At 35.9% G+C, this 72,089-nt stretch overlaps 3 protein-coding genes across 3 annotated transcripts in view; 2 read left to right on the top strand and 1 right to left on the bottom strand.

The window, feature by feature from the left end:
- Positions 1-36,171: 36,171 nt before the first annotated feature.
- On the top strand, positions 36,172-41,326 carry LOC122597978 (G-type lectin S-receptor-like serine/threonine-protein kinase At4g03230). Its single transcript, XM_043770582.1, has 7 exons — positions 36,172-37,087; positions 38,824-38,943; positions 39,082-39,284; positions 39,345-39,555; positions 39,640-39,877; positions 40,713-40,863; positions 40,943-41,326. The coding sequence occupies exons 1-7, from the start codon at positions 36,202-36,204 to the stop codon at positions 41,261-41,263; spliced, it is 2,130 nt and encodes a 709-aa protein (XP_043626517.1). The 5' UTR covers positions 36,172-36,201; the 3' UTR covers positions 41,264-41,326.
- Positions 41,327-51,297: 9,971 nt separating this feature from the next.
- LOC122594316 lies at positions 51,298-52,924 on the top strand. The gene is made up of 2 exons (XM_043766820.1): positions 51,298-52,221; positions 52,328-52,924. Exons 1-2 carry the CDS (start codon positions 51,298-51,300, stop codon positions 52,922-52,924), a joined length of 1,521 nt encoding a protein of 506 aa, XP_043622755.1.
- A 17,311-nt stretch (positions 52,925-70,235) lies between these two features.
- Positions 70,236-72,089, bottom strand: part of LOC122594221 (keratin, type I cytoskeletal 9-like) — a 2,196-nt gene continuing 342 nt past the window's right edge. Inside the window, exons 1-5 of the mRNA XM_043766724.1 lie at positions 72,075-72,089; positions 71,364-71,645; positions 70,838-70,976; positions 70,690-70,786; positions 70,236-70,536 (exon numbers count right to left, since the gene is read on the bottom strand). The exon at positions 72,075-72,089 is cut by the window's right edge and continues 342 nt beyond it. Of these exons, the coding sequence (XP_043622659.1) occupies positions 70,236-70,536; positions 70,690-70,786; positions 70,838-70,976; positions 71,364-71,645; positions 72,075-72,089 (834 nt within the window). The remainder of the gene's footprint in view (positions 70,537-70,689; positions 70,787-70,837; positions 70,977-71,363; positions 71,646-72,074) is intronic.

Genomic DNA, 72,089 nt, shown 5'->3' with positions numbered 1-72,089 from the left:
AATCATTTCACAGTCCCTGAGAACGAACTCAGACTTACCTCTTTGCTGTATTACAAACGATCGGGTCCACTGCCCGTGAGTGCGTAATAGTTAGTTCTTTGGTAGTTTTAGTTTACAAATATTAAAGCTCGATTTGGCACATCAAGTTTTTGGCGCGCTGCCGGGGATTGTGTGCCTAATTAGTTGTTTATTTTATGGTTTGATCCTTCCTCACGCGTGAGGAAGTTAATTGCTTTATTGGTTTAGATTTTTTTTTTTATTTGAATTATCACAGGTGCATTTGACGCGTGGTGTTAGTTGTGTTTTGCAGGATACTGCAATAGTTGATGATTTTGCGTTCTTCGGGGAGACCTCTATTTAGTCCACTAAAAACTCCACCTAGACGTAGGATCAATTACACGGCACCACCAGATTGGGACGAAGAAGGTTTCTTTCTTGAGGAACTCTTTGACCTTGCACTTGTAAAAGAAGAGATGGCCGATAATCCGCCAATTGATCCGAATGATGTCAAGTATGGAGACCGAACCCGAAATATCCCTTCAGCTCGTGGTTCCGCCGTTAGAACACCAGCAGTCGATCAGAACTTTAATTTGAAACCAAATCATTTAAAGAGCATTGAGGAACAAAAGTTTGATGGAAAGAAGAAGTGGGATCCATTTAAGCACTTGGAGAGGTTTGAGAAGTTGGCACGGCTATACCAATATGGTCAAAACCAAATGAATGCCGTGAAACTTGAAACTTTTCCTATTACTCTTATCGGGGAAGCCGAGGATTGGTTTAATGATCTTCCCGAAAATTCAATTACAACTTGGGATCAACTCAAGGAAGCTTTTATCGGCGAGTTCTACTCGGTTAGGACTCAAAGGCAATTGGAAAACTTGATTTGGTCTTTCATGCAAGAAGAAGGGGAAGATGTGGTAGATGCATGGATCCGTTTTAAAGAAATGTTGAGGAATTGTCCGGGTCATGATTTGACCAAGGAGAAATATGTTGAATTGTTCTTCGATGGATTGACCAAGGTTTCAAAAAGAGAGATGGGATATGCTTTTGGTGGAAGTTTTAGCAAAATCACTCCAAATGAAGGTTTTGACATCTTGGAAAGGATGGTGAAGGATAATGCGACATTGGATGATAAGAGGTTTATGAAGAATGAGAGCCGATTCAAGCAAAACAAGGTTGCAAGGGCCGATGGAAGCAATAGTTCTAGTGTAATTGATGAGATTCAAGCTTTATCGGCAAGGATGGATAAAGGTTTTGCTAACCAAGAAGCGAGGTTTGGGTATCTAGAACGAGATGTGAAGGTGCTAGCTGATGGATGTGATCATTGTGGAGACATACACTATTCAGAAGAGTGCCCCAACCGGGGATCTGAAGATGTCAACTTTGTTCAGAATCAGCAAGGAGGTTTTCAGAGGAACGCCGGTTTTCAGAATCGGACATCAGGTAACAATTCCTATAACTCTTCTTTTCCTGCTAATAGTTCTCGTTTTTCTGGTAACAGGTGGCAAAAGAGCAACTATCAAAGTCAGCCACAGCAGCAGGAGATTAGGCAAGGCCAAGGATCGAGTTCTTCCTCTTCTATTACCGATCCTAATGCCGAGCTGAGAGAGATGATGAAGCAAATGATGAGTAATCAGATCGAGACGAATACAAGTATACAGAACATAAGGGAGGATACTAGGGAGTTGAGTGAGAGGATAGACAGGATTAATGGCAAGGTGGAGATGAATGCCAAGAATCAAGATATTAACTTCAAGGATCTTGAAAGTAGGATGGCTGCTCTAACTAGGCCCCAAGGGTCTTTGCCTAGTAATACTCAGCAGAATCCAAAACAAAATCAAGGATCTAGCAGTAATCAGAAGTACACTCCACCACCTGTTCGTCAGGAGCAAGCGAAGGCCATTACTACTCGTACAGGTAGATCCTATGCTCCTCCTCCTAATCCTAATGTTGTTGTCTCAGATGTGCAGGATACAGGAAATGAAGAAGCTGAAGATGTGAACGAGGAGATTGTGATGGAAGATTAACCGACTGTGAAGACTTCGATTACCCAACCGGAACCGGCGGTGACACCCGAGGCTAAGCCATATAAGCCTAAGGTTCCATTTCCACAGCGGTTCAGGAAGGCCAAATTAAAGGAACAATATGATAAATTTGTTAACATGATTAAAATGTTCATATTAATGTGCCTTTAGTTGATTTGATACAGGGAATGCCCAACTATGCGAAGTTTATCAAGGAACTCGTTACAGACAAGGGAAAGATAGATGAGGTGAAGGCGACATATCTTAATGCTGAGTGTTCTGCCATCTTGCAGAATCAACAGATTCCGCCTAAGCTTGAGGATCCAGGGAGTTTTCTTATAACTTGTTCCATTCGTACTTTGACTTGTAAGGCGTTAGCAGATTTAGGTGCAAGTATTAATTTGATGCCTTACTCGGTTTGGAGTAAGTTGGCTTCCGGTATTTTGAGACCCACTCGTATGAGTATAAGACTAGCTGACCACTCTTTTCAGTATCCCATTGGAATTGCTGAGAATATGACTGTCCAAGTAGGTCATATAGTCTTTCTTGTTGATTTTGTGATCCTGGAAATGGAAGAAGACACTAAGGTACCCTTGATTTTAGGTAGACCATTCCTTAACACCGCGGATGCTATCATCCGGGTGAAGGATAAGGAAATTTCATTGGGTGTGGGTACAGATCGAATAGTGTTTAATGTTGAACGATCGATTAAGCATTCTTACTCAACTGATGAATCTTGTTTCAGGATTGACGTCATCGATGATGCTTTGGACCAGGAGTTTCGGGAGTTCATGGAGACAGAAGTTGATGAGGAGCTTGTTTGCTTGGGAGTTGGGGACATTGATGATGATGACTTGTTTGCAGAGGTGATGGCGCTTGATATGGATGAGACACCTCCAGAAAATGAGAGTTTTGAAAAAGTTGTCGCTGATGGGAGCTCAAGGGTGCCAAACTCGGTTGATGTACCCCCTACTGATTTGGAGCTCAAGCCATTGCCTGCCCACTTGGAGTATGCTTACTTGGCAGGTAAATCCTCTTTACCCGTTGTCATCTCGTCCGCACTTTCGAGTGACGAGAAGAATCTTCTTTTAGCCGTGCTTAGAGCTCATAAGCGGGCTTTTGCTTGGAAAACCACCGACATTCCAGGTATTAGTCCTGAATTTTGCATGCATAAGATAGATTTTGTTGATGATGCTAAGCCCGTTGTACAGAGACAAAGGAGGCTTAACCCGAATATGAAGGAGGTGGTTAAGAAGGAAGTGATTAAGCTTTTAGATGCGGGGATCATTTTCCCGATAGCTGATAGTTCTTGGGTAAGTCCCGTCCACTGTGTTCCCAAAAAAGGGGCATGACGGTCATTGAAAATGAAAATAATGAACTTTTGGCCACTAGGACTGTCACGGGTTGGCGGGTTTGCATAGATTACCGTAAATTGAATGATGCCACCCGTAAGGATCATTTTCCCCTCCCTTTTATTGATCAAATGTTGGAAAGACTTGTCGGAAATGCATATTTTTGTTTCTTGGATGGGTTCTCCGGGTATTTTCAAATACCCATCGACCCGAAAGACCAAGAAAAGACCACTTTCACATGCCCATTTGGCACCTTTGCTTACCGGCGAATGCCGTTTGGTTTGTGTAATGCCCCGGGCACCTTCCAAAGGTGCATGATCGCTATTTTCCAGGACATGCTTGAAACCTCAATGGAGGTTTTCATGGATGATTTCTCGGTTTTCGGGGATTCCTTTAGGTCTTGTTTGCATAACCTAGATAAGATGTTGACTAGGTGTGAAAAGGCTCGTCTCGTTTTGAATTGGGAGAAGTGTCACTTCATGGTGACCGAGGGAATCGTTCTAGGTCATAAGGTGTCGAGGGCCGGAATAGAAGTGGATAGGGCTAAGATTGATGTGATAGCCAAGTTACCCCCACCTTCAAATGTGAAAGGGGTACGTAGTTTCCTTGGCCATGCCGGTTTCTACCGGAGATTCATTAAAGATTTCTCTAAGATTACTCGTCCGATGACCCACTTATTGGAGAAGGACGTCCCTTTTGTTTTTGATGAATCTTGTTTGAGTGCTTTTCAGGTGTTGAAGGATAAGTTGACCAATTCTCCTATTATGGTTGGACCGGATTGGAATTTACCGTTTGAGCTGATGTGTGACGCTAGTGACTATGCGGTTGGAGCTGTGCTAGGGCAAAGGGATGATAAGCATTTCAAGCCGATTTACTATGCTAGTAAAACCTTGAATCCCGCCCAGCAAAACTACACCACTACAGAGAAGGAGTTACTAGCGGTAGTCTTTGCATTTGATAAGTTTCGGTCATATCTTGTACTAAGTAAAACTGTTGTTTTCACTGACCACTCTGCTTTGAAGTATTTGTTTTCTAAGCAAGATGCAAAGCCTAGATTGATTCGATGGGTTCTGTTGTTGCAAGAATTTGATATCGAAATCAAGGATAAGAAAGGTGCCGAGAACCTAGCTGCCGATCATTTGAGCCGGTTAGAAGACCGGACCGGGAGGAGCTTCAAGATGGGGAGATTAAGGATCACTTTCCCGATGAATATTTGAATGTGATTTCTAGTTCCGATGAAGCCCCTTGGTTTGCTGATATTGCTAATTATTTGGTTGCAGGTGAAATACCAAATGATTTTTCGGGTCAACAGAAAAGGAAGCTCATATCGGACACTAGGCATTATTACTGGGATAACCCATATCTGTTTAGAATTTGTGCAGATGGTATGGTCAGGAGATGCGTTGCAGGAGCTGAGACTAGAGAGATTTTGGATGCTTGCCATTACGGGCCAACTGGAGGCCACTATGGTCCGTCAGTCACAGGTAGAAAGGTTTTTGATGCAGGTTTCTATTGGCCGACGATTTTCAAAGAAGCCCAAACATTGGTTGAAACTTGTGACATTTGCCAACGCCAAGGAAGCATAACAAAAAGGGATGAAATGCCACAGCAAGGGATTCAGGTATGTGAAGTTTTCGATATTTGGGGCATAGACTTCATGGGACCATTCCCACCGTCTAACAAATCCCAGTACATCCTAGTTGCTGTTGACTACGTGTCTAAGTGGGCTGAAGCCAAGGCTTTACCTACAAACGATGCGCGGGTAGTCATAGATTTTTTAAAACAGTTGTTCAGTAGGTTTGGTTGCCCTAGAGCCTTAATTAGCGATCGTGGGACGCATTTTGCTAATCATCAATTAGATAAGGTTCTTAAACGTTATGGTGTTCATCATTACTTCTCAACTTCTTATCACCCACAGACCAGTGGTCAAGTGGAGAACACCAACAGGGCTTTGAAAAGAATTTTGGAAAAAACGGTTGGGGATAACCCCAAGGTTTGGTTAAAAAAGTTAGATGACGCCTTGTGGGCGTTTAGGACCGCTTTTAAGACGCCTATTGGCACGACGCCATATAAGTTGCTCTACGGTAAGAATTGTCATTTACCGATTGAATTAGAGCATAAGGCGTATTGGGCTTTGCGAAATTTGAATCTGGACATGATGGAGGCCAGTGAACTTAGGTTGTTGCAACTCCATGAGCTCGATGAGCTTAGATTGGGAGCTTATGAAAATTCCCGACTTTACAAAGAAAAGACCAAAATTTATCATGACAAAAGGATCCGTAGGAAGGAATTTAAGGTTGGTGCAAAAGTGTTGTTGTTTTTGTCAAAGTTTAAAATTAAACAACCTAAATTGACTTCTAGGTGGATAGGTCCTTTTGTGATTAAACATGTGTACCCATCCGGTTATGTTGAATTGTTTAAAAGAGATGGGAATGGATCTTTTATTGTGAATGGTCATCGTTTGAAATTGTATGTGGAAGAAGAACGGGAGGAAGGGACGATTGAGGAGGTTCCCATTTTTGAATCGGAAACTTAGAAGTTGGTCGAGTCTAGCTCTAGACTCGTAAATAAATTAAGCGCTTCTCGGGAGGCAACCCGTGTTTGACTTTGTTTCATTTTCAATTTGTTAGTTAGTTTAACTAGTTTTGTCAAGAAAAGTGCAGGTGCAAAATTTGAGGTGGAACTGATAAAGGTAAGTAAGTTAGAAAAATTTTTGTATGTAACAAGGTTGGTTTCGGAACAGTAAAATTTGGTTGCGCCGCAGTGGTCAAGGTAACTAGGCCACTGCGCCGCAGCCATACTAATCGTAATGGGATTTTTGCCAAAACCCTCACTGCGCCGCAGTGAGGGTGTGAACGGGGTCACTGCGTCGCAGTCCCCACCTTTTGTGTCCGAAGCACTTTGTGACCCACTGCGCCGCAGTGGGTGATGGCCGAAGTGTAACAACCGTACTTTTAATATTATATATGTGCTAGTTAGGTTGTCTACGTTCCCGCAAGCCATAGTTATACTTGAAGCTAGTAGGTAATGCCCCAAATTAGTAATCTAATGCTAATGATATGTATAAGAATTTCCTAATGAAAATACCTCGGAACAAAAATTTTTAGAGGTGATCAATCGATACGATAATAATAACTTAAGACTCGCAAATTTAGATACCAATCAAAATTCCTATGGAAAGCCCAACAAATCAAAAATATAACAACCAGCCTAAAATTTATAATTATGAATTCCTATGTACAAAAAATACTTGAATATAGATAAGTGTAAATATAAATATCTAAAATGAATGCAAGAATACAACTAAAGGGATAAAGTAATAATTTTGGGAATGCAAATGTATGTACACATACACACATACACGACACATGCATATTTGTATATACTAGGACACAACTAACTAACCTATATGTACAACTTAGTACATATGACTCATAGAAGACAAATGCATACACATATATGTACTTACACAACATTTTTATAAAAAAAAAAAATGAGAGACTCTTCCTTTTCCCCCCCTCTTAGACCGGCCACACACACACACCCTCACACTTTCTCATTTCAAAAATTTACTTTTCATTTAATCATTCTTGAAACCCCCATTTTTCACACACACTTCACACACAATTTTCTCTCCACTCAAGAAACTCTTCTTTTCTCTTTTCTTCTGAAGATTTTCGGCCAACACCAAATCAAGGAGAAAAACATAACCAAAAATCAATTAAAACATATTCATAATAAGGGTTTTAGGCTAGATTATAAAAGGGATATAGTAAGCAAGGTTTAAGGGTTATATTAAGGTTGAAATAAGGGTTGTTGGAGCATCATTAGGCCACGAAATTTCTGCCATTTCTCATCAACAAAACGTGTGCAACAAGGGTATATATCTTCATCTCTTTATTAGATTAATCTTATTCTTGTTCATATTAAAAAGGTTTTAACAAAAGATTGTGTTTCCTTCATGTTTTCTTTTGAATATACACTTGATGAGGGCAAAGTTGATAGGATCTTTCTTTCCATGCTCATGCATGTTGAATCCATGAAGAAAGATCCAAGGATTCAACTAGTTTAAGACCCGAAAGTGTGGATATAAGTTAATAGTCTTTGATGTGATTTTTCCTTTGAAAGATGGCTATATTCATGCATATTATGAAAGTAATATTTCTGGAAATATTTATAAAAATATAGATTTTATTGATAAAGTATTGGATCTATAAAAGCTAGCATCAAAAAGGTGGATATGTGTTGATAGATTGTAAAGTAACTTTTTATAAAAAGATGAACATGATGTATAAATATTTGTATATATTTCTGGAATATTTCATGAAAAATATATTTTATGTTGATGGATTTTTGATAGTTAAATCTTTATGTTAAAAAGTATTGATTTAAGTGCATATATGCTAGATTTAAGAAGGTTGGATTATTGTTTGGATTATGAGATGAAGCTAGGCTTGTCATAAGTGAAAAATGTGTTAAAATCAAAGTTAATATTCTGGAAAAATTATGGTAATAACAAAAATATGATTATGGAACCAAACAAGGCAAAATAGGCTTGAAATCGAAAACCGAAAACTTGTTAAAATGCATTTTGAGCACACACATGCACCATAACTATATGACCATGAAAATGTGATGAACATACTGGAAATATGACATATTAAAAGTATAAAACTCAAGTCATTTGATGCATGGCAAGAATAAGCTCAAAAATAGTCTTTTCGGGTCAAATAATCACCAACCGAAAGCACAAAATTGCACATAGCACACCACCACCACAATCACGACTTAGGTCATCAAATATGATGGACATTCTGGACAAAATGAAATAAGAACAAAAATCCCTTTTGAAGCATTTAAATTGGTTGAGAAATGAGGCAAAAATCACTATTTCGGTAAACGATTTTATATTTAAAAGTCCTCAAAATTATAAGAACACAAGAGAGATTGGATGGTTACAAATTTTTATTGATAAAATTTGCCTAAAAAGGGCCTGGGATTTTAGACAAAAACACTTGTGATGATTTCTAAGTGTTTTTATAATTTAGTGAATTTAAAAGGGATTTTAAAGAATAAATAAATCAATAATAAATTATATAAATCATGAACTTTGACAAAATCACATAAATAGGATTAAAATAACTTAAACCTACTGGAGAAAAGTAATTTCAAGGAAAGAACCAAGTTTTACATAATCTAAGAATAACTAATTAAGTTAAAATCACTAATTAATCACTATTATTAAATAAATAAGTAATAAAGCTTAAATAAATAAATAAATAAATAATATTACAAGTTTAAAAGCATAATACTCAGTAGATAATCAAAATATAATTATCTATAATTTTAAAGGTAATTTAAGAACCTAAGAATAATTATAAGGAATTATTTAATTAATTAATGAATAAATGGAAGAAATAATTAATTAATAATAATAAATCAAGGAAATTAATATAAATCAGAAAATATATTTTAAAATCAAAATACTACTGTACCAATATCAAATAATAGTACAAGCAAAGTGTGCAAAAGAAATCCCGCGAATCAAAGCCGAATCACCGAAATTCCAACAAACGCGCAAAAACGCTTAACGCAAAAACTACTCTTACCATCAATTCCAATTTAACCAAACATCTTGAACATCATAATACACTTTGATTCCATAATTAAGTAACAACCAAAGATAGGCAAGCCTACTAGCATAAATCTCATGATCTAGTTCACTAGTTCATGTAACACGCACTTACGTTGTGTATATTTGAATGCCATGGTTTAGGCTTGCTTGGGGAACGACATCACTAGGCACACATCTCGTATTTGATCAGTCCCCATTACTCTCAAATCAAGTGAGTCATAGCCCCCTTTCAAACTCTTTTATGTGTTTTACTTTCGGGGTGAAAAACATGATAAATGAAACTACTTTCTATATATGCAATGTTTCTTGAAAGAGAGTTGTTATATGAAATGATTCTTGATATATGAGTATGAAATAAAATTGTTTCGTATGTTCATGAAAATAAAGGATTTATGTGATGAGCTTGAGTTCTGTCAAACCGCGGCGTTCGGTATACTACTATTTACTCCGAAAGTGGAGGCCTGTAGTTAGTTAGTTGCGCAACTAGGTTTCGTCCGCCCACCCAAAGCGTACCGTTGGAAGGTTGGTTGCCTTCGTGACAACCTCCACTTCTAGTCTGGCCCCCGGGTGTTCTAACTACCTTAAGATAATCGGGCGTCTCCATGGCACGACCCATTATCATCATTGTTATTATTATTACGGCACTTGATTGACAGCTTGTGCTATGAAATGAATTATTGAATTGTAATCGGACTTGAATAAAATGGTAGTAGTAGTGGCTCAAATCTATACTCATCTAAGATAATGGAAGTAGACCCTTGTGGTCATATGACAAGGATTTATTTATATGGGTTAAAATTGAGTTGAACGAACGATTATCAAAGGATGAATTGGAAATGTTCATGGAAGTTGGTGATTCCTAATTTATTTTGTGATGATGTGTATATATGCTTATTGTATTAGTTAAAAACCTATGAACTCACTCAACTCTCGTAGTTGACACTTTTTCTCCATGCTTTTCAGGTTTAGAGCAGTAGGTTTGCTTATGGACCGCTTTTGGACTTGGTGTTTGCATGGTGAACGAAGACTTGTAATGCAAACAAGTTTATCTTTTATTCGGATTTGGACTTATGTTATGATTTTTAACACTTTACTTTGAACTATGTAATCGTTTAATTTGGAATGGTTTTAAGACTTTAATTAAGATGTTTTCCATTTAATCTTTTGTACCATGTCGTTCTGTGGCATCTCGTGTTTCCGCCGTAGTCGGGGTGTTACACGAAGCCCACTGCGCCGCAGTGGGCATGTTTGACTGGTCAAAGGGTTGGGTAATAAAGTAAGGAAAGAGGATAAGTTTTTTTCACCACACAATTCAAAGCTTCCCTTTTCTCTCAAACAAAAGAACCGATCGGGTCTACAGTAAATTCCTTACAAGCCTCCGAAAACCCCTCTAATCCACCCTCAAATTTGCTAGTTTGATTCTTCATCTCTTAGATTATCATACATTCTCATCTATCATGGCAAGAGAGGTAAGATTTCTTGACTTTTCTTTTTCTTTTCTTTAATTTTCGTTTTTTAAGTTTTAGCTTTGTGATTGTAAATTTGATTGATGTTTTGGATAGTTTGATGTCAGTAAAGCCAATGGATGTTTAATCTCTCTTTGAAACCACTTGTTGTTCCAGATTTGATTTTAAATTAGAGACTAGGGTTTTGAAAGTTTGGGGATTTTTGATAAACAAGTGTGGGGGAGGTTTACTAACTGAATAAGTGTTTTGGCAAAGGATTAATGATATTGTAAGGATAATAGATTACCCGGGAAAAATTGATTTTGTGTCGTTTGAATGTCGAATTTGCCCTGAACATCCACACCACTGCGCCGCAGTGTCGGGTGTGCACAAACCACTGCGCCGCAGTGGTTGTTTTCTTTTCTTGCACATATTTTAGACCCCACTGCGCCGCAGTGAGGGGCGATGTGAGCCCACTGCGCCGCAGTGGGATGAAATTGTTCGTAATTTTCAGTTTATGGTTTTGTTGAAATATGGTCTTGCGTTGCACTTCTCTTATGTTTCTTTGTTTAATTGGTATATTTTCAGACCGCCGAAGAACGCTGTCAAGCTCAAGAAGGTCAAGGGAGCCGTCCCGCTCCTAAGAGATCTCGAAAGCAAGTTCAAACGCCGGCTTTGCTTTGTTTTGATGAGATAAATGAAAGGCATGCATACTTGAATTTCGAGCAGATACCTCAGCCCCACAAGAACAATTATTTGAACAAGTTGTACAAGATCTTTAGGCACAAGGTATGCCCACCAAAGTTTTTGCCTCAATTTTACATTCAGTACTTTGGGCTTGCGGATGACTTTAAGGAGTGGTTTTCGCTTGGAATGCGAGTGAGCAATAGAGTTGTCAACTGTAATATTTGGGATAACGTTTTCTTGAATCGCGAGCCGATTTATCGGGAACTTTGCTTGGAGTTTTATTCCACGTTGAGATTGACTAAGGAGTTAAGTAAAGTGAGAGATATTTTCGAGGAAAGGATCGTTATGTTTATGTGTGGGGGAGTTCAAAGGAGGGCTTCAATAGCCGAATTTGGAGCATATGTGGGAATGTATACTATGCAGGAGCTTGGTACCCCAGCTTTTAGAGAATTGTTGAGGAAGGGGTATCGTGTCAAAGCGGATTTGGAAGATGGTGAGTCTATTCCGGCGTATTGGTCTCGGATCTCGGGTGGTGATCAATGGGTTTCGGGAGGTTATGTTAGTGTGAATAAGATTCAAAGTGTAAGACTGCGCTTGTTGCATCGGATCTTGGTGACCTCATTCATTCAGAGGTCGTCCCATTGGGATAAGGCGTACATGTTAGATTTATGGTTGATGAAGTTGTTCACGGAAGGTTCTCCCCGGAAGTTTGCTCTTCCCCCTATGGTTTTGTTGGATCGGATGTGTAATCATTCGGATTCCGATCTTGTGTTGGAGCATTTTATTACTCGGATCTACAAGTATATGGGGATTTTCGATTCGAAGGATTGTCAGACTTATTTGTCCATTCCTGTGTATCAGGTTGAGTTTACTCGCCAGGATTTGCTTAGGGCGAGGATTCTCAGGAAGAAGGAAGGAAATATTCCTGATAGATTGGCTGACGATGTAGGAGAGATCGGATCACCGCCATCGGAGGACGAGGATGATGAGGATATGGAAGATGCTCCGCAGGAGCCTCAGCCTCAGCCACCGCCCCAGCTACCGAGGAGGCGTGGCCATACTGATATTGATTTGACATCTTTGACCACGCAGTTGCAGGACATATACGAGGGTCAGCAGTCTAGTGCTCGAGCTTTTGTAGATTATCAGCGCCGTATGGATATGGAGGTCTCATGGTTGGGTTCCCAGAATGCCCGCATTGACTATACACTTGGATATTATCAGCCGATGTGGCAGACCCAGTTCGAGGGGAGACAGTATGTGCCACCAGCGGAGATTCCTGTTTTTGACCCACCACCCGTCCGTGTGCCACCTTATAGACAGGATGGCGGATCTTATTTTTCTACCCCTGCTCAGATGGATTTCTTTTCTCAGCCCCATGATTTGGGAGGCTCTCCTAGGGGGCCGGTCCAGTTTGGGCGTTACACGGGTGGGGATGGTGGCATTTCTACTTCTATGCCTTCTTTCTTTGCAGGTACTGGTTCGGGAGTTGCTGATGCTGCTACTGGTTCTGGACATGTTGGTGATCAGCCGGCTACAGGTTATGGAGGTAGTGGATTGGGACAGGAAGAGGACCGCAACTGGGTGACAGATCTTTTTGCACCGCCCAGTTTCACGAGTCCCGGCCATTATGATTGATGATGCTAGCGTGCGATGACTTCCGTCCGGATTCGTGGGATGGGGTCATGTGATGGTTAATTGGTATTCCTTCATGTTGGTATTTTAGATGAATGTACTTGACACTATTTCTCCCTTTCCTCTTTATTTCTGTAGTATCCACCCTACGGGGTGATGAGACATTGAACTTGTTTTCGTTTCTTTTCTTTTCTTAGGATTGTATGTTGGTTGCAAATACAATAGGTTGTTATGGGCGTATTATTATGACTTCATTATTGATGGTTTATGCAGCAGGTATGGATGGTTGTAGTTTCGCCAAGTGTGGGGGGAACCCTTTAATTGTTGATTGTGTGATGACCTGCATATGCTGGCAGTAAGTTCAGCGCCGCATTGTGTTTGGTTTGTTTGATGTATTCGACTTTCGCACATTCCGTTTTGGCACAAGTTGTTTATCCCGCTCACCAACGTGTCCTTCCTATTTCGGAAGTGCCATTTGCTATACGGGGTCGATAACTTGTTTCAACACGAAATGTGTCCTTATTCCGGTATGTGCTTTTATTTTTTATTTTTTATTTTTATTTCGCTTTCGCTTACCCCTATTTCCTTTTGTGACCGAATATGGACATTGAGGGCATTGTCCATCTTAAGTGTGGGGGGGTGGCAAATAGGTTTAAGCTACCGGGTATATCACTTTTGTTGTTTTGTCATTGAGATTCCTATCGGTTTTGTTGATATGTCCCTCTCATAGGCCTTTGGATTCTATCTAGGGGTCTGAGTTTCTCTTTTGAACTCTTAACTGTGATGTGCATGTTTGAAACTGGTATTATCAATTTGGCGAGATAATAGAAGCTGATATTGATTTTTAAACTTGAGTTGAACTTGTCCTTGTGGTAAATTGCTTTTGACATTTAATTGATTACTTATTAAGCAATTTTACTACAAACTGTTTCCTTGACAAATTTTTAATTGGCGAAGTGTGTCCTGAACGGTTATTTGGCTAGTCCTTTGGGATTGATATCATTACTTGCATACTCATGTATATCCAAAACACCCAAATGTGAGATTTCATCATTTCATATATAGTTTTCCAGATGATGGTTTTGGTTTGTTTGCCTCGTAAATACGTCCCTCTCTTAGGCTCTTGGATTTATTCGGGAGTAAGGGTAATTATTTTTGATGCCTTGCACTAGGATGTGCGTGTTTGAGGTATTTCTAAGCCATTTCCGGGTTTTTCTATTGATAAGAGTGTGCAGATGATGTGTTGATTCTAGAACTTGGCCTGGTGATCGTGATGAGTACATTGGATGACGAATTGGCATTTAGGTTTGATTACACATCTTTCTTTCTTTCTTTCAAATTTTCTTTTGTATACCCATACCCTTATACAACCTTATACAATTATACATACAACTTTTTCACCTTTCCTTGTACATTCACATATCCTTATAACTTAACAACTTCACTGTAAATTCCCATTCATACTTGTAAATTAAACCTCACTATACCCATAGTCTGGGGGGCCGTTGATTGTCATGGTTGTTTGGATGTTTGGGAGAGTTTCATGGGTTGATTTGTGAAATATTCTTGTCTATGAGGATACGTGAACGGGTTAAGTTATTGAAGATTATTTTGGGTTGTTCAAACAAAGAAAGTGAAGAGTTATAGACATGTTATCATTGTAAGAGGTTATTTACTAGTAGAGTAAAAATGATATTTATTTAGGTTTATTTTATTAAAAAAAAAAAAAAAAAAAAACCTACCCCGGCTACTAGTAAATATTTCTCATTTCCAAATGTCTAGGAAGTTTGTTGTATTATTTTGGAGGATTTGGTTGTTTGAAGTGATACACCACAGTGTGTCGGGTTTTGCTTGGCTAGTTTGGGTTTGTGGTTTGATGACAATCAATGGTATGAATTCATATTAGACTAGTTTGTACACTTAACATATCCATTATATGCTTTTTCATTTTTCACAATTATCATCAACGTTCATCCATAAATTCCATTCGAACATATTCATATAACTAGTTTTAGCTTAACTATACACCCATCCTTAATGCCTATTTTGACGATGTACTCGATCCTTGCGCCATAATGGTGAAGTGACGATCCTGGTTCAAGCCTATGGTAAAAAGTATACATCATGACTAAGCTATGAGGGTTTCTTCATATATTCAACACCAAATGTAAGTTTGTTGGAGTAGAATGATATTGGTAGGATCGTTTGTTTCATTTATGCTTAGTTGATTATCGTGGCTTACGGGTTGTTCAGGTATTGTCAAACATTTCGAGTTTTCATTTAAGATTAAAACTGCTTCACCCACCTTATTGTCATTTGACATGCTTGGTGTTGCTTCTTTTTGAAACCTGTCATTTGTTTGATAGTTTGATTGTCAAGGAATGTTTTCTTTAAGATTGGATTTGCTTGAGGACAAGCAATGCTTAAGTGTGGGGGGATTTGATGTGACTAATTTATACCCATTACCCACATCATTATTGGCTATTTATTTATATGTTTTAAGTCTACTTTGTGTGCATTTGGCGCGTTTATGGTGTTTGTTAGTAGTTTCAGGCGCTTAGCAGGTTACGTAGTGATTTGGCTCACATTTGGAAGACTATTGGCTAATACAATAATTCATGAAGTCGAAAGTTGATTTATGCAAAAGAAATAATGAAAGTGGCGAGTTGGAAGTTGAAAACGAGGTGGTCGAAGTTTTTGTGTCCACTGCGACGCAGTGGAAATGCACATCTGCCCACTGCGCCGCAGTCACCCCTTTTGCACGCGAAGATTTGCAGTGATATTTGGCTGCGCCGCAGTGGATGGCATGCACGATCCCACTGCGCCGCAGTCATCCATGTTGCATACGAAGGGAATTCCAGTGATATTTGGCAGCGACGCAGTGGAGGCCTTTACATGACCACTGCGCCGCAGTGGGAGGCTGGTCAACAAAAGTCAACGGCCGACTTAAAGCCTTATTTTTCAAGAGGTATAAATATAAACCCTAGGCACGAATTTCGAGGCATTCAAACTCTTTCTAGGAGCTGCTCTATCAGGATTCTTCCTTCTCCAGTCAAGTGTTTCACTTAGGCGGACTCATTGAAGATATTACGGGCACCCATCTAGATCGTATCTACATTATTGTCTTGCAAATTATTTTCTTCAAACAATTGGTACTTCATGTTTCTTTTCCGTTTCTTTGATTATTGTGAATTGATCATGAGTGGCTAACTGCTTAATCGTCCACCTTGATGAAACTAGACGGATAATGTGATTGCTATATTTTTAATTTAAAAGGGTTTATTTAATTATCGTTGTTCTGTGATCTTGATGGTTTTAATTCTTTTCATTTAATTAAAATCGATATTGGTTGCATATGATTCTTCGTTGGTGGTACCAGTCGAATGTGTATGTGATTTTAAAACGGTTACTTGTCTATAAGTAATTATCACTAGTTCATGGTATGATAGTGAATATCATTTTAAGTAAAGATTAAAATTGTCAACGTGATTGATATCGGTTGGTGGTACCACATTATTGTCACATAGGTTCAATTGATAATTTGATAAGTAGATAAAAACTATCGTTAGAAGAATTGTCTTGGTCTTGGTGGTACCGGCTCGGGTAATTAGACTAGTCAGGTGGATCGATAAATTATTCATGGATGGTGGTACCATGTGAATAGTTTAATCTTGTCACGACTACTTTTCAAACTCTTAAGAATTTGTTCCTCATCAAATGCAATCACATTTAAAGTCAAGGGAAGTCAAGGTGGATGACTTTTAATTATTTTGTCTGAATCTTTCTTTAATTTAATGCAATCAATTGGCAAATCAATTTGTTTAATTGTCAAAGGGAATTTCGAGCAACACCTGTTTTCCAAACCATTAAACAAGCAATTAATCATTTCACAGTCCCTGAGAACGAACTCAGACTTACCTCTTTGCTGTATTACAAACGATCGGGTCCACTGCCCGTGAGTGCGTAATAGTTAGTTCTTTGGTAGTTTTAGTTTACAAATATTAAAGCTCGATTTGGCACATCAGGGCAGTTGTCTTGAAAATGAACAAGTTAACCTAAGAAGATCTGAAAGACATACTAACTTGCCTAAATACCTTTCTGACTTTCAATTAGATGGTAAATTCAAGTATAGTCTTAACAAGGTGGTGAATTTTTATGCTAATCTTAGTCATGAATTGTACTGCTTCACCACTAACCTTAATAAAAGTGTTGAACCTAGATCCTTCTTTGAAGCTTGTAAAGATATGAATTGAGTGAATGCCATGAATGAAGAAATGGAAGCCCTAAATAGGAATAATACCTAGTCTATTGTGTCTTTACCTAAAAGGTAGACAACCAATTGGTTGTAAATGGATCTACAAAATAAAGTATAAATCTAATGGTGAAATAGAAAGGTACAAAGCTAGACTTGTAGCTAAGGGATTTAGTCAAAAACCTGGAATAGACTTTGATGAAACCTTTTCACCTGTTGTTAAGATAATTACTGCTAGATGTTTGATATCTGTTGCTGTTCATCACAACTGGCCTTTGTACCAGTTAGATGTTAATAATGCTTTCTTGTATGGGGAGCTAGATGAAGATGTTTACATGTATATTCCTGATGGTTTTAATCAAAACAACTCTAATCTTGTTTGTAAGCTAAATAAGTCTTTATATGGACTTAAACAAGCTCCAAGACATTGGAACTTTAAGTTGACCAATGCTTTGCTTGATTGTGGTTTTGTTCAAAGTAAGTCTGATTACTCCTTGTTTACTAGAGAAGTTGATGACAAGTTTGTTGCATTGTTGGTATATGTTGATGATATTGTGTTGACTGGTAATTGCAGTGTGGAAATCAATATTGTCAAAAACATGTTAAGTTCAAAATTCAAAATTAAAGACCTTGGAAAGTTGAAATACTTTCTGGGAATTGAGGTTTTAGAAACCAAAGAAGGCTTGTGTTTATCTCAAAGAAAATACTGCTTAGAACTTCTAAATGATTTTGGTATGCTTGGCTGCAAACCTGCTTTAACTCCTATGGAAATGAATAAAACCTTAAAACCTGTTTCAAATAAACACAAGCCCTTAGAAAACATTTCTGTTTATCAGAAACTCATTGGTAAATTGATTTATTTAACTTTTACCAGACCTGATATAAGTTATTCTGTTCAAAGTTTATCACAATTCATGCATGCCCCAACTCAGGAGAATTTTAATCTTGGCTTGAGGGTTTTGAGATACTTGAAGAAAGCACCAGGTAATGGTTTACATATTAAGAAAGGTAATGAGCTTATTCTCAACGGATTTGTTGATTTTGATTGGGGAAGGTGCATAGTTTCAAGAAAATCTATCACTGGTTTCTCTGTTTATCTTGGTAACAATCTTGTTTCATGGAAAAGTAAAAAACAACCTACAGTTGCCAAGTCCTCTACTGAAGCAGAATATAGGGCTATGGCAGCTGTAACTTGTAAGATTATTTGGCTAAAAAACCTTTTACTTGATTTAAAGGTTAATGTTCAAATTCATGTAAATTATATTGTGACAGCAATGCTGCAATTCAGATTGCTGCAAACCCTGTTTTTCATGACAGAACCAAACATTTTGAAATTGATTTGCATTTCCGTAGGGAAAAGCAGGAATATTGAAAACTGTTAAGGTGAAATCTGAGCTTAACATTGCAGACCTGTTCACTAAAAGTTTAAGAATTAGCCAGCATGATTTTCTTTGCAATAAACTTGGAATGTTTAATTTGTTTACAAGATGATCTTGAGAGGGGATGTTGTTTATCAAGCTCATTTTGTAATTACCTTCTACTTATTTTGTGTATTTTCCTTGTTAAGGTATTAAAGAGAAAGATATGGGCTAAAGATGCAAAAGGATGGTTGCTGATGGACTAGAGATGTGAAGAAAAGAGTAAAGAGAATACTGAGCTATTTAGAAAATTAGAGGGATGAGAAATGAAATATAGAGGGTGTATATAAACAACCCTTATAGACCATTTTAGGGTTAACACCCTAATATCTCAGAAGCCACGTTCTATTATTACAAAAATTATATCTATTTTTCTGTATATATATCTATATATTATCCTCTTTTAATCTTTATATATTTGGTTATTTGCTTGTTTTGGATAGCTTTTTTTTTTTTACATTACCGCTCACTGATCACACACCCACCCATCATCCGCAACACCATCTCTCCGACCACTATAATATGCTCCACTCCGACCACCCTCAGCCGTCCTTCATTGGAAACCAACCATTTCTTTTGATTTTTAATTTTATAACAATGATAATAATATCTAGCCTTTTCTTTTTCATCGGGTACTAAATGGTGAATGGAAAGGAGAATTGTCTAATTGTAGTACTCTGTATTATTTTAGCTTAGAAGAAAAGTGAATTTGAATTAAAATTCTATGAAGAGATGAAGGAACAGAGAACAAAGAAAGAGATGACTTTGTGAAAATGGGAACTTACGTGTATATAACCAAAGCCTTTCATTTGTTTTTCTTATTAAATATTATTACTTTTAATTTATGATAAAACTACAATGAAATTGTAATTTTCGATGGAATATTACTAATTTATATATTTATTTAAGATGAAATGATAAAATAGATGTTTATAGGTAATTAGATTTTCTAAATATTCAGATGTTTTTAGAAAAACAAACAAATTTTAGACATTTAAACCATCTCTTAACATTCAGAAGTGATATTCAGATTCAGACACAAACCTCTTACTAAAAACAAACATGACCTTAGTAAATAGTCACCATCTTGTGGTATGGACAGGGCTACAAATTTCTATCTTTATCTCTACTACACCACATTATAAATTATTTGTTTCCATAAAAAATATTCAACATTTCAATTAAGTTTTGAAAACCCTATAATAAATATATTTATCTAGAATAACTATAATACCGAAATCCCAGCCACTCATTTTCGTCTTTAATTCATTCAAAATCTTTTATCTCAAACACCGTACATCGATAAATTATAAAAATTATATAGGTGTTAATTAAAATTGATGCTCTTTCATTAGAGAGGTCATTCGATATACATTCGACAAATTTTTAAATCCGAGGAGTAGCCCGTACGGCTAAGACATTTGGTTATCAAACTCTATGACCTATCACCTCCTATAATCTATTACACTCTATAACCTATCACTCTCACTATCTCATTGCCGCATTGCACAAATATTTTCTCTCGTATATATGTATGCATTTCCAGCATGAGGACGTGCTCTTCTCAGTTTTTGAGATGCTTCTTAACCATTACCCTTATTAATGTAGCTCTTGGCTAGCGAAGATTGATTACATAATAACTTATGGTTATTAGAAAATGGTATATCCAATCAATAACTTGTATTGATACAATAACTTCCAATAATTTTTGTTGTTTCTTTATCAGATACTAACTACATGTGACATTACAATCAATAACTTATAGTTATTTTTTTACTAATACGTTGAAAAAATTATTTAAAAAACTTCAATATAACTAATGATTATGTTTATGCTCTCTTGATCTTTTGATTTGATTCTCTATAGACTTTTTGAAACCGTACGTAGGCTCCTTAAACGTAACACATGGTTATATTCGTTGTGATTCATTTCACGTAATCATGAAAAATATTTAAATATCATAAATGTGGTTAATTATGTTGGTATGATTCTCTAAAAGAATCATAAAACTTCGAATTATTCTCTGTGGAGATCGAATGGTGAAGAACTTAGAGTTCTTTGTGATTCGTCTCAACAAATCTTAAAAGTAGATACAAATTTTATTGAAGCTAAGGTGAGGACTTAATAGTTGAATTAAAATAAATAGACTTCTACAGGAGAAAGAAATAGTAGATCAAAAAACTTCAATTGTTTCAAACCGTAGCGTAAAATATCAAGTGATCAAGTGGTGCTCCTGAGTCCTGACTCTTTTAGGCCACAAGAGATTATTTACTTAGCTCAACGCATGCGAAAATATAAAATCCAAAATAATAATAGTAATAACAATAATAAAATATAACAATGATGAAGTATTGTAGCTGTTTTATTTGAATTAATCAAAGCAAATACATGATATAAAATTTTCAATTGTTTATACCGTAGCTTAAAGTCAACTAGTACTAATTCTTTTAAGCCACAAGAGATGATTTACTTTCATGAAATTTTAATTGAATTAATCAAAGCAAGTAAATTAATCAATTAAATAATTATATATGTTAAATGTTAGCGTTAGTTACTTCAAAGCATCATCAAAGTACGGTAATATGAGTTATATATTTTTCAAAATACTAGCATGGTATCCGCGCAAATGCGGCGGCAGTGTCCATAATGCGATGGTGACGGGCGGCGGTGGTGACTGACGGTGGTGACGACGAATAGTGTGGACTATTATGTAAATCTAATTAATATAATGGTTAGTATAGTTATTTTAAAGGTTGAAGGACTAATGGTGTTTTGTTTCATTTAGAGTGGGGTTGTATTGTATTTAGGAGATATTGTTTTAATGGAGGGCAATTCTGACATTTTCCCCCCTGTAACTTTCAACAGGGGGTCTATTCTTTTTAATAAGGAGTATAGATATAGATGGTTAGTATAGTTATTTTAAAGGTTGAGGGACTAATGGTGTTTTTGTTTCATTTCGAGTGAGGTTGTATTGTATTTAGGAGGTATTGTTTTAATGGAGAACAATTCTGACATTTTCCCCCTTGTAACTTTTAACATTGAGTCTATTCTTTTTAATAAGGAGTATAGATAGTTGTGTATATATGTTATGGTGCTGCTGAATTAAATAGATGACAATGTCCTTGTGTTTAATGGGCAAAAGGTGATGATCATAAATTCATAATATAATTTGAGTTAAAGTACTTCTTTCGTCTCTGTGGTTTATCGTTTATTCACTTTTCGTCATCGCCGTTATCTTTTGGCTCTAATCATCCCTGTGGTTTACTTTTCGTCCTTGCCATTATAACTGCTCCGTTTGGCCCTTGCACGTGCCATTCACATGAGGGCAATTTTTAAATTCCCTTTACACATTTTCGTTACGTTACATATCACTAAAAAACCAAGTTTTCTCATTTCCCACACAATTAATCAATCATCTTTCTCTCCCATTCATCAAATCATCTCTTCTTTCTCTCTCATTCATCAAATCATAGCATCAAATGGTTGTTCACTGTGTGTGTGGGAAGGCTTCAATCGTTCGAACGTCATGGACTACAAGGAACCCAAGTCGTCGATTTTATTTATGTTCACGTATTGTAGGTAATCAAAAACCCTAATTTTTAGCTTTTTGATTTTGTTATTTTCTTGGAAATCAAAGTTTATATTAACATGGATCAAATGATTGTGGCTTTATTGGATGAGTTGATCCACCAATGTGTGGAAGATCCGTGGATATTATACCTGGATTGCTAAGAGCTAAGAACACCATGGAGGAAAATTTGAAGGAAAAAAATGGTCAAGTAAAAAATTGAAGAGATTACCGGTTCTTAGCTAGGTTTTTTTCATATTTTTTTGGATGTATAGGTGCTAATTTGGTTAGTTTAGCTAGTTGGTTTATATTTTGGTTCCTTGTTCTTGTTAATGTTCTTGTAATCCTTCTTCTTATAATACCAGCACCATGTTTGTAATGTTTTAATAAAATGCAGTTGCTATTATGTTTAACACAATTTTGTAATGTTTGTAAGAAAATGCAGTTGCAGCTTGATAAAAGTGTAAACCCAAACTGCAATAAATACCAAATTGCAGTTTCACAAAAGTGCAATGCAAAATCATTGAAATTACATACCAATTTAAACAAAAAGCAATAAAGAAAGTGCAATGCAACCATTCAAATTACATACCAAAGTGCCAAAATACAAGGTTTCAAATTGTCTTAGAGATAGTGGCAAATTACAACCATTGAAAAGACTAAACATAAGCAAATTGTCTTAAACATAACAACAAACGATAAGATAATGTCTGAAACATAAAACATTACAACCAAATTGAAACAAAACCAAATTGGTTTTAGTTTTTCCCACTAGTTGACTTGTAGGTTGAGTGTCATGTTCTATGTTTACATTCAGTTCATCTATATGTGCTGTAAATTCAACTGTTTTAGCTGCTTCACACTATGTCCTTGTAATTTCTTGTTCTTGCAGACCTTCTGGTTCAAAGTTAAATTGAAATTCATTCATGTTAACCTCAACATCATTAACTGGTTCTTTCTCAAGTGGTATAATCTCTTTATCTCTCACATTCTCCCTAACTACTTCATTAACTTCTTCACTATCCTCATCATCCTCAACATCCCTCTCTTTATCTGGTTAAAAGTCAGCATCCTCACTGACATCTCCCTCTGACCTACTGTGACTCTCTTCATTATCCTTTTCTTCTTCACTATCTGTTTCACTATCCTCACTTACTTTTACTGCCTCTGTTACGTTCTCCCTAATTGGTTCATTCTCAAGCTCAGGGGTTTTCTCAACCACATTCTCCCTAATTGGTTCATGCTTAAGCTCAGGGGTTTTCTCCCTAATTTGGTCAATTGATAACCCAAAACCATGTTCCACAAAAAGATCAATTTGTTTATACTTAGGAGAATATTTTATTATTGTATCAATAGGCATGTCACATACTAATGCCCTAAGCCCATCATCTAAATTGCTTTCAGGTACCAAGTAATGATAATAACATAACCCATGTTTATAACCAATCTCCCTAATAATTTCATTCATGTCATTCAAACAGAAGTCTTCTAAGTCATGAAATCAAAATAAGGAACCTTTCCATCTACATATTGTCTTTTAGGGTTTGTAATGAACTTACCACCATGATGAACGTTTAAGCTTAGCATCCCTTCGTAATCATCTGTAAACAACACAAAAAATTGATGAATAATAAATTAAATTAATAAATTAAAATAGAAAAATCAAATAAAACCTTAAAAATAATAAAATCAAAATATACGAACCGAATATAAAAGACATAACGATGGGTTTCATGGTTCTCCTCATTCATTTTGACGGTGTTTTCATGGTGGTGAAGTAATGTGATGGAATTGTGTTTTTTTGTGTGTATTTTTCATCACTGAAACCACAGGGACGATTAGAATGAAAATGGAGGTGGGTGGGTTTTAATATATCGTTGCACGTGATTTGCACGGATAAAAGCAGCTGGCAAAAGACATAACTATCCCTCACGTGACTTGCACGTGGGGAGTTAACAGACTAAAAGACGAAAAGTAAACCACATGGATGATTATAGTCAAAAGATAACGGCGAGAACGAAAAGCGAGTAAATGATAAACTACATGGACGAAAAAAGTACTTAACTCGGGTATAATTTTAAGAATATGATAAAAATCATTTAATAACTAGCCTAGCTACTATCCCATCAAACAGAACCATACAAAGTGTCGTAAAACAACAAAAACTGCTGAATATTCAATTGACATTTTCTAAGAACAAGCTGTAACCAATTGAGTTCTTACATATAGTCCATATATTATATATTATATAGTACGTGGACCCTCTTGAAGTGATCAAGGACGACCAAAATTGAGAAATGTCATTCATATTCTCGATCGACCGGTAACTCGGTAAGCACCATTAAAACAAAGTACACTCTTATCTTCAGCATAAAGTTGGGCTTCACTTTACAGAAGACTATATTATGATATCATTAGACTCGTACCTTCATCAATTATCATGACATCATTAACGGTTAATTATACCAATTACACCCATATCATCATTTACCTCTTTTGCATGATATGTTATTTTTCACACACACGCTCAGCCAAACTTGACAATATAACAACGGGTGATTCTCTCCATTATGATTTTGATGATTATTTAGAATCCCCTAACAAGAAATTTCAAATGGGATTCTTTCAACCTGAGGAAGCATCGCTAGTAAATAGAACTTTTGTCGGGATATGGTATACCAGGGATCGGAAGAAGACTATTGTCTGGGTTGCAAACCGCAATTATCCAGTGATCAATTCGACTGCATTTCTTACTATTTTACCGGATGGTAATGCTGCGGTGCAAGACAAAGAGAAGTTTTACTTCAGGACAACCGCAGGTAATAAATTTCACGTGAAATGTTCATTTGAAAACTAAATTTTTGATGAAAACTAGAAATCTGTCAAAACACATTGTGATCTGAATTTAACACAATGTGTTTTAATTGTATTTTTATAAAACACAATGTGTTTTTATTGTATAATCTAAAATACGTTGTGTTAAGTTTTAAATCACGGTGTGTTTTTGATAGCGTTATAAATCAGAAAATTGTTCAAAACACTGTGATATGAACTTAACACAATGTGTTTTCGAAAAACATATTAAAAACACATTGTGTTATATTCAGAACACAATTTGTTTTGACAGTTTTCTAGTTTTCACGAAAAATTTAGTTTTCAAATGATCAAAACCCTAAATTTCATAGTTACAAATACAATTAAAATGTATATACATACATATTCACATACCATACAGATTGATTACTCAATCTTTGGTTGATCAAATTTTACCTGTCAGATTAGTTACTCTTTAGCAAAAAAAACATTAATTCTAAATGAATAGTAAATTAACCAATTAGAGTAGTAGTAGACTATAATCAATCGTCTAAGTTATCATAGCATATCATAAGAAACAGTCCGGCCCTGTTACTGGGCTAAGCAGGCTCAAGCCTAGAGCAACAAATTTTTGGGGGGCAACGGGCTTTTAGTCCATGTTAATTACTATGTTCATGGTTGTTTTTAAATTGATGGCCCATATATTAAGCAGATTGCTTTGTGGCCTGTATCTTACGAAATCACCAAATTGCATAAAATTGGGACCGACAAACTTTTACACTACTGTAATATCATGCTTATTTCGTCTCCGCCGTTTACTTAATTTATATACTAGCCAAAGTAACCGTGCGTTGTTGTGACGAGATGGTAAGTTGATAGGTCATAGACTGTGGTAAGTAATAGGAGGTAATAGGTCATAGAGTGTGATAGCCAAATGCCTTAGCCGTACAGACTCCGCCTTCAAATTTAAAAATTCGTCGATATACATATATATCCAATGACATCTCTAATGAAATAACATGAAATTTTAAGATCACCCATATAATTTTTATATTTTATCGTTGTACGGTTTTTTAGGTAAAATATTTTGAATGAAATAGAAGAATAAAATGATTTATGGAGAAGAGAAAAAAAATGATACTTGAGATTTGAAGAGAAAGAAAAAAAATGAGTGGTTAAGATTACTTCTAATGGTACTATAAATAAGTGACAATAATATCTTGGGGTTTTCAACTATTTAAAGTTGAAAAAATAGAAAGAACAAATACTTTATAATGTAGTATATATATATATACTCCTATATGCATTAGTTTTAAAATCTTTTGTTTCTACTTTTTTAGCTACAAACTTTCATAATTTACAAAAATTGTTGGTTAGAGAAAAAAAAAATCTTGTGAAAAGAAAAAACCGGAGTTTTTTTTTTTTTTTCTTATTCTTAAAGTGAATTTTATTTATAACTGTCACACCCCGGCAAAGGCGAAAAACTCGGGATGCGACGCAAAATACACGCGTCACGGATGTTACATAGAGTGATTAAATGAATGCTCAAATTAACTCACATTTCATTTAAATTCAAACATAAACATACAACATAAATCAATATCCAACAAGCATAACTAAACTCCCGCGCAGGTGTAGATCACTTAGGCATAATGCCATTGTCTAAGCATATAGCAACAATAATAGTCACATAAGATATGCAGCTCCAAAAATCCTAGTCTGGGTCTGCTAAAGGCCACCATGCTATCCTCCTTAGCCACTTCTACCTTGATTAACTTGTACACCTGAAAGGATAGTAAAAAGCGTCAACACAATGGTTGGTGAGTTCATAAGTTTGTAATCATGCTTGTTTACTTGAAATCGTTTGTGCCATTAAGTATGAATACGAGAGTAACAATGTATGAGTATCTATAAGCGTGCCCTTACAGTCATAGAAATGACTTGGCTAGTTTGTATGTCAATTGTGCACTTACAGTCATAAACATGACATGGCTAGTTTGTATTAATCGTGCACTTACAGTCATGAACATGACATGGCTAGTTTGTATCAATCGTGCACTTACAGTCATAAACATGACATGGCTAGTTTGTATCAATCGTGCACTTGCAGTCATAAACATGACATGGCTAGTTTGTATCCATCGTGCACTTACAGTCATAAACATGACATGGCTAGTATGAATACCAATATGAAGCCGCTTACAGTCATAGACATGACCTGGCTAAAGCACATAGAGACAGTGGTAGAACACACAGGGATAGGCACATTGCACCATCGACCACTTAAGGCACACACAGATAATAGTAGCACACAGGGTATCATGCATCACCATCTATAATCGAGATAACATTAAAGTATCCATAATGTAAGCGAATAGGAAATCAAATGTATGCCAAAAAGTGAAACCGATTATGTATCTAAAATATGTAATAATAAGCGTTTCCAAAATATGTAATCATAAGTGTATCCAAAATATGTAATCATAAACGTTTCCAAAATAGGTTGTACAATGTCATATCATATAGTACCAAAATATATACGTTTTTTCAGAAAACAATTTGTATCCTTTCACCCCCATGAAAACATGTGAAAAAGGGGATTACGAAACTCACCAGAGTGCTAACAACAAGATTAAGCTACGCAAGATATCAGAAGCAAGTAACCGGCACACAACAATCTGTTTCAAGTTATCATAATTAAGTATGTGTTCATCATAGGTAAACATGCTCATAACATGCTGCCAAGTGTTGACTAAGTTGTCCAAAAGCATACTAGTTTGACTTTGACCAGATTTTACAAGTTTGGCCAAAGTTGACCAAACTACGATTTTGACTAAGTTGACCAAATCGACTAAAGTTGACCAAAGTTGACTAAACCGACCAAAGTTGACCAAATCGAGGTAGTAATCGAAGTCCGAGGTCTCAATTGAAATTTGAGGTCTTAAATTGATTTTGGGTCTTAAACTGAATTTGGGGTCTTATTTCATTAAATGACAAAATTGAAATTGAGAGACTAGATTTAAGAGGCTAAATTTGAGATGCTAGTAAATCTAGGGTCTTATTTCCCTAAAGGACAAAATTGAAATTAAGAAGCTAGATTTGAGAGGCTATTAAATATGGGGTAGTATTTCACTAAAGGACAAAATTGAAATTGAGATGCTAGATTTGAGAGGCTAAATTTGAGAGGCTAGTAAATCTGGGGTCTTATTTCACTAAAGGACAAAATTGAAATTGAGAGGCTAGATTTGAGAGGCTATTAAATCTGGGGTAGTATTTCACTAAAGGACAAAACTGAAATTGAGAGACTAGATTTGAAAGGCTAGTAAATCTGGGGTAGTATTTCACTAAAAGACAAACTGAAATTGGAATAGGGAACGGGGTTGCATTTACGGGGTCGCAAATCACGGGGTTGCAATTACGGGGTCACGAATTACGGGGTCGCAAATACAGGGTCGCGAATTATGAGGTCGCAAATATGGGGTCGCGAATTACGAGGTCGCAAATATGGGGTCGCAAATTACAAGGTTGCAAATACGGGGTTGCAAACTGGGTTGTTCTTCCCCAAAATTCATTCTAGAAAACCCTAATCGTTTCTTTCAATCTGGAAGGTGTTTTTAGCATCAGATTATACTTTTAGACTCCCTAATATGATGGAAAAACAATACTAAAGTCGGAAACTCGAAAACGGACTGTAAGTCCCAACTACGAATAGATGAGTGCTGAAGACACCTCTATGTCACTGGTGAGTGTACTTTGCAACACTTTCACTTAATCTGGATGTGACCAGTTTAAAGTGAACAGTGTACCAGGTTAACTGGAGTTATACTTATTAAGGTGACAAGTCGAATAAGTAAACACAATACAATAATGTAAAGTAATTAAAGTAAATTGGTGAGACAATATGTAATTTTTCAAGTGTATTTTATTTATTGATTGTTAAATAAAATACAAGGTTGTTGCGGAACCAAGATAATACATGAATGTAAATATCCTAACAACCTATGAAATACAATTGATCTATACTTGGAAATTCTCTTAAAAATCGAAACACTTAGAGTTGTGAAATGTTCCTTTTTGCGATTGAGAGAATATTGCACAAGTTCACCAACAATATTGCAGAATGTGTGAGTTTGCAAAGTTATTGAAATACTTGGGCAAGGACCTCTATTTATAGTCGAAGGTTGAGCATTGGGATCTCAACTTCGACGTACAAATATGTTTGACAGCACACAAAAGTATTAGTAAATAATTCTTTGTGTGTGTGTTAAATAAAGTAAGACAAAAGGTTACTTTATTCAACCACTCTACATCTTTGCACTTTTATCCTCAGACAAGATTATTATCCGGCTAAAATGATGTAGTGTAAAAAGGTCCTCCTCGTAGTCAGTGTAAAGCTTTGTAAAGACATTTACACTAAAGGATCTCCAGTTGATTAATCTGGTAGAAAGTCAACTGGGCTTCGCTGCCATTGCCTTTCTCTTTCTTCCACTTGTTGTCTTTGACTTCAACTGGAATGTCTTCAGATTGTTGTTCTTCAAATCTCAACTGGAGGAAGTCGTCAGTTGCATAAACTATACATTGCAACTGGACTTCAAATATTTCAGACAATTCTTCATGCTCTCCAGATGTAACTGGAGAGATCCAGTTTTCAGCAAAACTGGACCTAACACGAACATATATCTCGAAAACCCGTTTGACAAAGTTTATAAAAGTTGTACAAAAATCCTTAAATCTCAAGATTTTGTTAACAAAATCACACGAAACTTGACAAAATTTGTGGTATATGATTCTAAACGTTTTGGACTTAAAAAGTTTGATACTTGGCGTGTGTGGTGTGTGTATTAAAGGAAAAACCAAAAAAATCCAAAAAGAAGAGCATAAAAAGGGTATTGATTTTATACCTTAAATCTGTAAAATATTTGTTTGTAAAGATATTTGGAAGATAAAATACAACTTTTGAACCTAAATCTAAACAAAATAAGGTTGGCTTCCAATATATTTGATGTTTATGAAGTAATAAAATGGGGTAGTAATATGAGATAGTAATATTGGGGTAGCAAATAGTGTGTGTGTTTTTGTTAGGTGGCTAAGGTGGTGGGAATGAGAATGTGAATGTGAGGAGAAAGAGAGTATTTATATATAGGGTAAAATATGGAGGTTTCCATGCCAACTTAAGAATACGAGGTTGGGCGTGAAATAAGATGCTAACTCATTTACAAGGCTACATCTAAAATACGATGTTAATTTTATATACAAGGCTAGGTCAGCAATACGATGTCGATTTTCAAACACGTCGACTAACAAATACGAGGTCGCATTTCCAACTTTAAATTTTCATTTTGACTCTAAAGTTTTCTTGGTCAACTCACGGGTGTTACAATAACTTTTATTTCTTTTTATATTTTTGTGCATGTAATATCATATAACTTATATTATTTAAATTCTTAGATTATGACTAAGAATTGAAGTTCACCTAAATATCATTTAGGTGATCTATATGTTGATTTCAATTCAAAGTTTACTTCCTTAAATTTGAATTTATAACTTTTTATAAAATTAGCGTGGAGACGAGGCTTACAGAAAATAGTATTTTGTTATTTAAAGCTTTTGAATGGGTAAAATTTTTGAGCATCCGAATTCTCTATACCGGCTCGGTTAACTAATTCAAAACATGCATAAGTATCAACCATAAGCCCTTCCATAAGTTCCCACAACCAAACAAGCATATGAAGGGGCTTTAACAATCGTTTAATATGACAATTTACGTTCTCATTGTATACCTCATGTCAAAAGGTAATTAAGACCATAAACATTAGTGAACAAAACTACAAGTAGGTTGGAGAAAGTGGGATAGGCCCACCAATTTTCTTTCATAATTTCCATGACTTGTTTACTCTGCCGAACAATTTTGTCACACTTTATTTAATATTTTTAATGATTTAATGTGGGTTGAAGTCTTTTGATGGGTGTATAAAATTGATTTAATATTATAAAATATTGATTTTGGTTAGGTTATTAATGAAAGTGTAAAAATTGATTTTAGTGAGTTGGATAGATAGAGGAAAGAGAAATTAATTTTTTAGTTAATAGTATTTTTAGTTTAGGTTGTGAATAGAGATGGTCTAATAACTACTAGCTGTCTTCGTATTGAACTGAATTTCATCAGGTTTTCTTCGTGGAGAGATTCTAAGCAATATGATGTGTTTATTTTTTCGATCGGCTGAGATTTGATGTCGGTTGAATTTTCCGATGACCTGAAACATTTTCCGGCGAGTATCATAATCGATATCTGTTAGTCAGGGTTTGTGCGGAATTGATTTGTGAGTATTTTGGTGATGGTTTCGAGTCTTAAATCGGAAAAACGAGGGACTTGTAGCGATTTTTTAATTTCTGGCGATTTTCCGGCAAGCTTCGAATCTGAATATATTTTTACCGAGGGATTGTTCGCGATTCAATTTAGAGTATTTTGGTACCATTATCGAGTTCTAATTCGAAGAAATTTGGCAGATATCGGACTTCGAAGATTTTTGGCGTGTTTTTGTATTTTCCGCCGGGTTGTAACCTGCAAATAGACTTTTCCGGCCGTCTTTGTTCATCTTCTTTTCTGGAATCATTCATTTGGAGAAGTCACGAAACAAGCATTTGGAAGTCTGATGACGTGACATCGGTGACGTGGCACTTAACGGACGTCATCGGTCAAAAATTAACTCGATATCCTTTATTAGGAAATTTCTGGAAATAGGGTATTTTAAATAGACAAAAACAAAATAGGTTACTTTTAACAGGAATTTGTGTAAATTGGTTGCCTGTTATAGATTTTTCCATTTTCATAAAGACGTCATACCTAGCGTAGTTAATTAATTGTACGTCAACTTAAAAAATTAATGGCCGCTAAGCGATCAACAGTTGTTTTCGTTTTCATGCGATACAAGTATACAAAAACTATGAAACTAAAAATTAGTAAATAAAGAACATGAATTTCGTTAAAAAGTTCGTGTCGCGATTCGACAGTGGGAGGTCTAACGTATATTGTCTTAACCGGGTCCGCGCTAGAGGGCTCCTTGGAAGCAAAAATGCCTATTTTAAAAACCCGATGTGAGAAAAACCCCATACTAATTCGTTCGAAGACATAACATTTAATAGTGGTAAACTAACTTGTCTTCTCCAAGATGTAAATCTAGGGTTAGTAGGCCCAAATCCCTTCATTTGGGGGCTAACTTTACCACCGAGGTTTCACTTAAATAACAAGGATTCACACATAACACATAATTTTACTTAGGGGCCGTTTGGTTCACGAAATGTTTTTAAAGGAATTGGAATCTGACAAAGGAATTGAAATCTGACAAAGGAATTGGAATTTGATGGAATTGGAATTTGAAAGTTTTAAAAATTGTTATATGTTTGGTTGACAGAATTCAGTGGAATTCGATAAAAGGAATTTCAATCTAAATTATGTTAATTGACAATATTACCCTCTACTTAATCTCTTGCCATTTCTTTTTTCTTCAAATAATAATAATAAAAATAAAAAAATAATAATAAAAATAAATAAATAAATAAATATACTCAATCTATATCTTCGATTATATATGTCTTTTCTTTTAGAGATCTGATGATAGTATTATCCAACCAAAAAGTCAACCACCAAAAATCAAAAAACACATTTGCAGATAAATATACCATCTAATCGAAGCACCAAACATCAAGGATCTATTATATAGAAACCCCACAAAATCAATAAGTAAGAAGATCTATCATATAAATAATATATGAAAACTTTTGAAATTGAATCCTATTGAAAAAGAATCAAAGAAAGAAAAATCTATAATATGATGGTGGCCTGGTGGGTGTTGAAAGAAGAGATGGTAGGTGTTGAAAGAACTTACAATAATGATTGATGAAAAATAAAGATGGAGATTGTTTGAAGGATATGAAGCTTGATCGTATAGAGGCAGATTTTTTACTTATTTGAGGTTCTTTTGGTAAATTTGTATACATTCCCATGGAATGTTAAACTTTCCTTCAATTTAGTGATGGAATGTTGAATTCCTATGGATGAGGGAATTTGAAGAAATGCGTAGAATTCCAATTTCATATTTTCTTTAACCAAACAACATCAAACAATGAAATTCAAATTCAATTCCATTCAATTCTCATGAATTCTTTGAACCAAACACCCCTTTAGTGATTTAATTTCAAGTAATTATAGATCGAGCATACACGCTTCGAATATATAATACAAACTTACTGCATATGACATTATCACACATTTTAACATAAAGTTAACGACATTGCTAAAATAGGAAAACCACATGGACTAATATTGCAACTAACTTTTCTTTATATATAATATAAGAATATTGACCTAATATTTTTTTAATCAATTAAAAATTTTAGTTTACCTAAAAATTTAGTTTACGTGTATCATAATTAAAATTATAAATAAAAAAATATGGAACTAAAAGACTTTTAATTATTAGTTATATTAATAGTTGTTGAAAATTTTTTATAAACTTATAATTTTTAAAAATACATCACTAAATAATTTTTTTTAACTTTTTCATAAAAGAATAAATCTGATTAAATAATTAACTTAAATATAACTTTTAAAACTTTTTAGCTTTTCATGATTATTTATTGTGAAATTAATAAAAATATATCTCCACTAAAAATTTTAAAACTTATAAATATTTCAATTTATGAATAAACTCTAATTTCCATAATAACTTATATCTACTTTCAAATAGTATATCAAATTTTTTTTTTTTTAATGACAAATATTAAATTTAGTACTTTGCTTTTTTTTTTTATATATATATTTGTATATTATAATTTATAAAAAAATTTTATTTTCATTTATTTAATAATTTATTTTATTTCAAAACATGTTGTTGACTTTCTGTGTATTTGACTCGGGAATAGATAACTAAAATAGCATATATGACATTTATATTATTCGAACAGATTTGCTTTTTTTCTTTTTAACAAATATCAAATTCCTAACATACAATCTTTTATTTATTTAATTTTATATAATAACAAAAGTTTATATATAAATCAGTTTTGTAAAATAAAAATATTTATAAAATGTATATCTCTATCATTAAAATTTTAAAGTGTACATAAATTTAGTATTAAAGACTTATCGAGTAGATAATTGTATGTTACAATCTCTTGAATTAAATCAAAAAAAATATCAAGGTGTTAGTTATAAGATTGGTCCCTGTGATTTTTTCATTTTAGCAATGGGGGTCCCTGTGGGGTGAAAAGTACATAAATATCCCCACACATGCACACTTGACGGCCACTTTTAACGGATCCATCAAATTCGGACCAATTTTCATAAAACTCTCAAAATAGGGACCCCATGATTCTCGGATAGGGACCCCCTTGCTAAAACGTACAAACCACAGGGACCAATCTTGCAATTAACTCAATTAATATACCAACGAGAAATGATTAATTAGCCTAAAACAATTAGCCTAATTATTAGCCTAACAATGTGAGCCTAACACTTGTCGTTTCCTACACTTATATAATAATTAATGCTAAAAGATTAATTAGATGTCCTATTTTGTCCTTTAGAAATTATATAATATATACAAATAATATGTTTAGGGAATATGTATTATTGATCTATATCCACGTAATTTTAAAAAATGAATAAAAAATGAATAACAGGACAATCGCTCCACTGCATATGAATAGCTTGATTCAACAAAATACTGCATAAAAATACCAATAAAAGGATTGCTTGAATCAATCCATTTCTATTTAAAAACTTCAAAATAGTGTATAACTATCCAAACAAAACAAAGTACAACACCACCACCTAAATGAGTACAAACATCCATTTCATACATAAAACAAAAGAAACCCATGTAATCTAAGTCATAACATGACTATAACTTAACAACAATGAATCTCCATGATCAATATTTGAAATGCCCAGATTCTAAACATAAATCTCTTGCAAATAAATGCATCTGCATAAAAGCCCATAAACAAAATAAGTTGTCGTGGACATGATGTATCATCCAATCAAAAGTGTCGTTTACAAAGTTGTATTCATCAAAGGCTCATCTAAACATTATTTATTGAGCTCACCTCTTCTTTGCTTACTTATTAAGATCAAAGCTGTAAATTGCTGTGCACGACTTATCTTCGTGACCAGTTTTTGTAATTTTACTGTTCGGGCCTTCACTTCCTTCAAACACCTGTATTAGATAAATTCAATAATCAAGTAATTTCGAATATATAGCTATTAAAAATAACAAGAATACAAGAATATATATCCCAGTATCGTAGGCATATTTGTAAAAAAAAAACTAGAAAGTTCCTCTTCAGAATCAAACTTCATACCAACTTCGGGAATATCTTGGTTGATAGTAGCAGGGATTTCTCAATATATTCGACATCAATATGCTAAGTTTAAACAAAAGGTTCAACATTGGGAGTTGGTTCGATAGGTTCAAAACTTGGAATTTGTTCAATAGGTTCACCCAGTGGCGGCTTAAGGTTTTTGGAGGCTTCAAATGAGATCAATTTTGGGGGCCTAATTCATTACCATATAAACTAAAGTAAAAAGAAAAGTAGCTCGTTTTTTGTTATTGAACTACAAATAATAAAAAATATGCAGATGTTGATGCAAAAATCAAAAAGGCGTTACTGCAATACAAATTATATAATAATACTTAATCCAAAATTCAAACACTAAGTCTAATATACAAGATTCTGAGACCTTAGAAATTTGGGGGTCTAAAACGATCGCTTAGTCCTATAGTACTGTTGAGCCACCTCTGGGTTCACCATTGGGTATCCCGGTTGTACATTCCGTAAACAAATCAAACATGCTACTATACACAAAAGAAAAATCAAACACATATTATGAAAGCAACATCCGACATATTTTGCAAGAAAGCTTATTATGCTAAATTAATAAGAAAAGTAGTAGATAATCTATCTATAGTATAATAATATTCAATAAGAAAATATAAAACTAGTATATATACATATATGTATGTCGATTAATAAACACTTGACAAGAATCTATACATTACAAACTTACTTCAATTTTGAGGCCTATAAAAGACGGAGTGGTGGCTGCGTGATGAGAGTAAACGGCCGGATGAAAATAGGTTTATGAAATGTCAAACTGATCAGAGGAAAGACCCTTTTAATTTTTTGTTTAATTGTTTTATTAAAATAATAAGGGTAAAACAGGAATTAGATTTAAAAGTTTTGATTGGTGACGGATGTTGGGCTAAAATTATTAGGTTAATATTTAGGCTAATTGTTTAGGCTAATTAATCATTTCTCTTTACGATTTTAAATTGCAGTGCTGATAGGACGAGCTAACCGAACTGCATTAATGTTGTTGGATTCTGGAAATTTAGTGTTAAAAAATATCATAAAAGGAGACATTTTATGGCAGAGCTTTGACACTCCAACCGATACATTTCTTCCTGGTATGACGGTGAGCACCACTTTAACATTGACATCATGGAAAAGCCCACAAGACCCTAGTGTCGGAGGGTTTCTGTTTATGGCGGCGGATCCGTTAACTAACAACACGTACGATATATGGAATGGAACTAACACTACTTGGAGAAGCAACGTGTCGAAGAATAACTTTGATGAGAATGAAACTTTATCAGATGCATTCATCAGTTTGCTCTCAAACACTTTCACAAAACAACAACAACCGGTCGTCTTACGTAATGGTACACGTGACGAAAACTATTCGGTGATTGAGAATGATACAAGGTTGGTAATGAGTTATTCAGGAAGCATACAATATTTTAGTTGGCCAAAAACAAATAAGAATTGGGTTCTTGAATGGGAGGAACCCAATAATTGTAGTGCTTATAAAGCGTGTGGGCCGTTCGGGATATGTAACGCAAAGAATAACACACAACCATGTAGTTGTCTGTCTGGTTTTGAACCTATTTCATCTGATTATTATAAGGATGGATGCAGGAGAACCTCTGAAATCTGTCAAACAAGTCCTATAGACACCTTTATAAATATAAGTATGATTAGTATCGATAATACAAGTGTACCTTTCTATCCATCAAAGAACGAATCAGATTGCATAAAAAAATGCCTGGAAGACTGCAAGTGTCTGGCTTATACTTATAGATCGCAAGAGGAAGGTAGTAATGCTACACAAGGTTGCTGGTTCTGGAATTCGACACTATATAATCTTGAAATGCATGGTCGACATAATATCTTCTTCCGTGTTTCTTATTCAAAAGGTACGGACTAGTTGTGGCATATATGATTCTCCTTAATTTGTGATCAATGGCTATATATGAAGTGAATGTATCTTTCCTTACATTTGCATAGGAATAAATATACAAAGAACAGTCACTAAAATATAAGGATTAAGGGGTGTTTGTTATTGTGATTACAAAACAGATTACGCGTTTTCAAAATAGATTATGCGTTTTCAAAACTGCGTTTTCAAAAAGCAGGTAGTTACATGCTTCTTCAAAACTGCGTTTTCATAGCATATAAACACTTTTTCACACAAACATTTTTTTAAATTATTTGCGTTTTACAAACGTAATAATCAGATAATCACTTCAAAACGCATTTCCAAACACCCTCTAAGTATCATAAGAGAAAGGTAGCTAGTTAATTATGTCCAACTTTTTGATAATATGAACTAATTAAAGTTTTAACAATTTTGTAAATTTTTTAAATCATGTAACATGGTACACGAGATTACCTACTTAGATAGATTCTTACGTATTTAACCCAAAAGATAATCATAACCATTTTTAAGCAATGAATACTACTGTAATATTTTATGTATACTTTTATTTGTAGTATGAGCTTTATAATTTTATATTCTAACAAATTGCATGATTTAATTTAAATGTAATTTGTCTAATATATAATGATAGGGAATTATAATTTGGAGACACCTATTTTATAAGGACGTGAGAACAATCATCAGACATATATTTTACATCTTCTTCCTCACCTTTTTTTTTTTTTACTTTATTTTTATACCTTGTTTTATTCATTTTTCTATTTTAACAAAAAACTATTAAAAAATATATATAAATTTCTGGCCGGGGCGTAACCCGTACAACTACAACGAATCCTATTAGTCCACAGGGAACCATGATGGCTAAGGACGGAGTCTTTTAAATTGGTCACTCTCATCAGCAATTACCACTGTTACTACAACAAAAATGTCATTTATTCACACTTACTTTAAAAAAGTGTGAAAAAATTTCTTAATTTGTTCACATTTAAAGATGTTTAAAAAGTATTCATATTTAAAAGTGTGAAGAAATTAAAAAAATCATAAATTTTTCACACTTAAATATGTGAGAAAAAAAAGTTCACACTTCCAAGTGTGTAAAACTATATCAATTGTTCACACTTAGAAGTGTAAGGAATAATTTGTAACATCAAATTTCTTCACACAAGGAAAGTGTGGAGAAATTAGGTGTTACAATTTGATTTTCACACTTTTAAGTGTGAATATATTTGACATTTGTTCACACTTTTAGGTGTGAATTTTTTCTTTACACATACATAAATGTGAAAAAATTATAATTTTTTAAAATTTTTCACACTTTTATGTGCGTATATTTTTTAAACATTTTTAAACGTGAATAAATTAAAAATTCTTTTTACATTTCTTTAAAGGAAGTGTGAATAAATGCATTTTTTTTGTAGTGTATATAAGCTATCACCCCTCATTATCTCCCCGTTATTAATACTCGTATCATATCATCATCGGGGGAAAATGATTATTTCTTTGTAAAGAGTTTTTATTAAATACAAAAAGATCAAAAAAACATACAAACAAAAATGGGTAGGAAGGGAGGGGAAATGTATGACTCGAATTTGTCCTCGCATTCCCTTTAAAAATGAGTAGTATGTAGTTTTGAGATAAACATGTTTTTTTTATACATACATACATATATATATATATATATATAAGCTATCCTTTTGTTTTTACTGTACACAGGAAAATCAACATCCCATAAACGAGTCCCGACTGTTGCTGTTGTTATTTCAGCTTTAGTACTTCTTTCATCATTTAGTGGAATAAGCTATTTTGCTTATATAAGATTGGTGAATACAAATAGTAAGTCATTATGAATTGTTCAAATACATAGACTTTTTTTGTTCTCATTTCCTTTTTTTTTCCTAGTAAATTACATTTTCAAACCTAAGAACTGATTATCAAGGCTAATGCATTTCTCAATGATTGATGAAAATGCAGGTAACAACAGACGTAACGCTGAAAGTATGTCTATTCCTATACGGAAATATATCAGAGATGTATTTCAACTAGATGACTCTAGAGAAGAGAACACTGAAGGCATTGATGTACCATATTTTGAGTTGGAAACCTTAATAGCTGCTACCAGTGACTTCTCAGAGGAAAATCGGCTTGGACAAGGAGGTTTTGGACCGGTCTTTAAGGTAACAAAGAAGTTGCTTAATCACAACTACATGAGATAGTAACTATGAGTACTTGATCAGGGTAAACTTCCTGGAGGCCAAGAAATTGCTGTAAAAAGGTTGGCAAGCCTCTCTGGACAAGGATTGCAAGAGTTCAAAAATGAGATAATACTAATTGCTAAACTTCAACATCGGAATCTCGTTAAGCTAATAGGATATTCAATCCGAGGAGAAGAGAAGATGCTACTCTATGAGTATTTGCCAAATAGAAGCTTAGATCTTTTCATATTCGGTTAGTCTCTCAATTATATTCAAACCTATATAACTGTGTTGTCAAAACATAAATAATAATACTTTATATGTTATATGTTGGAAGATCAAACGTTGTGCATATCATTGGACTGGGAAATGAGATTCAACATAATCATGGGGATTGCTAGAGGACTCAATTATCTCCATCATGATTCTCGGCTGAGGATTATTCATAGAGACTTGAAAACGAGTAACATTTTATTAGATGAGGATATGAACCCAAAAATTTCTGATTTTGGTTTGGCTAAAATAATTAAAGGAAAAGAAATTGAAGCTATCACCAACAGAGTTGTTGGAACCTTGTAAGTTCATTAACCTTGGTACTCTACTCTATAGTTTTTAGAAAGAATTAAATACATAAAAAGATAATTCACTTTTCTAAAATTCCTAAAACATAGATAGGTTATTTTTTTTTTTAAAAGAATTTTAGAAAATATAGTTACGTTTTTATGCATTTAACCCTTTCAGAAAGATAACCAAACAAATCAACTTAGATTCCACACATGGCTCATCACACATACCATACCATAAGAACTAAACTAGGGGTATTCCGAATTATTAAAGGGTTAAATCCATAAAAAAGTAACCTATTTACACAAATTTCTTATTAAAGGTAACCTATTTTGTTTTTGTCTATTTAAAGGATCCAATTTTCAAAAAATTCCTAATAAAGGGTATCTCGTTAGTTTTCAAAAAGTGCCACATCATCGATGCCACATCATCAGTTTTGCTGACATGGCACTTGACTTGTCAAGTCAAGTCAAGTGCCACGTCAGCAAACTAATGACGTGGCATCGATGACGTATTACTTAACGAGCTTCGTCTGTCAAAAACTAACGAGATACCCTTTATTAGGAACTTTTTAAAAATTGGATCCTTTAAATAGACGAAAATAAAATAGGTTACCTTTAATAAGAACTTCATGTAAATAGGTTACCTTTTTATGGATTTTTCCCGTTATTAAACTAAAGTCACACTTGATAAAGAAAAGCAAAGTCATTATAGTGAAAGTACAAAACTTTTTATTGAACTCTGTTGATGGGATTTTATATATCCTTTTGAGAAATTAGATGAGAATTGATTATCTATCGGATATACAAACATGGCACGCATCTAATACCATTTCGTGTTTCTCAGTGGCTATATGTCTCCAGAGTACGCACTAGATGGCCTATTCTCTATTAAGTCTGATGTTTTTAGCTTTGGGGTAGTACTACTGGAAATCCTTAGTGGTAAGAGAAACACGGGTTTCTATCAAATCGAGAAAAATATAAGTCTTCTAGGATATGTAAGTCAGTTTGAATTTTGTAATTGTACGCATCTTTTTCATATTTGTTATATAATTTATGTATCTAACAATGTCCCAGGCATGGAATTTATGGACGGAAGACAAGCCATTAGAATTGATCGATCATACACTAATGAAATCATGCAATTCAAGTGAGTTATTAAAGTGCATTACTATTGGACTCTTGTGCGTACAACAAGACCCTGATGATCGTCCTACCATGACAAATGTTTTGGGTATGCTTGGAGGTGATATCACCACCCTCCCAACTCCAAAAGAACCGGCGTTCATTATAAGAAGAGACCAATTGCAAGCAATTGATTCCTCTTCTTCTAGTTCTTCCAAACCGAATATGCAAACCAAAAACATGTTGACAATCACCGAGTTAGATCCACGCTAACAGGTAGTTAAATTAGATATGATTGTAAATTGGATCAATTAATTTGTTAGTAATTTCTGTTTAGTGACACTCTTCGAGAATATTTTGTAGTATCTAGTGGTTGTATTATTTATCATCAAGAGGTCTAAGTGAAAAATATGCAATTAGTATAAACTATGACATTAGCTGTTGGAATGTGATTATTTTATTATAAAAAGAGACAAAGCAATCAATTCCTCTTCTTCTAGTTCTTCCAAACCGAATATGCATGTTGACAATCACCAAGTTAGATCCACGCTAACATGTAGTTAAATTAGATATAACCGAGTTAGATCCACGCTAACAGGTAGTTAAATTAGATATGATTGTTGTTAGAATATGAACACCTAAACAAACATAATCACGAGTATGCGCAACGGAAGAAATCGAAACATATATGCAATCAAATTAATTAACAAAGACTAGAATTGAGTCGTGTACCTTATGCAAGCTCTAATAAAAATAATAATAATGAGATTATTATTAATGCTTAGGGTTTAAAGTAAAACCCCTCTACGATCGCACACTAGACACCCCGAATAACGTATGTTAGTACTTGATCACAAACCAAACAAACCTTTTGCTTGAACCTTAAACTTCAAAGTCGAAACCCCTATTAGAAGAAGGAATTTCAGCCACTTCAAAGAAAGGAAGAAAAAGGAGAGAATTTGCTTATGTGAAAAAGTATATGAAAACCAAGAATTAAGCCTCTATTTATAGGGCTTAATTAGGGTTAACATAACTTGGAAAATAAGCCACATTAAGGCCTTCCTACCCTTGAAAGTGGACGACCCCCCCTCATGGACTTTGGGTCCAAATCCATTTTCGGTTTTCACATTTTAATCCTCCTCTTTAATCAATTAAATATAACTAACCCTTTAATTATGTTTAATTAATCATTTTGTGATCAAACTAATCAATATATTACTTTAATATATCAATTAATATTATCGAGTTACCGTCTCATTTCGTGTGACCCCGTAGGCTTAAATTATTCCCGGACATGCGATTTATAATATTATGATCACACTCCAACAGCTCCCACTTGAGTATGTTATTATAAAGGCAATAACATTGGTTGGCGTCTAGCAACACTCCAATGCTCTCGGAAATATTTAAGAATAGATTCTTAAATTGCCAAGTTGAAATGATTTAGTCTTTAATATCCCTTTGTTCAGATACCCTTGTTAATTATGAATATGGATCAATGTCATTTCATAATTTAACGATTATGTTTCTCATTTCTACAATTAATTAAGATTACCAAATTAGTCACGACAACTTCTTGAGTTCATTTGGGTGTGGCCACACAAACATCTTCAATTAATTAATGAGGGCACCAAATGGTATCATACTTCAGTTGCAAATTAAAGGAACAAATCCTGTATTGACTACAAGTGTCTGGCCATGTCGCTTCTTAACATTTCTGAAAATAGCCCTTTATTACTGCCTTGTTCAGGACAATTAGGAACTATATCAAGAAATGCAATCCACATATGTATAACTCACTTGTATCTCAAGTCAAAGGATAAATAAAGTAACCATTTCACGAATTTCATTTAATGATGTCGATCCATAAAATGATAATTCGTTCTGTGGGGTAAGTCCAATATTCACCTTTTGAATATCATGTGAGTTTGGTACGATCCACCATCTTCAAAATATTCCCTTAAATATTTTCACCAATCTCTCACATTTGTCTTACTTTAATTATATTCCCATATAATTAATCGACAATAGACATTTAGAATATTCAACTAATATTCATGGATTTAAACATGCAAATATAGAACACAATTATTATAAAAATGAAACCACTTATACCGCGTATAAAAATTCATTTATTGAAAATAACAATTGTTTAACATCACACTATCCAAATACCAATCACAGATTTACATGATATAACTTAGCAATATCTAAGACCTAAGCCTTCTGCATGCTTGTTGAGCTTTCCCTTTGATAATGCCTTTGTAAAAGGATCCGCCAAGTTATAATCTGTGTGAACTTTGAGTAAATTGATTTCACGTTATACGATTTGCTCTCGAACATAGTGATATCTCCTTTGGTAATGTCTGGCACCTTTTTGAACCCTAGGTTCATTGGCAATGACAATTGCTCCAGAATTGTCACAGTACAAATCCATAGGTGTATTATTTGATGGCATCACATCAAGCCCAGAAATAAACTTTCTGATCCAGACAGCTTCCATTGCTGCATCCAAAGCAGCTATATACTCAGACTCTGTAGCAGACATAGCAACAGTAGATTGCTTCTTGCTCTTCCAATCTACTGCTCCTCCATTCAAAATGAAGACATACCCTGACTGAGACTTGGTATCATCCTTATCAGTTTGAAATTCAGCATCACAATATCCAGTGACTTTAAGCTCTTGATCTGGATTTCCTCCATACACCAAAAACAATTCTTTAGTAGCACGCATGTACTTAAGAATGTTTTTCACAGCAGTCCAATGATCCTCTCTGGGATTTTGCTGATATCGGCTTACTATATTTTGCATGAACGCAACATCAGGTCTAGTGCATCTAACCGCATACATGATAGATCCCACCGCCGAAGCATAAGGGACTCTCTTCATACGCTCCACCTCTTCAGGTGTAGAAGCACCATTCTTGTTGGATAAATTAAGTCCTTCTTGCATAGGCAAGTTCCCGCGCTTAGAATTTTCCATCTTGAATCTCTTCAAGATCTTATCTATATACGCACTTTGACTTAATCCGATCAACCGTTTACTTCTATCTCTATAGATTTTGATTCCAAGTATGAATGCTGCTTCACCCAAGTCTTTCATAGCGAAACACTTTCCAAGATAAGATTTAACGTCTTTCAACATTGGAATGTGATTTCCTATTATCAATATGTGATCGACATACAAGACAAGGAAAGTAACATTACTCCCACTAGCTTTGCGATATACACATGGCTCATCAGGATTCTGAACAAAATCAAACTTTTTGATCTTTTCATCAAACCTTTTATTCCAACTCCTTGATGCTTGCTTTAGTCCATAAATGGACCTTTGAAGTTTGCATACTTTGTTAGGATATTTAGGATAGACAAAACCTTCTGGTTGTACCATATAGACTTCCTCGTCTAGAAAACCATTCAAGAAAGCGGTTTTAACATCCATTTGCCATATCTCAAAGTCATAGTACGCTGCTATGGCCAAGATGATCCTAATAGCTCTAATGTCCGCAACCGGAGAAAAGGTTTCCTCATAATCAACTCCAAAGAGTTGAGTATAACCTTTCGCCACAAGACGAGCTTTATAGGTGTGTATATTTCCATCCATGTCGGTTTTCTTCTTGAAGATCCACTTGCACCCAACGGTTCTACCATTTGGTGGAAGATCAACCAAGCTCCAAACTTGATTGTCTTTCATGGATTTTATTTCCACATTCGCAGCTTCAAGCCATTTGTCAGATTTCGGATCTGATAATGCATCATTGAAATTAGGAGGTTCATTCAAATCTCCTACTACGTGTTCTTCAGACTCAATCATAAGATTTAATCTATCACGAGCACGTATTGTCCTTGAGGACCTACGAAGTGGAATCGCTTCATCTTCAACTTGAAGTTCATATTGAGATTCATCTCTTTGAACATTCCCCCCCCCCCAAGTTGTAGATTGCTAGTATCTTTAGAAGTTGACACATCTTCTTGATGCTCATCAAGTTCAACAATCCTCCCACTGTCTTCTTGAGATATGAGTTTCTCCTGAAAGAACTCAACATATCGATGGACCTTGACAGTGTTTTCCATAGGAAAGTAGAAGTAGTAACCCATCGTTTCCTTTGGGTATCCTACAAAGATGCACTTGACAGATCTAGGTGCAAGCTTGTCAGGCGTATCTCGTTTCACGAGTGCCTCACATCCCTAGACCTTTAAGTAAGACAAATGAGGAACACTTCCATGCCACAATTCATGCGGTGCCTTATCAACTTTGTTAGTTGGAACCATATTGAGAATGCGAACAGCAGTCTCAAGGGCATAATCCCAAAACGAAAAAGGAAAAGTCGTATGATTCATCATTGATGGAACCATTTCCAACAAGGTTCGATTCCTCCTCTCCGAAACACCATTGTGTTGAGGAGTATATTGAGGAGTAAGCTGTTGAACTATTCCACAAGCTTTAAGATAATCTTTAAACTCTTGACTTACGTATTCACCACCTCGATCCGAACGAAGGATCTTGATGGTTCTACCGAGTTGATTCTCCAGTTCACTTTTAAATTCCTTGAATGTTTCAAAAACTTCATGTTTATGCTTAATCAAGTAAACATAACCATAACGACTGAAATCATCCGTAAAAGTGACGAAATAACTAGCACCTCTCCTTGACACATGTCAAAATGGGCCACATACATCCGAATGTATTAGTCCAAGTAGCTCTTTAGCCCTTTCCGATTTATTTTGATAAGGTTTCCTTGTCATTTTACCAGAAACACAAGATACACATTTTTCAACTGATTCATCATCTGTTTGCAAGACACCGTCCCTTTGAAGTCTTTCAATGCGTTTCTTGCCAACATGAGCAAGTCGACAATGCCAAAGATAAGTCGAGTCCGAATTGGGCTTGACTCGTTTTCTAACATTATACATTGAATTATCCTTTGAATCACAACCACGCATATCAATTTCATAAATACCATCACAAGCAATAGCATCAAAATAATGAACATTATTTTGAGAAACTTAAATACCAATATCATTAAGACATTAACGAATCCGTTGTTTTTCAATAAAGAAACGGAAATAACACCTCTAGTAATAGAAGGTGCATAATGACAATCGTTCAAAACAATTATTAAACCACTAGGTAAAACCAAATGATAATCTCTGATTTCTTCTACAGCTGCTGGTAGGCCATTTCCCACGAACAGTTGCAAAGATCCCGGTTTCAGTTTCTTTCCCCTTCTAAGCCCCTGTAATGAATTACAGATATGAGTACCACACCGAGTGTCGTAAACCCATGAATTCCTCTTAGAAAATGAATATAATTCAATGGTGAAGAATATACCTGAAGTCCCGGACGTACCGGGCTGCTTCTTCTTCAACTCAGCAAGATACTTGGGATAATTCCGCTTCCAATGACCCACTTCATTACAATGGTAACAAGGTAGGTTCTTAGCGGGATGTTCCTTCTTCGCCGGAGGGGTCTTCTTAGGTTTAGGAGCAACAGCAATTTGCTTTCCTTTACCTTCAGCCTTGCCCTTTCCCTTCGGTTGTTTGCCTTTTTGGACCTTTCCCCCCTTGATCATGAGAACATTGGGAGTAGCAGTTTTCTTTGGCAACTTCTTTTCAAACTCATTAGCCATGGCAAGAAGTTCCATAACGGTTTCATCCATGCTATGCATAGTATAATTGCGTCCAAACTCTTCAAAATCCTTAGACAAGGACTTGAGAATAATACCAATTTGTACTGGCTTTGCATAAGCATAATTCAACCTATCCAACTGCTCAAAATATCCTTTCATCTTAAGGATATGAGCGCTCACCGGTGTTCCTTGTTCATGTCGCAAGTCATGAAGTACATCGATAAGATCAAATAACCCACGCCAGCTTGCTTCTCGAACATAGACTTGAGTTCAGTAAGCGTATCACATGGAAATGAATGCTCAAATTGCTTTTGTAGGTCAGCATTCATGCTTCCCAACATCAGACAAGCGACCTCATTATATCTATCATATGCAGCAGCATAATCTGCTAATGTTTCATTAGAAGCATTGGCAGCAGGAGCAACAGGTCTTGGCTCTTCAAGGACTTGGTATTTCCTCTCAGCTCTCTAAACGATCCTGAGCTGATGATACCAATCATTGCAATTCGGCCCAGAAAGCTTTTCCCTTTCCAACATCGACCTAAATGCCGATTGATGTATGTTTTGAGTGCTATTGTTTGTTGCCATCTACAAAACAGACAAAAGTTCAATTATCAGTATTCCAATAATTATCCTTAAGAAATGTAATTTTACCCTTGTTAAATTCATTTAACAAATTACTTTCACTAAGGCTAGGATCCAACTTGACATACAATCATTTCATCAGTTGATCTGCTAGAAATGACGGTATTCAAAAGGTAATCGAGAATCGATAATTGCATTCATGCAACTCCTAGAATCATGAATCACATGTGATCATTTTATTATAAATCACATGTCCGGGAATAATTTAAGCCTATGGGTCACACGAAATGACACGGTAACTCGATAATATTAATTGATATATTAAAGTAATATATTTATTAGTTTGATCACGAAATGATTAATTAAACATAATTAAAGAATTAATTATATTTAATTGATTAAAGAAGAGGATTAAAAAGTGAAAATTGGAAAATAGATTTTGGACCCTAAATGTGAAGGGGGGCCGTCCACTTCAAAGGCTTGGAAAGCCTTGATGTAGCTTATTTTCCAAGCTAAGTTTAACCTAATTAAGTCCTATAAATAGAGGCTTAATTCTTGGTTTTTCACACACTTTTTCACATAAGTTTTCTCTCCTTTTTCTCCCTTTTTCTTTGAAGTGGCCGAAATCTCTTTTTCTTAAGGGGATTTCGATTTCAAGTTAAGGGTTTGAACAAAGGGTTGTTCGGTTAGTGATCGGGGTACTAGCATACATTATTCGAGGTGTCTAGTGTGCGATCGTAGAGGGGTTTTGCTTTAAACCCTAAGCATTAATAATAATTTTATTATTATTATCTTTATTGGAGTTTTGCATAAGGTACACAACTCAATTCTATTCTTTGTTAATTAATTTGATTGCATATTTGTTTCGATTTCTTCCGTTGCGCTTACTCGTGATTATGTATGTTTATGTGTGTAACACCCCAAATATTTTAAGGTAAAAGAAATTAACCCTTTTTCATTGTTTTGACATTAAATTAATTTCCTAGTATTTTATTTTTGGATATGGGGTTAATTTAGTTGGAACTTTAGCGGATAGCGGGTAAAATACCCACAAAAGGTGGGATGGGTCGTGGCATTTCCAAAGAGTGCCAGCCATCCATATGACTTATGAGTCACTTCCCACTCTCTTTTTCTCTATCTTTTCATGCATTCCTTCCCTTTTCTTTCAAAATCAAAGCTCAATTCCTTCATTTTAAGATGGAAACTATAATAATAACCATCACCAATAATCCTTAGCAGGCAATTTGAAGAGTTAGGGTTTGTGGATTTTGTGGTGGTGGCTGAAAATCCTAAGGAATTTGGGGGAGAAGAATTTGTAACTTAAAGTCTTGAATTAGTTCTTGGAAGATTGAGGTATTGATTCCTTAACCTAGTTTTATCTCCTTGTTCTCTTGAAATTAGGGTTCTTGGAGATTTTCAATTTGGGGGTTTTTGCTAGAAATTTATTATAGATGGATTTTTCCCAATTCCTTAGTTAACTTAGTTGTCATTGAGTTATATGATGTGTTTGATTATGAGATTGATAAGTTCATGTGATAATTTAAGTTTATGAGAAAAGATGAGTTTTTCTAGTTATTGAAATAGTGATGAAAATGGTAGGTTGAACTACCTTTTGTGATTGTTGGAAATGAAAGTAACTCAATGACAAATGGGTTGGGTTGGGTTTAGAAAGGCTAGTGATTTAGTATGACTAGGTTGAGCTAGTCAAGTTGTGAATGTAAGCTTATACATTTATGATATGATCATAGGTTGAAGCTTGTTGTGCATAGTCGTTTAGCTTTATTTTCCAAGTTGCGGAGGAGGTGAGTATATTTGCATACCTTTATGTATATGTTGGATCAATTGACTACACATGTTGAAGCCTTTTGTCCATAGTGGTGTCGACCCCCATGTTGAAGTTTATTTGTCCATGTGTGGTAATTGATGCGGCGTTAGCCCATGTGGGGCATAAGAACCCCGATAGTTGATCTTTTGAGGCCTAAGAACCTCCGGTGGCCTAAGAACCCCGATAGATGATCATGATTATATTGTTTAGCTTATATGGATCCATATATGTGATGTTAGTGTGCAAGGTGAATATGTAAATGTGACATGACGATGCCATAGGTTACATGTGATAGCCCTTGCACTTTGCCCTCCTTCGTATTCGCAAATGAATGCAAGTATATTCACTAAGCCTTTGCTTATATTTTAGTTGTTTACTCCTTTATAGGTAGTTCCAGAAGAAGGAACTAGTGTGGTTGATTTGAAAGATTGATAGAGCTTGAAGTGGTATTTTGCAAGATTTGAAGGTATTAGGTCATTTATGGATGAATGGCTAGCTTTGGCTTTTAGAGGCATAGAAGTCCTTCTCCCTTTGGCTCTTGATACATTTCGTTTTGATGGTCTTGATACATAGCGTCAAATGGGTAAACGACCCATTCATGGTGTTTATGGGTTTTGAAACTAGACTAAGTTGTAATTATGTATATAACGTGTTTGTAATGTTGTTGGTAATCTCTAAAAAGTGTTTTGTAAAGTTCGTTTTGAAATTTGAAGGTCACAAGTTCGATTTAGGACAGAGATTTTGGTGCATTCACACCGCAAGAAATGGTAAAAAAAACAAAAAAAGATCTTTAAAAAACAGGAGATCTACCCTGGCGATCAGTCAGGTGACAACTGGTCACTCAGGTCTGGTCCGGATCGAATCATAGGGTTTCTATTCCCCCCCTCTTGGAGAAAATAAACCGTCCAATGACCCTTTTATTATCCAAGCTGCGATATTTAATATCGAGGTACGGAGAGTCTACCTAGATAGCGGGAGCGAGTGCGATGTCATCTTCGAGCATTGCTTCTTCAAATTACTGGATGCCTTACGTGCTTGGAAATCGGATTCTCGGGGTCCATTAGTCGGCTTTTCGGGAGAGCATGCATGGCCGCTAGGGAAAATCGACCTAGACGTCACAATCAGTGATGGGATACACGAGAGGACTGAGATATTGGACCTCTCAATAGTACGATCCCCTTCACCCTATAACATTCTTTTGGGAAGAACTGCAATACAACGGATGGAAATAGTGCCCTCAGTGATCCATAGGCTCGTAAAGTTCCGATCCGAAACAGAGATAGGAACGATTCGCTCGTCTTATGAACCGACGAAGCAAATCAACGACGTGAAAAGAATCAAGGACGGAAGCTCCTCCATCACGAAGGAAATGCAGGAAGAAGAAAACACAACTAAGATCGTAGTTAACCCAGACTACCCGGATCAGACAATCTCCGTAGGTGTTCTTCTTTCGGATGAATATAAGCACAAACTCTGGAAGCTACTACAGTCAAATATGGATATTTTCGCGTGGGAGTACAAGGACATGATCGGAGCCCCTCGGATCCTCATGCTAGAAGGGAAATCCTTCGTAACGGAGCACCGTTTGAATGAACGAAAGCACATAGAGCCAGTTCACCAGAAAAAACGCAACCTCTCTACTGATAGAGATGAGGCTGCTAGGAAGGAAGTAGAGGAACTATTGAAAGCCGGGATAATAAGAGAATCCACCTTCCTAATTTGGATCGCTAACCCGGTGATGGTAAAGAAAGGAGACAGGGGGTGGCGGATGTGTGTTGACTTTACAAATATAAACAGAGCATGTCCGAAAGATTGTTACCCCCTACCAGAAATTGATTGGAAGGTAGAATTACTAACAAAACACAAGCTAAAGTGTTTTCTAGACGCATACAAAGGATACCATCAAATACAGATGGCAGAAGAAGACGAAGACAAGACAACATTTTATACAAGTAATGGAACTTACTGTTACCGAAAAATGTCGTTCAGCCTAAAGAACCCAGGGGCTACGTACCAAAGATTGGTTGACAAGGCCTTCGCTACACAAATAGGAAGGAACTTAGAGGCATATGTCGATGATATGGTCATCAAAAGCAGACATTCGTGAAACCTTCGGAAACCTCCGAAGGATAAACATGAAGCTCAATCCTAAAAAATGCTCCTTTGGCGTAAGAAGGAAAATTTTTGGGATATTATATCAGCAACAAAGGCATTCATGCGAATCCCTCTAAGGTGAACAAGTTAAAGCAGATCTCAGCGCCGAAGATGATGAAGGAAGCCCAAAGCTTGAATGGCAAACTTGCCGCACTTAGTCGTTTTCTCTCTCGAGGCGCAGATAAGCAGCTCCCTTTCTTCAAAATATTGAAAGGCTGCACCAACAACAAGGATTTTGCATGGACGGACGAAGCAAACAAAGCTCTGGAACAAATGAAGGAGTACATCGCAGATCTACCAACACTCACAGGTCTAAATCCAAAAGAAACACTTTTCGTATATCTGATAGCTTCACCCGAATGCGTAAGTGCAGTATTGGTAACCGAAAGGGACAGGCGCCAAATATCGTTCTACTTCGTGAGCAGAGTCTTGCATGGCGCGGAGGCCAATTATCCAGAACTAGAAAAACTCACATTAGCATTGGTTCACGCAACACGCAAGTTACGAAGGTATTTCCAAGCGCACCCTATTGTCGTGTTGTCTGATAAACCAATAAGACAAATACTGCTAAAACCAGAAAAGTTAGGAAGGGTAGCCATATGGGCCATCGAATTAGGGGAGAACGACATAGAGTTTAGGGCCAGACATGCAATTAAGGGACAGGTGTTGGCTGATTTCATCACTGAAGTCCATGAAGGAAAGAATTCAATGACACATTCTGTGTCATTGGATGTGGTAGGAAATGTTGAAAGTGACACCTGGAAATTATATACTGACGGGGCCGCTAGCTCCGATGGTTGCGGCGCCAACCTTATGTTAATTAGCCCAGATGAGAAAGAATTCACCTATGCACTAAGGTTCAAGTTTGAAGTAACAAACAATGAGGCCAAATACGAAGCACTGTTAGTAGGGCTGCGAATCGCAAGAGATATGAAGATCCGAAATATCCAAGTATATGTCGATTCCCAGCTGGTGGCATGTCAAGTAAAAGGGGAATATGATGCGAAACAAGGCACAACCAAGTCATACCTGCGGAAAGTACAAGAACTGATAGAATGTTTTAGTTACTTCGAAATAAAACATATTCGAAGAAACCAAAACAAAAAAGCAGATGCTCTAAAATTTTAGCTTCGCTCACGTTCAGACATCTATGCCTCCCATTTACGAATTCCTAATAAGTGGGATAATCCTAACAGATAAAGATGAAGCCCGGAAAATAAGAGTCAAGGCTCCGCAATATAAAATCCTCGACAAGAAATTATATAAAAAAGGGTTCGTCACACCATGGCTCCGCTGCGCAGGGCCTAAGAAGGCGGAAATGATTATCAGGGAGATACACGAAGGAATCTGCGGAGCCCATTCAGGAGCACGATCAGTCGCTACGAAGGCCATGAGGTTGGGATATTTCTGGCCAACCATGCATCAGGACTCCACAGCGCTGCTAAAGAATTGCGAGGCCAGCCAGCTACATGCTAACATCCCAAGACAACCAAAGAATGATATGACCTCGGTTATTTCGGCATGGCCCTTCATACAATGGGGAATCGATCTCGTAGGGCCACTCCCCGAAGCTCGGAACAAGAAAAAATTCTTGGTGGTAGCCATTGATTATTTCACAAAGTGGGTTGAAGCAAAGCCGCTCGCTTCAACGAACGGAGATAAGATGAAAGAATTCGTATGGGAACACATCATATGCAGATTTGGGATACCACACACAATAGTATCCGATAACGGGCCATAATTCGTAAAAGGAGTCTTCCCTGAGTTTTGTAAACAATTGCAAATCAAGCAATCGTCCACATCCGTTTACCATCCCCACGGAAATGGACAAGTGGAGGTAACCAACAGAGAAATAATCAAGGGGAAAGAAAAACGACTGGGGCAAAGTCACAAAGGCTGGATAGACGAGTGTTTGATCAAATAATCGCACTATGGCTCAACTGGAGGTGTGAGTTGGGTTGTTGGTGTTAATTGGCAATTCCCTTACGGTCAGAGGGTCCGAGAGGCCGCTTTACGCTGGATGTTATGTGTCTAAGTCGATTCATTCGACGCTTTAGGGTTTTGTTTAAGGTTTATTCGAAGGTCGAATAAACTATTGACAAGCGTTTTAATATTTAATTCGTATGGTGTATATTGTGAATGAATGTTGTGTCGTGAGGCTTCTTCCCCTATTTATATAGAGGGTAGATAACTTGGAGAGGAGGGTAAGAGAATTAGGGTAAATCTCTTCCTCCTTTGTGAATATCTTGTTTCCTTCTTGAGGAGATTTGTGGTAATCTTGTTACCAAGTTATATCCGAGTATATCGGAGCTTCGATAAGCATTCCGTATAACATTTATACTGTTCTAGAGAGGGGTAGTTAAACCTACGAGGTCCGTAGTTACTCCTGTTTACGAAGGTGTTGCTTCGTATTAGTGTTCTGTTGTTCCATATTCTGGGCGCGGAGGTAGAGCTCTGTAACACCCCACAGTTGGCGGAAACATGAGGTGTCATGAAAAGTACAGCACGACATGGAATTATATAGATACTACTAAATGAAATAGAATATAATAAATATATTCCCAAAAAATCAGTTCAAAGTCATAATAGTGCTAAAATAGCTTATTACAACCAAGTCCATAAAAAAATAATCCAAGGCATGTAGCCTCAAAGTCTGACAATAAATAAGGAGCACTAATCTCCGAAGTCCAGCCTAGCATAGCAGTCTCTATCCCTGATTAGCCTGTGCACCTGAAAAGTATACTAAAACGTGTCAACACAAAGGTTGGTGAGTTCGTAGGTTTTATGTCAAAAGTCTAATAAAAGAAATAAGTCTTTTGTCGATTCTTTTAAGTCTAAACAAGTAATAGTTCAATATATAACGAGCAGAGTTACGCCATAATAAGTCCAAATGCCTCAATGTCTCAAAGTTCGGCCTTACGGTACCTGTCTTAGTCCAAAGTCTCAAGTCTCAACTCATACAATAAGTACGTCCAAAGCACAACAAACAAACACATAATCACACACATACAACAAGACCAAAGCACGTCAAATGGCACAAGTAACTCTATACGCACAGGCTCAATATTGAACATAAAACAGAAACCAACAAAACTGCTTGAAAACAAGTATACTTTCCACCCCAAAACTTGTAAAAAGAGGGGCTACGAAACTCACCTGAAAGCAGCACAAGTATAAATATCCTATATCAGCGAACAGGAACATGAACTGTCAGAAACACTGAAACAAGCTCACTATCTGTCCAAAAGTCCTACATTGTCCACAAGTCACCCAGTAAGAACTTGGATTTAATTGTACTCGTATATGTTGATAAAATGTAGAAAAGTTCGTGTTACGATGTGGAAGATTTTATTCAATCTAGGAAAATTGTTAAGTGTTTCTTCTTAAAGTTACAAGTAATAAGGATTAAGGGGTTTATATATATTACATGGAAAACTTACAAAAGCTCCCCCTCAACCTTATAGTTGTTACACAAATGTTCATAAACTAAATTACAACTAAGCACTATTTTGAATCTCTAACATTCTCCCCCTTAGTTCTTGGTTGTGATCTTGTTCATCCATCATCATCTCTTCCTTTGTTGTCTTTTCCTCTTGCTTGCTCTTCTTTTCTTGTTCTTTCTCTTTTGATAACTTTGTGCAGCAGTTGAAGTTGATGGCTTGTCAATCTTAGATCCCCAGAAAGCTCTTTTCTTGTAAGAACTCCAAGTGTCTTTCCAATACTTCTTTGGGATAAAGTGACAATGAGATCTCTTACTCTCTGATGTATCTCTATAACATCTTGGATACGTTTGATATGGTTCTTCCTCTGCAACTTGATGTTTACATCTTCATCATCATCAGCTGCTTCTTCCAATACATTCAGAATACACAAGCAATAATTCAAAGTACCATCTGAGTACTTAGGAAGATCTGAAGCACGAATGAAAATTCTTCTCTTTAAACGATTGATGAAGACGAATCCATCCAACTCTTCAATAGAATCACCAATCTGATACAAATCGAGCTCATAACCTCCAGCCCTTTGATTTGGTCTTGTGAGATTGATTCTTCTAGTCCTTCTCTCCAAACCAATTTGAAAGTCATTAAACTCGTAGAATCTGATCACAGCTTGTAAATGGCTCTTCAATGCTTCATATGCTATGAGTTGATCAGGATTCTTGATTATCAGATAGGCATATTGCTTGTAGAGGAATAGAATGTCTGAGATCTTCAAGTGTTGAAATGACTCTTCTTGAAGCATATATATACAGCCATCAGCTCTACGAACTTCAAAGCGAACAAGCCTCATACCAGGAGCTATCTCAGGAACAAACATCTGTCTTACTTCAATGATTGGTAGATCAAATTGCTTAAACCACCATTTATGTCTCACCACATTTACAACATTCATTAACTCCATGTATCTGTCTCTTTGATCGTTGCGATGAAATAGAAAGAATGCTCTCAACCGGTGCAAGGTCATATTCAATCTTTCATCAGAATTGCAAAAGATCTGAAAAGCTCTTTCTTCAAGACATCTGGCTCTGCACACAATCTCATCAGGTCTTGAACTTAAATCCAGAATCTGCTCATAGTTTTCCACAAAGTATCCTTCATTTATTTGCCAAATTCTTCTGCTTGAGATTCTTGGATGAATAACTCCTTGTGCAAGTTCATTTGGAGTTTCAAGATTCTCTGGATTGCTCAAATGATAGACAATTTCTTCAAATATGTCTTTACCATAAGTTCCTTGTTGAGATTGAACTAGAGCATCATTAGGATCACTAGAATCAGATGATTCGGAATCACTTTCTTCAGCTTGAAAAGGATCATGATCACTTGATTCATCAGAAGTGGTGGAGTAATACTGAGAAATATCTTGAACAAGTGGTGGTAGTGGTAGATCATCAATTGGTAGTTCATCTGAGTCAAATTTATCAACATGAGTTGTGGGAGTTGTAGAAGTTTGAGCTTGTTCTTGATTTGGTTAACAATCACTTAAGTATTCAGTGGATGCAGATGATTCAGAAGAGGAAGTACTTGAAGAAGAATGATGTGGTGAACTGGGATCAGGGAATGATTGAGTAGGTGTGGATGTTGTTGTTGGTGGAATTGATAGAATTATCGGTGTTGTTGTTGTTGTTGTTGATGATGGAAATGTAGATGCTACTGGAGTACAAATTACAAGAGCACCTCCAGTACGCAATCTCGGTAAAGATCTTGATTCGGTGGCTGGGAGCTTTCCAGTTATAACATTTCTAGCCACGAGGAGTTCACTTCTTTGACCCTCCTCAATCCCTTCAACAAACTGAGATATCAACCTTTGAGCGTTAACAGGAAGAGGAAGAACAGAATCTGGCACTTCAGTAGCCTCAAGTGAGTCTACCGAGTGACCTGAAGACATCATTACTGTCTCAGGATTTCCTGTTGGTTCAAAAGTATGATCAACAGTTGATGATTCGACTTCGCAACCTGAATCTTGTGGGAAAGAATGGTAAATAACTCCGGTGTCACTTAGACTTGCCTTTATGCCTAAGGCATGAAGAGCTGACACAACAGATTGAGCTCGAAGGAACTCAGACTGTCGCACAACTGATCTAGCCACTAAGGCACCTTCGTTCAAAGCTGGCGTGATGTTAGCAATGGAAGGACTTCCAAACAATACTCGAGAGGGCACAATAGCCAATCTATCTATGTTTGTTCCGGCAACATCACCTAGATGTGCGTATGAGATCACAAAAGGTGCAAAATGTGTCCTAAGTGGGGTACTAGACAATCGTGCAGAAATGAAGTCCAAGAGAGGAGCAGGTGTATCTTGTTGTTCAACATTCACAATCTCAGAAGGAGAATGGAATGAAGTACGTGGATTTTGCTCGTGCAATGATGAGACGTCAGTCTGTTGAGAGACTTCCGAATGGCGTGCGGAGGTTTGACTTTGCAAGAGTTGGGAGCTCTCGTCTTCTAACCTAGGTCGAACCCGGCGTTTATAAATGTTTTCAACTATGCGGAGGCCAACGTTTTCTTTTTGCCTTTCTCCTAGCCCGGACCTCTCAACCTCTCGGGTATTTTCAACTCCTCCCTCATTTCCTCCTTGTCCCTCCGGAATATCCATGATATCATCAGCAAATTTATTTGCAGTTTCTTCATCAGAGTCAGTTTCATTTGAGTCTGGAGAATTGAATTCAGGAAGTGGTGAGGATTGATGAATAGGCATTTGAGGTGATTTTGGTGTTGATGGTGATGAAGATGAAGTTGATGAATGTTGAGGTGACGGTGTTTTTGGTTAAGAAGAAGATCTCAAAGAAGATGTTTTTGGAGGTGGAAATCTAACTGGTTTCGGAGACCCAACAATTGACACTGTCTCCTCGGAAGATGCAGTTGAAGAAGGTTCAACAGGAGCTTTTTCTTTTCTTTTCTTTAACGAACTCCCTTCTTCTTCTTTTGAAGTACTTTCTTGCTTAACTTCAACTCAAACTTTTGCTTTTTCATCAATTTTCTTTTCTTTGGCTCAATAGAACTGGATACACCCTCACGCTCTTTTCTTTTTCTCTTAGACCTCTCACTTGGTGTCCTATGCACAACTTGGTCAGGAACTGGGAGGCTTTCCGGTCCCAGAGTTGTTCTAATCCAGTCTATATAAGCCTGATAATCAGCATGGTTCTCAGAAACTAAATCCAACAAGTGTGATGGAATTAGATAAGTGTAGTTTGCCAGGCCGGAATCTCTGACATACTTATATTGTTGAAGTTGTACTTTTGTTGCATTGAGAAGTCTTGGGATGCTTTTCTCTTTTCTGACTGCTCCTTGAACAATAACTATCAAAAACCTTATGAAAGGTATATACTTCTTGGGAGCGGAGACCTTACCATTGACAACTATTATAAGCTGGTCCCACAAAAGTTAAGCAACATCGTAATGTCGATCAAATACAACTCCATAGAAAATGTACAACATGTGTTGAGTCAAGTTGTCCATCCCTCGGTTGTATGGTGTAAAGCAATTGCTTAGGATGGAGTAAACGTAATACCAAATCTTGGGCAGATTCTTCAATTGGAAGTCTTTGGTCTTGGTAAGAGGACCTTCATACCCAAGTGATATCAAAGCAGCGAACATGATATCATTTGACTCAATCTCATCAAAGTTATTATGACCATTAGAATCAGCTTCTGGAAATCTCAGACGACTTTTGAAATCATCTAGGTTGAACTCAAATTCATATACTCTATCTCCAGAAGTAAGTTCATACTGAAAGAAACCTTGTCGGCGAAGTTCTGGAGATTTATGCTTTGGTTTTGTTCTCGAACTTGAAGGATCTTGTGGTTGAACAAATCTGATGGTTCTCCACATTTGAAACAAATATACTTCAGCTAACTCTCTTTCAACACTAAGAGCATAAGATAGAGGATGGTTGTGAAGAATTCGCGGGACAATGGGAAATCCCGGAGCATTGAATGGATCTGAGAGAGCTCTGTTGTTTCTCATATTAGATGAGTTGCTGACAACAAGGATTTCTTCAATTGTTTCATTTAGAGCAATCTCTTTATCTTGATGGATTTCTTCTTGGTGATCCATTTATATTTTTGATTTTCTGATTTATGACATAAAATGTTAACACACACAGAAATCAATGTTTGAAAAGCAAATAACAAGATTCATACAAATTATTTATATAAAATTCAAAGAGGCAACTCATTGTGCTTTATACAAATAATTTGATATGAGAAAATAAACATAGAATAGTTAGATATATATTTTCATAGATGATCATAGTAAGGAAGTATACAAAGGCGTTCAATTCCTTATACTTTCAAATATAGAAATATATATATAACTTTGAAAATAAGATATAATCATATAAGTACAATTTATATGAAAATAGCAAGGAAGTACACAAAGGCGTTCAATTCCTCGTATTTCACATATTTTGCAATTATATGACTATACAGAACACTTTGTCACACCACACAAGACAAATTAGGGTTCAGAAAAAAAATAGAGTTTCTGAAAAAAAATTAAAATCTTGAAAATTTTTCTAAGTATGGAAAATGTGAAATAGGACGATCTTGTAGAGGTCGTCCTGAGATTTGACTCAGGTTTGATAAACAAATGGTTTTGAACAGATCATCTGACTCTTTTGCAGAAATGACACAGACAGATGGGACGATCTTGAATGAGATCGTCTTAACATTTTGAAGAGAATGTTAAGAATGGAAAGATCAGTGGGACGATCTAGTTAAGATCGTCTCAAGGTTTATGAGGTGAAAAAGATTTAAGTCTTGAAAGAAGAAATGGGACGATCTTGAGGAGATCGTCTCATTTTTTATGCTTTGGAAAATGGTTAAGTATGGAAAAAAGAAAAATGGGACGATCTTAATGAGATCGTCTTGGAAACCTTTATTGAAAATCCCTTTTGAAGTGAAGGAAGATAAGACTATCTTGTTGAGATCGTTTTGGAAAACAAGTGTCAAAAAGAAACACTTCACTTCATTTTGGAAAATTTCTAACACTTAGAAATATAAGTTGAAATTATGTCAATTTCTGGGAAAAATTGAGCATAGTTTCCCCTTATATTTGAAAGAATTAGTTTTGAGCAAAACCGATTTCAAAAGAAATCAGTTACCCATTCATTTGTTTTTCAACCAAATCAACAACCACACAGCGTATCAGACCCTAAGACGATCCTGACAAGATCATCTTGGTCTTGGTCTCAGGGGTTTAACAAGTAAAACATGTAAGAGGAAGTAAGACGGTCTTGACAAGATCGTCTCATTTCCAAGTCGTTTTGGAACCAAGACGATCTTATCAAGATCGTCTTAGAACCAACCCTTACTGAAAATAGGAGGATTTTGCCTAGATCGTTTTAATTCGAAGCAGTTACAACACATACACAAATACCACAAAATGATTCTAATTAACAGCAAATATACTACACAAACATTTCACCACAACAAAACACAAAAAACTAACAAAAACAACCTAGAACGAATTAAGATCGTTCTAGGTCATCTTCTACAATGGAACAGGGAGAGTTATTTTTGAATTTTCAAAAACACAATTTCAAGCATTTCATCATGTAAAAAGCATACACATATACCCTAAACATGCTTCTAAATCATATAATCAACACAGATTTACTAACAGAAGCAAGAATTTCGAATAAATTTGGAAAGACGAGATCTATAAATGAGTTCGAAATCTTACTTGAAGATGAATTTTTTAGAGGTTGATGATATGAGATAAAATGATCAGCTTGAAAAACTGAACACAACCCTTGTTTTGATCTTTCAAATAAACCGAGATGATTTTTGAGAAATTTTGTGATTGAGAGAGAGTGATCGAGTGGGTGTTTACGGGAAAATGGGAAAAGAAGATAAAGAGAAATGATCATTCCCTCCAACTTGTACTGGAAGACTCGGATCGGGTCAAGTTGACTGGGTATTGACCCGTTTACACATGGTTTGGGCTTGATAGGATCAGATTGGGCCTTTTGAAGAACTGGGCTTGATGTTTTTAGCAAAAAAAATTTGGGCTAACAGAATTTATCAAGACAAATGATAAACAACTAAAACAACAAAAAAATATAGCAAAACAAATAATGAAACAACAAAAAAATTTTTTATGGATTTTTATGGATTTTTCATTTTTCATATTTTTATTTGTTTTTCTAATTAATAATGAGTTTCTTATCAAATAGCGCAAATACACAAACTTACCCTAGATTCATGAATTATCCTTTTTCTCCCCCTCAAACAGTGCATGGTATTTAAGCACATTGCACATAAACATATCATGAATGTTTGACAGATAATAAATGAAGAGGAAAGAGATGAAGGATTTGTACAGAACATTCAGAGGCAAGAAAGTGCATTGGTAATGAGCACTTATTCGATATTGTTTCTTTGAAAAGAAACTCATTTCAGGATCATGTGTTGAGAAACATCCATGATTAGAATGCTAAACACAGACCTTTATTACCTACAAAACAGAAATTAAGTCTTTTTAGGTACCCACTTTTGAATGGGTCCTTTTGGGTTAGAGGAAACATTCAAGGTATACAAATGGGGTTTTCAAACAAGAGGTTTATTCTTAAAATTCATCACAATCCCCTTAAAATCAACAATCAATGGTTTGGAAATCACATTAGAAGATTTAGAACTTCTCCTAACTGGTGATTTAGCAGACACTTGTGTTTTAGCATTTTGATTGTTGGTTTTCTCGGAAGATTTGATGTTCTGTTTCTTTGGGTTTCCAACAGTGAACCAACCATACTGATCTCTATATCTGGTTTTACCATTAGATGTATCTGTGATTAGAAAATCTTTGCTAGACTTTGACATCTTAGGTAAAGAACTAGATTGTGAGTCAACTTTAGGAGTAGTGGTTCTAGATACAGATGAAGAATTAACCTTGTTCTTTGAGGTATTTGAAATGGGCTTCTTACTTTTGACAGTTGGTGTATGCTAACCTTTGGGTGAATAAAATGAAGTTGGAGCAATCTTAGACTTAGATTCCTTCTTTGTTTCAATTTTAGGCCTTTTTGGTGAAAGTTTTGCAAGTTCTTTCTCTACTTCAGGTGCAAAAACATGTTCAGTTTCCAAAAACTTATCAAGTTCTTTAACAGAGAAATCTGGAAAAGAAAATGGTGAAACTTTTTTTGAACTTTGGGTTTGGAAACAGTTTTGTTTGTTATCTTTTCAATCAATGCTTTTGCTTTAGCCTTAAGATCTTTAGGAATCTCAACCTTGTGCTCTAGATTCACTTTATTTTGGTCAGTTGGGGTGATCACCGGAGAATCAAAAGAAAGTATCCTTTTCATAGATGAATGATTCTTGGTTTTCAAAGCTTGAATCTTGTCTTCAATCTGGAGAAAAGATGAGAACATTGAAGCAGACATATCATGAATCTCTTGAGGAGATTCTTTCACCCTGCACAGCTTTGTCAGAAATCTTACACTCTTTGGACTGAGTGGAGCAATCAGGAGAATTAAAAACATGCAACAGATTAACAAGGGTGGTCTCACTTACCTTTGGAGTATGATCTTGAGTTTTCAAATGTTCAATGACCTTTTGTTGAGACTCAATTTTTTGTTTTAAACCTTCAATTTCTTTTTCCAATATGGTAGTTGGAATATAAATCCTTGTTGAAACTGGTTTCAGACAATCTTTTTGAGAATCATTTTCAGGTTTTGAAATGTTGTCTATTTCTTCTAACTCATAGATGGTTCTTTTATGAGTTTTCTTATATGTATCATTTAGAGCAACATAATCAATACCAATTTGATTTGTTTGTGGTCTTTCAACATCATCTGACTCAAAATCATTCTCAGAAGGTCTAACAAATGATTGAATCATGCCAAGTCTCAGAAGGTTTTCATCATACAAAGGACCAAGGTCTTCTGTTTGAGCTTTTGCCAAGTGTGCTGGATTCTCATATCCCAACCCAAGAAGAAGTTCTGATTTATCTATCTTTGACTTGTTGTAAAAGGCAGTGAAATTCAGCAGAGGATTTTGTTCAATCTTATAGATTTTCTCTTGATAAAACAAGACATTTGCTTTCAAATCCTGAATTTCCTTTTTAAGAGTATCAATTTCTACTCCTTTGAGAAAACAAGTACTGTTTAGATCAGAAATCTGTCTTTCATGTTTTTCACAGTTGGGTTTAAAATCTTTCATTTTATTTGTGAGAAACTCAACATCAGCTTGTCTTGCATTTGCTCTTATCCACTCATTGGTTTTCTCAAGCTTTAAAGTCTCAATGGTTTGCTTGAGTGAATGGACAGTCTCTTCAAGGTCTTGACATTTATTAGTTAAATGAGCATTGGGGGAAACAACTTGAGAACTGGTACTTGACAAATGCATTTCTTTCAAAGAATCATAATTCACTTTGAGAGCTTCATGAGCTATTGAGAGTTCAGAAAAATTTTCATTCATTTTATCAAACTCTTGTTTAGCCATTTTCAAATTATTTTTCAAAGTAAGGTTTTGCTTTGTCAAAGTATCAGCAGTTGTTTGGACAGATAAGAAATCTTCTTTAGAAATGAAATCTACCACACTTGGTTTTGCTTGTGAGGTAGTTTGTGAAGAACTGGATGTTGAAGTCATCAAGCAGTTGACATCTTCAGAAGCAGCAAACTTTGGTAATTCATCCCATATCTCTTTGGCATTATGATCATGATTGATAAAAGAAGAAATTCCATCAGAAAGAGATTGATAGAGATAGGATTTGGCTTGCTTATCAGCTTGACTTCTTGCTTGTTGTTCATCTGTGAGTTGGTCTTTGGTAAGGATCATTCCATGAGGATGTTTGAATTGAATTGAACCTTCAAGAATTGATTGTTTAATAAGGACACCATTTGATTTTGTGTCTAGAAAATCCATGAATTCATTTTGCCATTGAACAAATGAAGTTTTGTGAAGAATTGGAGGTCTGATTGTTGACATTAATAGATCAATGTTGATTGTTATCATTGAAATGAATGAACAATGAATTGGAGTTAGAATTTGTTGGTTTTGGATTTTGGAAGACAAAACGATCTAAAAGAGATCGTCTTGATGAAAGGAAGCTAGGAAGATCTTGAAAGAGATCGTCCTGGAAAAAGACTTGAGAAAAAAAAAATCTAAGTATGGAAGGCAGGAAGGTAAGACGGTCTTGAAAGAGATCGTCTTAGACACGAAAATAAGACGGTCTTAAAGAGATCGTCTTAGACACGAAAATAAGACGGTCTTAAAGAGATCGTCTTAGAACACTTTGAGTAAAAATATTCTAAGTATCGAAAATTTTGGAATTTTGGACAGAATTTGGTTATGGATTCAGGAAAATTGAGCAAAACCAATCTCAAAGAGATCAGTTACCCAGGAAGTGTGTGATTCCCAATCACAACAACTTCGAAACAACAAATCACAACACACAGTTCACACAGAACCAACAGATGCTAGGACGATCTTGATGAGATCGTCTTAACACCTTAAGCCAAAATATCACTAGGACGATCTTGAGAAGATCGTCTTAGACACAATGAATCAAAACGATCTAAATTAAGATCGTTTCAAGGTATTTTTCTCAGGAACACAGAAAACAACAAAATAGTCGTGCAGAATCACTAAAATTCCAATTTCTCTCTTGTTTGTAAGAGTTAGAACTTGATTCAAAAGCGAAAATGCTCAGAATCTAATCGCGCACAACCCTAGAAACAAATTTATAGCTCAAATCAACTCAAATTCAAACCCAAACTTTTGGCGGTTTTTCCACAATTTCGGAATTTGATGAATATGTTGAATTGGATTATGAAATTTAACAGGATGTTTTCTGAGGTGATTTAGAATGGAATTGTGAACAAAAACAGAAGAATTGAGTGGAAATTGGTGTAGAATTGATGAAACATAGAGACGAAAGTTTTGAACACGAAATTTGAAAAATTGAACAAAATCAACACGATTCTGTGTAGTATTTGATCCGGATCTTCAACAGATTGTTGTTTTGCTCTGATACCAAATGATAAAATGTAGAAAAGTTCGTGTTACGGTGCGGAAGTTAGGTGTTCATCAATGGAGGTTAGTGTGTATTTGTGTGTGCTCTTGAGAGAGAAAGATGTGTGTGAGAGAAGATGATTTTATTCAATCAGGGAAAATTGTTAAGTGTTTCTTCTTAAAGTTACAAGTAATAAGGATTGAGGGGTTTATATATATTACATGGAAAACTTACAAAAGCTCCCCCTCAACCTTATAGTTGTTACACAAATGTTCATAAACTAAATTACAACTAAGCACTATTTTGAATCTCTAACATATGTCCTATACTAGTGTCTTAGGAAATGTCATTATGTCTTGTCCAAATAATTAGTTCGCTAAATAATGTCACATTTCATTGTTTATATCCCGTCAAGTCTTCGTAACAACGTCATTATAAAATATATTAAGTCTGGAAGGTCATATAATTTGTACATCGTCTTTACGACGTCTTTTATTCTTTGCATTTATATATAGTCGTTATAAAGTATATGAAGTCCGATAAGTCATTAACTATCGTTATACGAATGTATAATTCATATAGCTTTTCCGAAGTCCTCCTTATAATTAATAATTTTTCATTTCAAATTATTCTTTGTATATATATATGTATGTACATATGACTATAGTTAAATTAAGTCATATATATATATATAGGGGTGGGTTATTTATAGTACAAGCATTTCAAAAAGTACAAAAAGTATATGTCTAAGTTAACTTACACATGCTTGTTCCTTCCATCTCCGACCACCACCACCACCACCATGATCATCTCCGACCACCACCATGATTCTCCGGCGACGGCGACCATCTCCGGCGAGACTTACACATGTGTAACTACAACTTACACATGTGTAAGTTAACTTTCCAGCGAGAATCAGGTTCGTTTTCGGGAGCATACGGTACGGGCCAGAGTCCCTCATCCGTTCTAAGCTAACCGTCAAGGGATGCATATGGGAATCGTATGGATTTGATGGGCGGCGATCCAAGAGATGGTGACGGTTTGCTACGGTACGGGCGAAGCCCTTGATGCCGGCGCCGGCGCCGTGGTTGGGGTGGTCGGAGATGATGGTGGCTGGTGGTGGTTGTCTCGTGAAGGAAAAAATCTAGAAATTTTAGACCCTAAAATGCTAAAAAAAAGTTGTACTTACACATGTGTAACTCTCGCCGGAGATGGTCGTCGTCGCCGGAGGATCATGGTGGTGGTCGGAGATGATCATGGTGGTGGTGGTGGTGGTCGAAAATGGAAGGAAGAAGGAAGAAAAAGAAGGAAATACCTTGTACTTCTTGTACTTTTTTAAACCCTTGTACTAAAAATAACTTTCCTATATATATATATATATTTAATTATTCATTAATTCAATTTTTAAACAAAACTTAATTTTTAACCAACAATACTAACACTTTAATTTTGACTTAAACAAATCTTAATCCAACTTTAACCAAAAATCCAAATAATACCAAAAATAATTTTTGACCAGAAAATTTCCATTGACCAGAGTTGACCGGTAGTTTGACCGATTTTGACCGAACCATAAATCGAGTTTCCGGGTAGATCCGGTTACAATGATGAACATTACAACTAAAATTCAAGTCCAACATCATGATTCAATTCGGATTTAGACTAGATCTAACTAAAAACTAAACAAAAGTCACATATATTTCGGATTGAAACAAAGTTTCGGTTTATATATATGAACAAGAACCGATTTCGTGATACATACATCCAATCTAAACAAGAACAAAGATTTCGGATATAGAGTTTTCGGGTATGTATTTCCGGATCTAAAGCTATACATACATATATATATATATAACCGAAAAGTGTAGAATAATAGTATGAACTTTCCGGATCTAAAGGATCTCGGTTCATAACTTTTCGGGTTCAAGGATTTCGCATATATAAATACACAAAACTTATATTAAACCGGACTATATAAGTTTTTGTAAGGAATTTCGGATCTATAACTTTATATACATACATACTATCGTAAATATATATATATATATATACATTTTCGGTTTTTGAGAGGAAGAAGAAAAGAAAATCGAGTTACATAAAAATTTTGTAAACAAAACCGGATCTATATATATACACATTTACAAAACCGATTTATATATATACCAAGGTAAAGTTTTCGGATCTAAACAATAATAGATAAGAAAAATTCGGATCTATATATATATATATCCGTAATATACATATTTTTCAAATAAGAACACGAATTTGATGAAAAACAAACGAATCAAGCATTGATTTATGCCATTCTTATCAAGAACTAAAAGAAAATAAGAAGGAGCAGATGATTGATGGTGGTTCAGTGGTGGTCTTGTGGTGGCTTTGCGGCGCTGAGAAAGGGAGAGAGGGGGGAGACGGCTAGAGAGGAGAGGGAAAAGAGAGGGAGGAGTGTGTGAGGAAATGAGGGTTTGAAGATTAGGGTTAGGGGAAAATAGGGTTTTTGTTTGTTCTTTCCCTTCCTTTGACCGAATTTGACCACCCTTGACCCTTTTAAAAATCTCATTTGACTCGACAATTCAAGAAGACTCATGACCCGTAAAGTTTATTTTGTCGTCATATTTAAATGTAACTTTTTAATAGCTTTCTAACGGATATAAACATGTCTATTTTTACTTATTAAATCTTTAATTGATTTAATTTTTAGTATTTAACTTAATTTGGCATTTTCACAAGACAACTAGTATTCCTCCTGTTCTCGAGTCCACGTACAATTTTTCTAAAGTTTAGATGCTCATAAAACCCGAATCAAACATAAATTCATTTATTCCATGATAAAGTCTTAGAGTCTAACGACGTACATAACGAAACAAACTAAAAATGACTAGAAAAGTATTTCGGAAAGTACTGTCAGATGACAGTTGTCACAGCATTACCCCGTTAAAAGAATTTCATCCCGAAATTTAACTCGAACTAGTCCCATTAAACAATTGGGGTATTTTATCTTGAAATGATCTTCCCGTTCCCAAGTATACTCAGGGCCTCGCTTTGAATTCCAACGAATATACACTTGGTTTTCTTTAGTTTCCGCACCTTGCGGTCCACAATCTCTAAAGGCTCTTCAACAAAATTCAACTTATCGTCAATCCGGATTTCGTCCATAGGCACATGACGATCTTCTTCAGCTAGACATTTTCGAAGGTGCGACACATGAAATACGCCGTGAACTCCCTTAAGCTCTTCTGAAAGTCTCAATCGATAAGCTACCTCGCCAACTCTTTCTAGTATCTCAAAAGGTCCAATAAATCTAGGCCCAAGTTTTCCACTCTTGACAAATCTAACCACTCCTTTCCTAGGGGAAACCTTTAGAATTACACGGTCTCCAACATTGAATTCTAAAGGTCTACGTTTGACGTCGGCATACTTCTTTTGTCGTTCATGTGCTAATCTAAGTCGCTCTTTAATCTGAATTATTTTCTCGGCAGTCTCTTCAATAAGCTCAGGTCCAACCAACTGACTATCCCCAAAGTCAGACCATGCGATAGGTGATCTACACTTCCGTCCATACAATGCCTTGAAAGGAGCCATATTAATACTTGCGTGATAACTATTGTTGTAAGAAAATTCTATCAAATGTAGATGGTCATCCCAGTTACCACCAAAATCTAAGACACAGGCTCTCAACATGTCTTCTAAAGTCTGAATAGTACGTTCACTCTGACCATCAGTTTGTGGATGGTACGTCGTACTCATTTCTATCCTCGTCCCAAAAGCCTTCTGAAACCCTCGCCAAAATTGAGAATTAAAGCGAGTATCTCTGTCTGAAATAATCGAAACTGGTATGCCATGTTTCGATACGACTTCCCTTACATACTTCCTCACCAATTTCTCTGTGGGATCTTTTTCACGAATGGCTAAGAAATGAGCAGACTTTGTCAATCTATCGACGATCACCCATATCATATCATGACCCTCCTTCGTCCTAGGTAGTTTGGTAATGAAATCCATAGTTATGTTCTCCCACTTCCATTCAGGAATTTCTGGTTGTCTGAGTAATCCCGCAGGCTTTTGATGTTCCGCTTTCACCTGTAGACATGTCAAGCATCGGCTTACAAACTCAGCAACATCTTTCTTCATGCCAGGCCACCAATATAGCTCACGCAAATCATAGTACATCTTGTCGGTGCTCGGATGTACCGAATACCTTGTATTATGAGCTTCATTCAATATCAATGTTCGTAAATCACCCGTTGAAGGAACCCATAGTCTGTCCACAAAATACAAGCCATCATCGTCTTTTCTATCTAAATGTTGTTCCATTCCTCGTAGTTCCCTTTTAAGAGGATCTTCATCGCCAACAACCACCGATTGTGCTTCTATGATCTGATCTCTAACATTTCTTTGCACTGTAATACTCATAACACGTACTCGTCTAGACTTAACCCTTTCCTTACGACTTAAGGCATCAACCACTACATTGGCTTTCCCCGGGTGATAGAGAATGTCACAATCATAATCTCTGAGTAACTCAAGCCATCTTCGTTGTCTCATATTCAAATCTTGTTGATTGAAAATATGTTGTAAACTCTTGTGATCCGTGTAGATTACACACTTGGTTCCATACAAATAATGCCTCCAACACTTTAATGCAAAAACCACTGCTCCTAATTCCAAGTCATGGGTTGTGTAATTCTTCTCATGGACCTTTAATTGTCGTGAGGCGTAAGCAATCACTTTGCCTTTTTGCATGAGCACACAACCTAATCCTTGACCCGATGCATCGTAATACACTACAAAGTCATCAGATCCTTCAGGCAGACTCAAAATCGGCGCATTACATAGCTTATCTTTCAAGATTTGAAACGCTGCCTCTTGTTTTTCACCCCAGACATACGGCCTATCCTTCTAAGTTAATTGCGTAAGCGGCAACGCAATCTTAGAGAAATTCTCAATAAACTTTCTATAGTAGCCAGCCAGTCCAAGAAATTGTCTGACTTCAGTCGGTGTCTCTGGTGTTCTCCAGTTCTTGACTAAATCAATCTTGCTAGGATCCACGTGTATTCCATCCTTGCTCACGACATGTCCCAGAAAGTGTATCTCATCAAGCCAAAACTCACATTTAGAAAATTTTCCATACAGTTTTTCCCTTCTCAGTAATTCCAGTACTTTTCTCAGATGCTCAGCATGTTCTTCCTTTGTCTTTGAGTAGATTAGGATGTCGTTGATGAACACAATTACAAACTTATCCAAATACGGTCGACACACTCTAGTCATCAAATCCATGAATACTGCTGGAGCGTTGGTCAACCCAAAAGGCATCACTGTGAACTCAAAATGTCCATATCTTGTCCTAAAAGCAGTCATTGGTATATCGTCCTCGTGTACACGCAGTTGATGATACCCTGAACGTAAGTTGATTTTTTAGAAACACTTCGCACCTTGAAGTTGATCAAATAGAGCATCAATTCTAGGAAGAGGATAACAATTCTTTACTGTTAACTTATTCAACTCACGGTAGTCGATACACATGCGAAAAGAGCCATCCTTCTTTTTAACGAATAAGACAGGTGCTCCCCACGGTGACTGGCAAGGTCTAATGAATCCTTTGTCCTAAAGTTCTTTTAATTGTGTGGCCAATTCCTGTAATTCAGTTGTTGTTAATCTATAGGGAGATTTTGCTACAGGAGCTGCATTAGGAACGAGACTAATGCGAAAATCAAGTTGTCGAGACGGAGGTAAGCCAGGTAAATCATCAGGGAAGACATCCTGATAGTCCCGAACGACGAGGACATCAATCAAGCTAACCTCTTTAGCAGACGCACTCATGACACGACCCTCAAAAGAATCAGACACCTCGCCCTGAACTTCTAGTATTTCGCCATTTGGTAAGGGAATTCTAACAATTTTTGCACTACATAGAATCGTCGCATTGACCAAAGACATCCAATCCATACCAACAATAACGTCAAAACTCCCCATTTCAAAAGGTACTAAGTCAATAAAGAAAGCATAATTATTAAGAACTAATGTGCACGAATGGATGACCTGGTCTAATCTAACTAACCCACCATTAGCCATTTCTACGTCAAAACATAAATACATAGGGCTCGGCTTAGCACTCAATAAAGGAACAAAACTAGTCGCGACAAAACTATAATCAGCTCCAGAATCAAAGAGAACAGTAGCATATTGACCATTTAGAAGAAAAGTACCTGCAACAACGTTCGGGTCGTTGCGAGCCTCGGCAGCATTTAGAACAAAAGCACGACCTCTAGCAGCTGGAGCCTGATTGCCCCTATTCTGATTGGGTCCAGTAATCTGTAGCTGGTTAGGATGAACTGCCACTTGAACCTGTTGCCCAACCCACTAAGGACATGTGTTCCGATAGTGATCAGTGGCCCCACATTCATAACATCCTCCACGAACTCCGGTTGGTCTCCTTTGATTCAGTGGTACAACATTCAATGGTGCTCTATTCAATGGTGCCATCTGGGTCCTTGGTTCCAAACAGTAATTTGCCAAATGTCCAGTCTTATTGCAGTTGTAGCATGTTAAACAATTCTGATTTGCTGCATGGTGAAGATTGCACTTGGTACACTTGGGATGAGGACCCACATATTCCTTTTTGCCAGCATCAGTCACTGCAAATACCTTGCCTCTGTTTTGTCTCTTCCCATCAGATCGCCAAACTTTCTTATTATTACTCGTCCTACTGCTTTCCTTCCTTTTTGTCCCAACAGCAGTAATAGTTCCACACTGAACCAACTCCTCCGTTATAGCTTCAGACCTCAATATAGCCTCCTCTAAGGTAAGTGGGTGAACAACAGCCATAGTCGACCTAACCTGAGGAATTAACCCACGAAGATACTTCTCTATACCTTTGTTCTCAGGTTCAACCAAATCTAGAACGAGCCTTGAGAGTTCATTAAAATGGGTAGTATATCCAGCATGATCAGCACCGACCATCTTATGTTCCAAAAACTCTCGTTCCAGCTTCACCAGTTCGGTTGCTGTGCAGAACTTTTTCATCATCAACTCTCTGAAGTTATACCAAGACATCGCCTCTGCCGCTAATCTGCCTCTGATTCGGCACTGAGTGTTCCACCAAGACAAAGCATCTTTAGTGAAAGAGTTTGCCACATACTTGACCCTTTGTTCAGGAGTATATTCACTAATACCAATCACAGTTTCCATCTTCTCTAACCATTGAATAAACTTGACTGCTCCACCTCTACCATCATACTCTTGCACGCCACAATCCTTAAAGTTTTTGTATGTATAAGTCCTGACGCCACTTCTAAGTCCCCTTGGCACATTCCCAAGTCGAATTCCTTGATCAACGTCTTCATAATATTCACCATCCTGATCATCCCCTGCGTCCTCATACTGAGCATCTTCATTCTCTGCATTTTGTGCATTTTGAGCATTTTGTGCGAGTATAGTATTAACCACTTGGGTGATCAT

This window comes from Erigeron canadensis, chromosome 1 (genome assembly GCF_010389155.1).
Source record: "Erigeron canadensis isolate Cc75 chromosome 1, C_canadensis_v1, whole genome shotgun sequence".
Lineage (NCBI taxonomy): Eukaryota > Viridiplantae > Streptophyta > Magnoliopsida > Asterales > Asteraceae > Erigeron > Erigeron canadensis.
This window is presented reverse-complemented; position numbering and strand designations above follow the sequence as displayed.

What these genes read in the sequence shown, in the direction of transcription:
- LOC122597978 (XM_043770582.1), top strand. Translation starts at nt 36,202, where the DNA reads ATGTTGTTGGATTCTGGAAATTTAGTGTTAAAAAATATCATAAAAGGA. An exon ending in CCGTGTTTCTTATTCAAAAG is followed by an intron (nt 37,088 to 38,823) that starts GTACGGACTAGT and finishes TACTGTACACAG; the next exon opens with GAAAATCAACATCCCATAAA. An exon ending in AAGATTGGTGAATACAAATA is followed by an intron (nt 38,944 to 39,081) that starts GTAAGTCATTAT and finishes ATGAAAATGCAG; the next exon opens with GTAACAACAGACGTAACGCT.
- LOC122594316 (XM_043766820.1), top strand. Translation starts at nt 51,298, where the DNA reads ATGAAGGAAGCCCAAAGCTTGAATGGCAAACTTGCCGCACTTAGTCGT. An exon ending in CCAAGTCATACCTGCGGAAA is followed by an intron (nt 52,222 to 52,327) that starts GTACAAGAACTG and finishes GCTCACGTTCAG; the next exon opens with ACATCTATGCCTCCCATTTA.